This window comes from Protopterus annectens, chromosome 3.part1 (assembly GCF_019279795.1).
Source record: "Protopterus annectens isolate FY-2018-M chromosome 3.part1, PAN1.0, whole genome shotgun sequence".
NCBI classification, from domain to species: Eukaryota; Metazoa; Chordata; order Ceratodontiformes; family Protopteridae; genus Protopterus; species Protopterus annectens.
In genome coordinates this window covers 1,755,715,256-1,755,787,344 of record NC_056732.1, presented here as the reverse complement: position 1 = coordinate 1,755,787,344, position 72,089 = coordinate 1,755,715,256, and the positions used below count along the sequence as shown (strand labels likewise).

Genomic DNA, 72,089 nt, shown 5'->3' with positions numbered 1-72,089 from the left:
TTGCATGGCATTGACTGCTAATTCCTAGTTACCGCATGGAACACTGTCACAGACCCTTAGCAACCCTTGCGCCATGGTTGTGGTATAGCATGTGTGCCATTGACTATTATGGGGATATCATGAATTGTGTTACATTACAGTTTTATGACATCTAAATATATTTTCATTATGATCCCATTTGCATACTGATGCACTGCGGTTTTACTTTGCGTTGGTGTGGCCATGAAATTAAATGTTAGTTTTTATATGTTGTGAATGTTGTTTTATGCCATTGGCTATATATTTAGCCATTGGCATATATTAACATTATAACACATAAGTTTGGTCCGCTTTCATGGCTCCGATTTTATGTTTGACAACATGTAAACCGTTTTTTTTTTTTTTTAGTTTACATTTCCACATCCTTACGCCACGCCTGCACAACTTCATAAATTGCTATATACCTTAATTTGCATGTTACGCTGCTGTGCATGGGGTAATTAGCATACTTGCGCCATGAGCTGTGCAGCTCTGGCGTACGCTGATAGTGCACGTGGAAACAGCTCTTACCTGAATTGCTCGACGGCCATATTTGGCACTAGATCCGATAACGCTTCTCCAGCGCATGGTGCAAGCTTAATGAATCCAGGGGCTAGTCATTACCAACATGAGTGACTGGTGCTCCACATATGAAGCCAACTCCTCATTGGTCCGATCAGATCATATGCTGAACACCCTTGATATCCACATCCCGCACCTATCCCCCATTAAGGGAACCACAGTATACTATGTCTACATGGCCAACTACATGCTTCTTAAGACAGACGTGGTGGACGTCATGACACCCATGCAGATGGACAGTACTGTTACAACTGCTGAATTCTACACAAATGCACTCTATAAGCACTTACAGGAGTGCATGGCTTGTGCTATCCCAAACAGAACCAGGACGCTATACTCCTAATTAACTAAACCAATCTGGTGGTCCCCTGCCATAAACATATTGTACTACAGGAGGAAGACACTGTTGCAAACGAGAATACAATACCATGCATGGAGGAGATCCCTGGCCAACCTCAGTAAGAAGGTGAGATCCCTTATAAGATCCTACAAAGCTAGCTATGAAAACTATAACACAACTAATACCAACAACAACCACAAAGCATTCTATAGCTATGTCACATACCCCGATGTCAACAACCAGATCTGCTCTGAGTTACAGCACAAAGGCACGATCATTACAGAATCAATTGATATTGGCAGCATCCTGGCAAATCCCTCTCAAAGCTGCACACTCTAAAGGCAATATCACAGCATCCATGGAACCAGACATCTCAGGCTGTGTTTTACATGAACTTCAGATCATATTGTCTCCTCACCTATGCACCATTTTCAATAATAGCCTCACATCGGGCATAGTGCCCCCTGAATGGTGCACAGCAACAGTTATCCCACTTCACAAAGGTGGCACCACAATGGACCATGGGGCCTATTTCCCTATAGGCCTGATTAGCCTGGTCTGCAAGGCTATGGTGCACATCATGGATCACTGTCACGGAGACATTGGGTACCTCCCAACCTTTGACCCCTCCCTGTTTGGCATTGTTAAGGCTGGGCCATGCCTCCTAAACCTGGTGGACTTCTTAGAGACAGTTACCAAGGCATTAGATGAGGGTAAGGAGGTCCACACAGTCTACCTAGATCTCTCATAGGCTTTCAACACCATTCCTTCTTCTGGTATTATCAACATACCCATCCGTCTGAACATTAACCCCTATGTAATGTGACGGTTTGCAAAGTGGCTCACGGACAGAACCCACACAGTGGGAGTTGCATACCCAAGGTCCGACTGTATACCAGTTACAACTGGCATCCCCCAGGGCTCAGTCCTAGGACCCCTCATGCTCGGTATAAACTTCTCTGATGTACAGACAAGCACAGGAGGGCTTTGGCTGAAAAGGTTTGCAGACAACTGCAAACTAGGGGACATAATTGTTTCACCAGATGTTACAGACACCCTCTGGAAGGGTCATACTGAGACGGATACCTGGTGTTAATATCGTGGCGTCAAGCTGAATGCCTAAAAGTGCATAATCATCCCCTTTGGATATAACTAATTACCCGCAGAGTACCACATAGGTGCTAGTCCCCTACATACAGAAAAGGTAATACGGGATCCGGGAACACCAGTAGATAGCAATCTCTCCTTCGATACCCATAATGACAAGGTGGTTAGAATATCCTTCTACATAGCCTCCCTAATATCTAATGGGTTCGCATCCAGATCAGAGGGGCCATTGTGACTCTACACATGTCATATTTGACCCATTAAAGGATACAACACCCCATTTGGGATATACCTTACAAGACAACTGCAACAACTTGGAAGACCACATCAGTACCACACCAAGAGGATTACTGACCTCAAACAGATGACCTATGCAGCCCAACCTACGAAACTCTAGCTGTATTCAGTTGCATACCACATACTCACAGGTGATCTCTGCTTGACATACAAGGCCCATGTTCAACCCTGTATTGCTGGATATGCTCCACCTAAACTGAAGCCTGTGAGAGCCACATGGTCCATGGATATACACCTAACCACAACGATGAGTAGGACGTGCTGGATGGATAGATTCCTGACCCGGACACTCCCTATGCTTTGGAACATGATTCCGATGTACATCAGGCAGGGCCCCTCACGAGCACTCTTCAAGGCAAACCTTGACGTGTGGATGGGAGACAGACATGTACCCCAGGGATCACTACAGTGGCTCTGCTGGACTGTTAGGTAGGAGTTTGAATCCTGCATTTGCCAACTGTGTGTGTGTCTGTCTCTCCCTGGGGAGAGAGCAACCTTTTTGGAGACTACTCACACCCCTTAAAAGTGATATAATCATCTTTATCAAGTTTGATGATGTCACTATCCTACAAATATACATGTGGGAAGGTGCAATCTCAGTAATGTGTATAGCACGTCGTGTAAATGTGTACTGCTGTAATATCATAATGTAGTTAAGTAGGAGTTTGAATCCCACACTTGCCAACTGTGTGTGTGTGTGTCTCTCCCTGGGGAGAGAACAACCTTTTTGTAGACTACTCACACCCCTTAAAAGTGATATACTCATCTTTGTCAAGTCTGATGATGTCACCATCCTACAAATATACCTCTGGGAAGATGAAATCTCAGTAATGTGTATAGCATGTCATGTAAATGCATGCAGCTGCATTATCATAATGTAATTATGTAGGAGTTTGAATCCTGTACTTGCCAACTGTGTGTGTGTCTATCTCTAAGAAAAATAAAAGAGCACAGCATTGTGAGTCTATCTCTCCCTGGGAAGACAGAGCATTCTTATTGGGGACTACTCACACCCCTTAAAAGGGATTTACTCATCTTTCTCAAGTCTGATGATGTCACCATCCTACAAATACACCTGGGAAAAGTAAAATCCCAGTAATGTGGATAGTGTGTCATCTAAATGCATACTGCTATAGAGTCATAATGTCATTAGGTAGGAGTTTGAATCCCACACTTGTCAACTGTGTGTGTCTTTTTCTCCCTGGGAAGAGAGAGCAGCCTTTCTGGATACTACTCACACCCCTAAAAGTGATTTACTCATCTTTCTCAAGTCTGATGATATCACCATCCTACAAATACACCTGTGAGACGCTGAAATCCCAGTAATGTGTATAGTGTGTCATGTAAATGCATGCTGCTGTAATATCATTAGGTAGGAGTTTGAATCCTGTACTTGTCAACTGTGTGCCTCTGTATCTCTCTGGGGAGAGAACAACCTTTTTGGAGACTACCCAACACTCCTTAAAAGTGTTATACTCATCTTTCTCAAGTCTGATGATGTCACCATCCTACAAATACACCTGTAATGTGTATAGCATGTTGTGTGAATGTGTACTGCAGTAGTATCATAATGTAGGTAGGTAGGAGTTTGAATCCTGCACTTGCTAACTGTGTGTGTGTATTTCAGGTGTGTGAGAGTATGTGACAACATTGGTCAATGTGGAGTGGGTTTTGATTTTTCTAGTGTATTACATATCACAATAACAATATGTGCATAACACATGTAAGGTAGCTGTGGGGCAAAGCCATATACATACATGTGACCTCAATTTTTTCATAGGTGGGTACTATGTATTCTCCATGAAAGCATCTGTTAGCCTTGCCAGAGTGTGCTGGCACTTTTCAGACCTTAGGTTACTTCTGTATGCTTGTGACAAGCTTAGCCACTGCAGTAATCCCTGGGCTACGTCTTCTGTTTCACATCCACTCATCACGGTTTCTATTGAAGAGTGTGAGTGAGGGTTTATGCTTGAGGTATATTTGAATCCTGTTCCAAAGTGTGCAAAGTCTGGCAAAGATGACTAATCATTATAGGTGTGCAACAACCTCTGTTGATCTGCATGCAAACCCTTTATTGCTTATGTGCTCCACAGAGGGATTTTCAAAACCCTTTGTTAATGTGATTATCAAAGGAGAGATGACTAAACACATGGCTATATGTATACATTAGTACCTGTTCCACATTTTGGGGGCTACTACCTATGTGGTACTCTGGGAATACTTTATTTTGTAAAAGTGGATAACTATGCTTTCTTTGGCTTATAGCTTTACAGCATGATTTTGACACCAGGTATCTGTCTCTATGATACCCTTTTGGAGGATGTGTGTCATCTGGAGAATAAAGTATAGCCCACATTATGCATTTTCATCAAACATGGGCAGACATATCCCTACTGTGTTTGCCTTTACCTAAGAAAACTATATGCCAAACAGGAGTCGTCCCAGGACTGAGTGCAGGTAAATACCACTTGTTACTGGCATAGAATTGTACATGGAGGCTGCAAATGTTACCGTGTGTCCTACATCTATGTGTCAGTTGTCACTCCATCATCTAACAGTCATTTTTGGTCAGTCTGTTGAGGTTATTTATAATACCAGAATGTGGGATGGGTATGAATTGCTGGGTGAGCTATAGCTTGGCTGTGTGGACCTCCTTTCCCTCACCTATAGCCTTGTTAACTGGCTTGAAGTCTACTAGGTGTAGGAGCCATGATCTGGCCTTTAGAGAAACTAAGTGGGTATGGTGCAGTGTTTTCAGGTTCATAATGTCTCTGTTAATGAGTTCCATAATGCTGTGCTCCATAGCCTTCCAGATAACATTTGTCTGGCTTATAGGTTGAGAGTTTCCAGGATCTGTTGTAGCTCTTCCCTTAACCAATTTATGTTAACATTTGCACTGGGTGTGACGAGGGTGGACAGGATTATGAATAAGTATATTAGAGGGTCAGCCCAGGTTTGAAGGTTAGTAGACCAAGCCAGATAGGCACGTATCAGAAGGAGCAGCTAGAGCAGTGGGTTCAGCTGCGGTCTTGAGATGACACGCCTGGATGCACTTGTGCAATTTCGCGGAACCCTTTAAGGCTTCCTTTCTTAACACTCCCATTGAGGCCTCCTCATTGTTTGGACCCAAAGTTAAAAGCACACTGGCCAGATGTGAACAGGACGGTACCTGCCGTAGGTGTCCGCTATTCTTCCCCTCAACGTGCTTTCTCCTGAAACCAAAAGAGTGGGAAGATATGGTTCAAGAAATCTCAGGGTCCTTTCCATGACACACAGGCCAAGGTCTCTCCTAGAGGCAGAAGGGGAAACTCACAGGGAAGACGCTCCTTTCAAGGCAGAGGGGGTCCGCATAACCAGGGTTCCAGGGATTCTTTCCCTGGCCAATCCTACCAGTGCTCCTGAAGAGCGGCCCAACTCCTTTCCTCAGGAGGTAGTTGGGAGATGTTTCTTCTTGTACCCTTCTGCCTGGCTAACCATCACCACCGATTCTTGGTTACAAAGGATTATAACCAGAGGTTATCATATCCCCTTCGATCTTTGTCCTGTCCCTTCAAAAAACCTTCCCGACGTTCCGCCCCGTCAAAGTGAAGCAGCAGCACTTGAGATAGAAAAGCTGCTAAAAAAGAGAGTCATCCAAATAGTCCTTCTAGACCAGATAGGATCTGGATTCTACTCAAGACTATTTTGGTGCCAAAGAAAACCAGGGACTGGAGACCAATTTTGGATCTCAGTGTATTGAACAAGTTTGTGAGAGTACAAAAATTCCAGATGGTCACAATACAGTCTATCTTCCCACTTTTGGAAAAAGATGATTGGATGTGCTCGATAGATCTTCAAGATTCGTACTACCACATAAAAGTGGACAGGCCATTAAGAAGATTTCTGTGCTTCTGTGCGGGAGCCACTCACTACCAGTTCAGAGTACTGCCCTTCGGACTCTCTACAGCCCCCAGAGTGTTCACAAAGTGCATGACAGTTGTCAAATCTCACTTGCGACGTCAAGGATTCCAGGTGTTTCCATACCTAGACGACTGGCTCATTTCCGCTCCCACCAGACATCTACTGGAAGAAGCCCTGGCATACTCTCTCCTTGCTGCACAAAGGCTAGGCATAACCATAAACTGGCAAAAATCCAATCTCACCCTAACTCAGTCGACAGAATTCATGGGGGTTATCTTGGACATGAAGACCCACAGAGTTGCTATTCCAGAGCACAGAATTTTAAGGATAAAGCAACAACTGATTCCAATCCTTTCAAGGGAGAAATCCACAGCTCACTTGGTTCTACAGCTGTTGGGTTCCATGGCAGCCTCCATCACCATTGTCCCCCTGGCCAGGTTTCACATGAGGCTTCTACAATGTCTACTGCTCACCCAGTGGTATCCCTTTCAGCATCCTCTTTCAGCCATGATTCGAGTAACCCACAGGTGCAACCATGCAAACAGGATTTAAATTGGTGGATGACACACAATCTGTCACAATGGTCTCGCCCCTTCTCCCCCAACAACCCAAGGCCACAGTGCCCACGGACGCCTGCCTGATGGGGTGGGGGGGCTATGTCAGGGACAGACAGTCCAAGGCACCTGGTCCGAACGGGAGGCCCATCTGCATATAAATGTTCTAGAGCTGAGGGCGGTGCTTCTGGCGTTGCAAGCATTCCATCCCCTGCGGCCATCTGGGCCAATTGTGATTCAATCAGACAACATGGTGGTGGTCTGGTACATCAACAAATAAGGTGGAACCAAATCTTATCCCCTTTGTTGAGAGGCCATGAGGATATGGCAATGGGTGATGGCTAACAACCATTTTCTTCTAGCAACGCACATTCCCGGGAGTTCCAACATGATAGCAGACAGACTCAGCAGGTGCATTCATCAACCTCACGAGTGGTCCCTGAATCCCTTGATAGCGGCAGAGATCTTCCACCACTGGGGCCATCCCTGCTGTGACCTCTTTGCATTCCTGACCAACTATAAATGCAGCAACTACTTCGCCCTAATTTCCCCTACAGGACAGTCACTCAGGGACACTCTAGTCCATGATTGGCCCTCAGGACTTCTTTACCCATTCCCACCCTTTCCCCTCATTCCCCAGTTTTGAAGAAAGCCCGTCGATTGAAGAGCAATGTGATCCTCATAGCACCATATTGGCCTCGACAGATTTGGTTCCTCTTTCTTTAGCCTCACTTACTAGATCGACCATGGATTCTCCATCCAACCCCAGAGTTGATCTCACATCCACAGAATCTGATCCATCCCAACTTGAACAGCCTGATTCTCATGGCTTAGCTACTCCAATTCCCTTGATTGCCAGGCAGAATGATCTTTCTTTACCAGTACCTGACATTCTCATTGCATCTCATAAGTCTTCCACTAGAATTAATTATCTGAGCAAATGGAAAAGATTTACCTGTTGGCTGAAAGATAAACAAGTAGATCCCTTCTCAGCACCAGTGTTGATAATATTAGACTATCTGGCCGACCTTTTTCAATCGGGGTCTATCAACCTCTACCTTTAGAGTTCATTGGCTGCAATCTAATTTTCATGAGGGTGTCCAAGATTCCTCTCTTATGCCCCACAAATTGTGCAAGACCTTCATAAAAGGTGTGAATCATCTGAAGCCACCTTTTAGGGAACCTATTCAACCATGGGATTTATCATTAGTTCTACAAGCTCTGACAATGCCACCTTTCAAACCAGTCTCTTCTTGCAACCTCAAGAATTTGTCACAGAAAACCTTGTCTTTGGTCACCATTACTTCTGCCAGATGTATTTCTGAGCTTCAAGCTTTCTGTATCAAGAGTACATACTTGACTTTACATAGAGATAGAGTGTCTCTGAGAACTAATCCATCATTTCTGCCAGAAAGTGATCTCTGAAATGTCCATTAATCAAACCATTGAATTGCCAGTTTTCTTTCCCAATCATTCAAACAGAGGAGAGTATTGCCTACATATCCTAGATATCCACAGGCAAATCCATTTTTACTTAAACAGGACCAGATCCTTTCGAAAATCTGACCAGTTATTTTTGGCCTTTTCTGGACCTACATTAGGATCTGCTGTTGCTAAGGTCACATTAGCTAGATAGTTGAAGGACTGTGTGGCCTTCATCTAGACATAACTCAATATCTCGTTGCCTACTACCATGAAAGCTCATTCAACAAGGTCAGTGGCAACTTCTGCTGCCATCTATGCCAGAGCTTCTTTACTTGACATCTGTGCCGCTGCAACTTGAGCTACACCTCATACCTTCATCAATCATTACAAATTGGATTTGGCCTCTAGGAGAAGAGCATCTTTCGGTTCTGTGGTGCTCAGGAATGTCCTTCCATGAGAGCCTCCCACGAATAGAGGTAGCTGGGGACTCTGTCCCATGCATAAGGAATGAACGAGGATTAACAATATCAGATAAAGAAGTTATGTCTTACCATTACGTTCCATCCATATTGTTTATCCTTGTTCAGTCATTATGACCCTCCCTCCTTCCCCCTCCTGTGATTTCTAGTGGATCTCACCATCCGGCTCTCTTAGGTTATTTGACCAGAGGTAGCCTCTACCTTCTTTGACTTGCAAACTCAATCTGAGGTAACAGGAAGAGGGGGATTGTGGGTAACAGTTTAGCTTGAGAGTTTGAAGCAGATGCGAGCTTGGAATATGGCCGGCTCGGTTCCATGTGTAATGACTGAATGAGGATCAACAATACAGAAACAAAGCAGAGGGCTGCCTCCCAAATATCTCTGATGCTCAGGTGAAGGCTGCCCTCTCCAAAGCAAAAAACACAGCTTCCATGGGACAGATGGCATCCCAGGTTGCGTCCTACATGAACTCCAAGAGGAACTAATCCCTCAAATAAAACAGCTATACAATCTCAGCCTCACTACAGGATATGTGCCCACAGAATGGCGTACAGCAACAGTGGTCCCACTCCACAAAGGTAGAGCCTCTACGGACCCTGGAAACTATCGCCCCATAAGCCTGACTAGCTTAGTCTGCAAGGCTATGGAGAGGATCATCATGGAGCTCATAAACAAAGACATTGGGGACCTACAGACACTAGATCTTACCCAGTTCAGCTTTGTGAAGGGCAGATCCTGCCTTTTGAACCTGGTTGACTTCTTCGAAACAGTCACCAAAGCCATAGATGAAGGGAAGGTAGTCCACACAGCCTATCTGGACCTTGCAAAGGCATTTGACACAATACCCCACTCGGGCATCATAGATAAGCTATCCAGCTTAAATATAAACCCCTATGTCACAAGATGGGTCGCAAACTGGCTCAAAGACAGAACCCACAGAGTGAGAGTTTCTGGAGCCATGTCAGACTCGAAACCAGTCACAAGTGGCGTCCCACAGGATTCTGTCCTGGGACCACTCTTGTTCGGTATATACTTTTCCGAGGTACAGGCAAACGTGGGAGGACTATGGCTCACCAAGTTCGCAGACGACTGAAAACTGGGCGCCATAATCAACTCTCCAGCTGACACAAACATCCTTCAAAAAGGTCTTACAGAGACAGATAACTGGTGCCAGAGCCATGGTCTAAAGCTAAATGCCAAAAAATGTATAGTCATACCCTTTGGCAAAAACAATGTGCCCACAAATTACCACATAGGCGGAAACCCATTAAGTACAGAGAAAGTTATTAGGGACCTGGGGACCCAAGTTGATAGCAATCTCTCCTTTGAAAACCACATTGCCAAAGTAGTTAGAAAGACCTTCTACATAGCCCACCTCATCATGAAGGGTTTCACATCTAGATCAAGAGAGGTAATCGTGCCCCTTTATTCATCCCTTATCAGGCCCATCATAGAATACAATGCCCCTTTTGGGATGTATCTTACCCGACACCTGCAGCAATTAGAAAGACCCCAAAAGTATCTCACCAAGAGGATCAAGGGTCTCAAACAGATGTCATATGCTGCTCGGTTAAAAAAACTCCAGCTCTACTCAGTTGCATACCGCCTACTTCGAGGCGATCTATGCCTGACATACAAAGCTATGTCAAATCCAGAATTAATGGACATGCTTCACCTCAGTAAATCTAAATCCCTTAGAGCCACATGCTCGAGGGACTTGAACCTCAGCACAGAAATAAATAGAACTTGCTGGAGGGACAGGTTCATAACCCAGAGGCTCCCTTTGCTCTGGAATAGAATTCCAGTTCATGTGAGGCAGAGCACCTCACTGAATCTCTTCAAGAAGAATCTCGATAGGTGGATGGGGGATCGTAGGTTTGTCCCAGGGATTACTCCAGTGTCACTATTAGACAGAGGCACAGTAAACTAAACCTGAAAGGGCACAGTATACTCAAATCAAGGGGTGGTGTAAGCCATACAGAATCGGGCTAGGCTTATAATTGCCTCAGGGCAGATAGCCTAGTATGAACCTATGAACCTATGAACCTAAGAAGATGGAACATTATGATAAGACATAACTTCTTTTTCCTGCTAGAATGGCTGCTTCTCTTATCACAGTCATGTAATGTAATCCCACAACAACTGTTGGTCAATATCCACAGAACAAGTTGTGTTTTATGGTATTCCTAATTTTCCTTTACAGTCACTCATTCTGATGCATGATATAATTATTTAAGCACCAACTTAATGTATATCTTCCGTGGCTTAGTAGTACTTCATGTTGTGTAGTGTGTGCAAGGTTGAGGGTTTGAGACTTACAGAGGTATTTTATTTTGTTCCTGAGCAGAACAAGGGCCCTCACATACAGAGTGACTAAGGCACTTTTAAGCAGTTGTGAGCAGGTTTCGTGGCTTTGTGCAATGCCTCACATTGCTTAGCCAAGCACAAACAAGCACAAACCCGCGCATACCCACTCACTACTGCTTAATAGTGCTTACTCCCACTCACCCCCATGCTAATTTCTTTGGAAGAAAAGAAAAATGGGGAGATAGGGAAGTGGTGAAAAAAGGGCACAAAGAGGGAAAGACAGTATGGAAAATTAGCTCGGGATGTGCAGGACAGGTGTAGGGAAGGTCCATAGCTGCCCATTTCTTCAACAGCTGTGCATATGCAATAAATTTGGAGGTAGAAATGAACCCTTCAACCCCTGAGAGAGGGGTGAGGACAGCAAAGTATGTTGTAATGCCAATTAAACAACATTTCATGTGTCCAGTGGACATGTGTGCAAACTGGGCAGCTATGTATGGGGCATAATTTTTTTTTGGGAACAGATTGCCCTTTTTTTTTCAGGTGAGAGTGGAATGTGGGGTAGTGGAAGTAGGTATATTTGGGGAGGTAGGTTGGGGAGGTAAACAGACAAGACAAACAAGACACATACAGGGGCGGTATATAACACATGTGGTGGGTGAACACCTTTGACGGGGAGGGATGTTTGGAAATTGCAAGCCCATGAGCCCCCAGATGGAAACAGTGGGACTGAGGTCCCCACCCATAGGCAGTCACCACTGCACCTTCATGGCCGAGAAGGTGGCTGTGCTGGGGGCTGTGTAGGAGGGGCAGGCTGACCTGTGAGTTGTGCTACTCGGGCCTAAAGCTGGTGTAGACGTTCTGCAACAGAATGTTCAATCACTCTATGCACCACAGCCCAGACCATACGAAGGGTGATAGGTGCCTTTCCACCCACACTTGCACGGGGGGGAAAGTACCATCCCCTGCAAGTCTTCCACCCAAAAGTGGCACAGGGCCAGTGGAGGTGGAGGTCCCAGGCTGGGCACTGGATCTGCTGGTGCCAGGTGCCATGGCCAGCTGAGGTGGGAGAGGTGGGTCCACTGGAACTGGCCTTCCCATATGAACTATGTTTTGGAGAGTTTAATAAAGATATGGTTTAATAACAGTGAATATCATTCCCAATTAGTTATAACAGCATGCAGAAGTATTCCAATTAACCCAACACAACAGATTTTCAACAGTTGAAAAGCAAGCATAACACATGCATATACAGAACAATAGTGGACATTACAACAGCATGCAGGTTTAGTTGATGGCAACAGGCCACCAATATTGTGGTATTTTAACAGGGCACATGCATAGAAATAAATGCAAATATTTATAAACCAATAGGACATATGCCCCAACAAATGTTTTGAGATTAGACATACCGATTGAGGTGTGGAATTGCATTTTTATGCACATAGAGTAGGGTGGAAAAATATAGCTCAATTAACAACTTATATATCATTCTAGTTTTCACTAAATTCCTATTAACTGCAGTTATATGTCCCATACATGTATTATTACACTACCCAATGTCCTTATATTGTGCAGTTGGATTTTGCTAGATCATTATATACATGAGCTGTATCTTACATACAAACTGTCCAAGACGCAGATGTTACTGCAACATATTTTGAGAATTGCTCACACACACTACTGCTAAGATGGTACACTGACAGCTCTACTTTCATATAATTATCTAGATATGTTCTGGTGAAAGTATCAGTTATATGTTAACAGCTCCCTACATTTCTGACAGCAGACTGACATTTCTGGGGAACACGATATCAAGCTACTCATGTGCCAGATTAACCTGTACATGCTGGGCATGAAGCAACAGTTGAGGGCTGTAAATATGCATAAAAGCTACTGGCACTCTCTTCATCCACATTATATGGGCCTACCCAACTGTGGGTTGACACTGCTTAATACAACACTACCATTTGTAGAATGCAACAGTACAACAACATATCAAAGAAAATGACACACACTCCAGGAATTATACATTTATTAAAGGATTATTACACCTTTATTTATTGGGTTAAAACACTTTTTGAAGGCTCTCTCATTTATTTTATATAACAGTACATGCAGAATAATTACTAACCTGCCTCATGACGCAACCTTTGCAGCTTATCTTCATGGGCTTGCAGATTCATAGCCTGGTCACCTGCAGCTGTGAAGTAAATGCAGTGAGATTGAGACATACCTAACCATAGTATAGACAAGCATGGCAATTCTTAACTACTTAATACAATGGTTACTTACTCAGTACTGGAGCATTAGACATCCTATAGGATTCCTGGATCCACCAGTCCAGTTCATCCCCATTATGCCGCTTCAGGTCGGAATAATGGTGCCTGACCTGCTTACCAGTCTGAGGAACACCAGTGGTACTGGTGAGATCACGGGCAAGACTGTTCCAGGTCTCCGTTTTATGTTTGGTACCCTTGTACTGGCCCTGCAGGAGTCTTTGCTCATATTTGTGGATGAGGAGCCAAACCATAATTTTGGACTCCTGGATACCCCAGCATTGCACTCTAAACCGAGTGCCCTCACCTACACCAGCCATGCTGACTGCAGAAGGAAGCTACAACCAGTTATAGCAAGTATTCCTGCCTGTGGAGATTAAATATGCCTCATTTCCCACACTTATTTATGATTGGCCAGTTTTGAAAAAGCTTAGCTGTGGGCACGCCTATTTAGCTGATGTTGGCAATGTTTACAATCCTTTTGATAGATATGTCTCTGTTGAAAGTGCATGTTTATGAGATGCTATCATGGTTTAGTGGTTAAGTACTGTGACTATAGTGCACAGTATCCTGAGTTTGAGCCATGTCACTGCTTTTTATTGTCCTGCTGGGCAGAACTGACTGGTTAAGGAACAGTAAAGCAGGTGTGAGCGTGTTTACCCAGCTTTGCACGTCTTTACCTGACTTTGCCCGACGTTGCGCTGGTTAGCACAGAGTTGCGCAAAGGTAATCAGCAGTAACGTGCGGTAAACCTGTGTTACTCCTCCTTAGCATTGCACAGCTATGAGCAAATGTATTTAAATATGCTCAATATTGGTAACGTGGTTAGCAGTGCTTTATATTGCTTAAAATAAGGTACTCATGCCTCAGAATGCATAAACATTTCACCTTTATATATATATATATATATATATATATATATATATATATATATATATATATATAAAATTCATGCACTACTAAATTTAACATTTCAATGCTTTTTACAAAACTTATGCATAAAAAAATGTCAGGAAATGTTTTTGTATACAGATTCCCACAGAAAATGGAACTTGCATTTGTGGGACTTGAACTGGGAATACCTCCTATTTGTGCGAAAGCTCTAACCACTACTCTACCTTGCTTAATTTACATATATTTTTCTTGTTATTCTCTTCTGGTGTCTAAGCTGCTGTATACTGTTGCAATACTGTTGCTGATGTCAGCAACCATTCTTTCAGAGTAACGTCTAAAAACAAACATACTGTCAAGTTTCTTTCTTTCCACAATAAAGTCTTTTTTTTCACAAAATCATATGCAGTGTAAACTTTGGCTTTAGATGATTGTCACTGGTGCAGTGACACTCCAACCCCATGTGTAAAAAAGGGAAAATGGTTGTGGACTAATGGCTGGATGGATGGGTATACCCTATGCATATAAATTGGTCCTTGATGAAACCTATTTTAAGAATAAAGGATGTGTGCTATTAATATGTAAATAAGTATAACTAAAGGCAGGTTTCTTACAGATATTCAAACCAAACCTACCTCTGTATGTAGTAAAAGTAGTATCCAAAAACTGAGCCTCATCTACACCAAGTTTGTGGGTAAAAAAACACAAATTCAGTGGTGTTTATAAATTGAACAAATTCTTCAGTCCTCATGTTTGGTACCATCCTATAATATAAATATGTTATCAAGATATCTTAAGTAATGTGTACCATGGTTTAGTAGTCTAAAGGAAAAATATAGCATTTCTCCCAAGTTAGTAAAACCAAAGTGGGAAACAACTGAGGTGCATGCTGTGCCCATTTCCACCCCCCTTGGTTTGCATGTAAAATTCGCCCACAAAGTTCATGTAGTTGTTTTCTAAAACAATAGTCACAACAATGAGGTTAATTTCAAAGTTTGAAAGAAATGGACAGGCCACTAAAGCATTTTGAAATAACTCAAGACCAATATCTTATGGAATGCAGGAAAATAAATCCTGAACATCCACAGTGAGAAATAGCAAATTGTCTTTGTAATAATCTTCACTGAGCCTTCCTAAACAATTCCAAGAATCCCTCAGTAAATGCATTTTATTGTCCATAAAAAGATTTTAAAAGCCTATCAACCAGGACAGCTAAAGGGTAAATCTTGGAAAAGGGGAACAAGAAGAACAAGTGCACTGCCAGCTTGCACAATATAATACATTGTGGCAAAACTCACTGCAACATTAAATTCTCACACTTTAAGCTATTCAACCATCACTGCAATGAACAGCAAAAAAAAAAAAAAAAAAAAAAAAAAAAAAGAATGTTTCTGCATACAAAGTTGTAGTAGTCTGTATTTTTAACAGCACAAAATCCCAGTGTGAAAGAAAGATTGCTAAATGCTGCATAACACCTCCCACAGCCTTTTTAAATGCAAAACAAAACAACATTGCATATGTCTTCTAAATAGTCCAGTTTACAGCAACATCAACAAGCTTAATTCTAAACTGCTTACGTTTTTGTTATTAGTAACATTTAGTCATTCAGAAAACAAATGGTTTTATCTGACTGAAGAAAAAAACTGTAATCATTGCATATCATTCTACTGTTAATAAACTGCATCATAATGATTGGAGTGGCGACTGTCAGGACAGAAACTTGACACATGGCCTAGTCTTCATCTGTAAAAGTGTGTTTTTGATAACACTGCATTCCCAAGAGGTGGAAAACTAATTTGCACTAAATTGCTTACCGGATTAATTCCCATCTGCCATTGAAAGTGACATCAACCTTTCAGCTGAGGATGTTTCAATGTTAAGTGTGAGAAGAAATATTCCTAGACTGAGATTGGTAAAAAGCATTCTGTTTACTGATGTTATAATTCACAAAATTCCAGCACCATAATAGATAAGACTTTTTTATTTACCAGATGGCCAGCCTATACATGCAAAACTTGATTGGTCTCATCACCTGCTACAAGTTTAATAACTATGGATATGTGTAAGAATGTGCCACCAAACCAGGAGCCTTTGTATCAACTGAGCATGTCCATAGTTCTGGCTGTCTTAATAAGGGACATTGAAAATGAATTTTGTTATGTCACATCAGCTCGGCTGCATTGTAATAAAATCTCCATCACACAATAATAAGCAATTTTATTATTTAAAAAGCTGACCTTAAAATAATGTACTTTAGAGTTAACAACACATAAAGGGAGGAATATTGTAGTGGAAATATATTTTCATACCCCATCATTGTTTAAAGTAATTGCACTTGGTTTATCAAAAATCGTATTGTGTGCTGATTATGGCTTACAGTTTTATAACATCAGACTGAGTTCTTTGTGATAACTGTACTCATATTACCATAGGATTATCATAGGATCATAGGAGGTTACCAGGCTAATGGCCCCAGGGCTCTTACAAGCCAAACCAAAGGGTGTCTGGTTAAAGCAGACACTAACATCAGTACCTATTGCTCCTGTCGAAGAGGGACACAGGTGGAACCCCCAGGGTAAATTTCTGGTTACCAATCCAATCGTCCAAATTGTTCTTAAATAGGGTTAAGCAAATGCTTTGTTTGACATGAATAAGATGCTTGTTCCAAAGGTTGGGTAACTTTCATGAGACAAATCTGTCTCTCCAGCAAGTTCTGTTGATGTCACATACCATGTTAAGGTCCTTTGAGCGAATGACCTATGTACCATTTGACTTGCAAATGTGAGGCATTTCCATAAAAGCTGGGTCAGAGATTCTCTATATGAAGGCACAAGTCACCTCTGAGCAGTCTATATGACACAGAGTAAAGTGACAATGAATTCAATCTGTCTGCATAAGACAGATCTTGAAGAGCATGGATTTTCTTCATAAGGGACCTTTGTGGTCTCTCCAAATGCTGTAGGAGGTAGTGTGTGTCTCTTCCTCAGGTGGCAAATGGGTCAGAAGAACTTCATTAATAATACTTTTTTCAAGACCAAGGACTAGTAGATCAAGAATATCTGAAGCAAAATAAAACATGTAATTATTTCTTAGAAAAAGTTATGAATAGCCAATTAAAATTAAGTGACATTTTTTGTAATAATCAAAAAATCTTAAGATAAGCACAACCTGTTACAACTGGCAATAAAAAGGTTAAAATGAACAACTGTTAACCAAGTGCTCTTTCAAACTGACAGGCTGACAATTCTAAAATAATGTTTTCTGTTTGTAAAAATAATATTGTAAGAAAATTAATTTTAAAGGATAGGTTAAAGCATGTAGTAGATAAAATGTTTTTGCTTAAGAGTAAAATAGAATGTCATCTGCTTTTCTTATTATATCAGATTGTTTCTTATTATTTTCTGTGTCTATATATTAATTGGTATATTAAATGTCTGTTGCTATGTTAACGTTCATCTTGCTGCTCTGTTCTTACATTGTTGCATAATTAATTGGCATTTTTATGTTTGTCTCAAACATTGGATGATCTCTGTATACATCATCTCCATTTTTGACTTTCTTTAACTATCTGTATTTTCTCATGTATTTTTATTGGATGCTTTCCTGTGCATTCAGACCTTTGCTTCCTGGGTCAACTATGAAAATATATTGTTTCAAAAAGGCTTACACTTTGAAAGTAGGTGAAAACATTAACATTGCTATTTAGTACATGTGATGGATCACTTAGAAGGAACAGTTTTTAGCTTATTTTATAGTAATAAATATTATAGCAATAACCCACGCCTGGGTGTGGGTAATGCTGGATTTGCCCACGGTTGGCGTGGTTTGGTCCCGAGGGCGAAGCCCGAGGGACCAAACAAAGCCAACCATGGGTAAATACAGCATTACCCACACCCAGAAGTGGGTTATTGCTATTATACCATGACATTATTTAAGAAAAGAAACTATTACTTTTCTTAAATAATGGCATAGTATAATGCCTGTTTACTGCCCTTCCGCAGATGCCTGGCATCCGTGGCAGTTCTGATGTACTGCGCGCCTGCGCAGTACATCAGAGCTGTGGGCAAAAGCAATGGAGAAAGCAAGATCTCCGTTGCTTTTTTTTACTGTTTTCGCTATGTTAAATGGGTTTAACATAGCGAGACAGTTTTAAAATAAGCAACAGAGATGTCCGTTGCTTATTTTAAAACTGTCTCGCTATGTTAAACCCATTTAACATAGCCACGTATAAATCCAAGCCTTGATTTTAAAAAGAAAATATATATAATAATAATTAATTATTATTTATAATATATAAATATAAATAATAATAATAATAATAATTATAATATATATTTATACATCTTAGGTAGTTTTCATATACCATGCTGTTCATTATGGTTGCTCTATATTGTTGCTGGTGTCTTGTATATTTACTCCCATATTTTTTAAACAGCTATGATCAACATAGTAAAAACGATATAGTATATAATATATAATACATGATATGATTATGCTTATATCATTATTATCATGTATCTATTGTTTGTTGAGACATTGACATTGTTTGTTATATATAGAGTTAAACATCATAAACATTATTACATAATATTATTGTACTATTTATTTTTACTTACGTATTTGAGTTAGCGTTAGTCCATGCCATTTTAGTATGATGCCCATTCTAGCAGAGGGAGCTTGTTACATTTTATGAGTTAGCTAATGGTAATGGTATGATATACATGTGAATGTAACAAATACTTTAATTGTTAATAATTTTTATTTAATTTTAATTGAATGAATGATTGAATGATTGATGATTTTAACTGATTTATATTTATATATATTTTAAGGATCTAGAGAGACCTGTATAATAAATTGAAGCAAGCAAGTGAAGAAGCGTGTTGTTTGCACGAAAAGCTTGCACACAGTTTATTTTTTTTTTTTTTTAAATAAAGGTGGATTTATACATGGTGGTTTTGAATTTACCTCCTTCCATCCTAAATCTCGCAGTATTCTACTTTGGGAGTTTGGAGTCACTTTGAGGGACAGGTTAGGTTTGTTTCTGCTTATTTATGCCTAAATAAAAAAATAGTAAAAAGTGTTGGAGATTTTTAAACCTTGCTATTAAAACTTTTAAATGCTTTGTTATATGGTTTAAAGATAGTGGTAGATACAGTTAAAATAAGTAACAGATCTCCGATTTTTTTATTTTAAAGTTTCAGCCACGAATATAGCGAACCCATATTTAATATATAGCGAGACAGTAAGTTTAGGCGTATAGTTAATGGATTACTGGAAAAAGTCCGGGCGACCGGACCTTTTTCCATTAGTATAACTCGATTTACAATATGCACGCTGGCCAATCAGAGTGCACGTTTTGGGGGGGTCATGGTATAATATTCAATGTGAAAGATATGGTGGATGCACATTTCCTTAATATTACCTAATCTGAATACATATTTTGACTTTTGTTTTAATTTCATAATCACAAGGAATGCAATTTGCTTTATTTCAGGTGACTGACTTTAATAAAACTCAAAAATGAGGCATAAAACATTTTTCTGTTCTGTTCTGACAATGTGTGCATAAATGAAACTGTTTGTTATTTGAATTTTTACATATTCTTGAGTCAGAGCCAGAGCAATGTAGATACTAATTAAAAATATAGGGTAAAAAATATGGAAAAGTCAATGCCAAACACACTCTCACATTGATTTTAAAATGTCATTCATACTGTATGTACAAATGTGATAGCTGGGCTCTTGTATAGACACAGGCCCTTTATAAGGCTATTAGATCGTGCAGCTTAAGGAAGTTTGTTTTTATTACTTTGTTCTGACATCCTGAATGTGAAAATTGAGCAAATGTATTATTTACACTCATTAACCTGAGTTGTAATTCATATTGTTGCCATTTAGTTAACAGTCCAAAACCATACCAGAGTTTACAGTAAAGCAGAACCATCAACAAACACATGTAAGTACAAAATACTCATAATATTGATTCATGGACTATTTGTTTGCAGTGTTCAGTATTGATTCATGCACTATTTGTTTGCAGTGTTCTATACTGATTCATGGACTATTTGTTTGCAGTGTGCTATACTGATTCATGCACTATTTGTTTGCAGTGTGCTATACTGATTCATGGACTATTTGTTTGCAGTGTTCTATACTGATTCATGGACTATTTGTTTGCAGTGTGCTATACTGATTCATGCACTATTTGTTTGCAGTGTGCTATACTGATTCATGGACTATTTGTTTGCAGTGTTCTATACTGATTCATGGACTATTTGTTTGCAGTGTGCTATACTGATTCATGCACTATTTGTTTGCAGTGTGCTATACTTATTCATGGACTATTTGTTTGCAGTGTTCTATACTGATTTATGGACTATTTGTTTGCAGTGTTCTATACTGATTCATGGACTATTTGTCTGCAGTGTTCAGTATTGATTCATGCACTATTTGTTTGCAGTGTTCTATACTGATTCATGCACTATTTGTTTGCAGTGTTCTATACTGATTCATGGACTATTTGTTTGCAGTGTGCTATACTGATTCATGCACTATTTGTTTGCAGTGTGCTATACTGATTCATGCACTATTTGTCTGCAGTGTTCTGTATTGATTCATGGACTATCTGTTTGCAGTGTTCTATACTGATTCATGCACTATTTGTTTGCAGTGTGCTATACTGATTCATGCACTATTTGTTTGCAGTGTGCTATACTGATTCATGGACTATTTGTTTGCAGTGTGCTATACTGATTCATGGACTATTTGTTTGCAGTGCTATACTGATTCATGGACTGTTTGCTTGCAGTGTTCAGTATTGATTCATGCACTATTTGTTTGCAGTGTTCTATACTGATTCATGCACTATTTGTTTGCAGTGTTCTATACTGATTCATGGACTATTTGTTTGCAGTGTTCTATACTGATTCATGGACTATTTGTTTGCAGTGTTCTATACTGATTCATGGACTATTTGTTTGCAGTGTGCTATACTGATTCATGGACTATTTGTTTGCAGTGTGCTATACTGATTCATGGACTATTTGTTTGCAGTGTTCTATACTGATTCATGGACTATTTGTTTGCAGTGTTCTATACTGATTCATGGACTATTTGTTTGCAGTATGCTATACTGATTCATAGGCTGTTTGCTTGCAGTGTTCTGTACTGATTCATGGACTATTTGTTTGCAGTGTTCTATACTGATTCATGGACTATTTGTTTGCAGTGTGCTATACTGATTCATGGACTATTTGTTTGCAGTGTTCTATACTGATTCATGGACTATTTGTTTGCAGTGTGCTATATTGATTCATGGACTATTTGTTTGCAGTGTGCTATATTGATTCATGGACTATTTATTTCAGTGTTCTGAAGGTTAGGCCTTTTTGCACAAGCAGATAAACATCTTTCATATCTTGAGGGCTGGCTACTAAAATATTGGGCTGACTTTTTGCTGCTAAAATGAATGTCCAATACCACTGACCATATCTCATCACATTCCCAACAATGAGATGCAGCATCCAGTGCTAAGATAAACTAGAACTGTGTTTCTCCTCAGCTGACAACTTTTTCCCAGAATACTTATAACTAGCTGCAGATGCAATAGCATATCCAATCAATGTTCTTATTAATAAATCAATAAAAGACACCTGTGCCCCTTCTTATTTTTCTTTTAGCTGCTACCATTAAGGGTCATCGGAGCAGATCATCTGTTTCCATTTCTTCCTGTCCCCTGCATCTTGCTCTGTCACACTAACCACCTGCATGACCTCTCTTACCACATCCATAAACCTTATCTTAGGCCCTCCTTTTTCCTCTTACCTGGTAGCTCCATCCTTTGAATCTTTCTCCCAATATTCCCAGCATCCCTCCTCAGCAGATGTCCAAACCAATGGAATCTCACCTCTTTGGATTTGTCTTCAAACTGTCCAACCTGAGCTGATCCTTTAATATACTCATTTCTAATCCTGTCCATCCTCATAACGCCCAATACAAATCTAAATATCTTAAACAATGCCACCTTCAGCTCTGACGCCTTTCTTTTCATCAGTGCCACTGTCTCAAACCCATATAAAACAGATGGTCTCACTACCATTTTGCACACCTTTCCTTTCACCCCTTTCCCTTTTACTGGTACCCACCTCTCACAAATCATTCCTGACACTCTTTTCCATCCATTCTGCCCTGCCTGCACTCTCCTCTTCACCTCTCTTCCACACTCAGCATTACACTGAACTGCTGAATTCCAGGTATTTAAACTCATCCACCTTCACCAACTCTACTCCCTGCATCCTCATCATTCCTTTGTCCATCTTCTCATTCACACACACATTCTGTCTTAGTCCTGCTGACCTTCATTCCTCTCCTCTCTAGAGCATATCTCCACATATCCAGGGTCTCCTCAACCTCTTCCCTACTCTCACTATAAATCATAATACCATCCGCAAACATCATAGTCCATAGGGACTCCTGTCTGAGCTCATCTGTCAACCTGTACATCACCATTGCAAATAAGAAAGGGCTCAGAACTGATCCTTGATTTAATCCTACCTCTACCTTGAATGCACCTGTCACTCCTACCACAGACCTCACCACTATTGAATTGCACTCGTACATATCCTGTACCACTCTTACGTACTTCTCTACCTCTCCCAACTTCCTCATTTCCTTATACAATGTCACAAATCTTCTCTAGGCACCCTGTCATATGCTTGTCTCTAAGTCCACAAAGACACAATGCAACTCCTTCTGACTTTCTCTATACTTCTCCATCAACACCCTCAGAGCAAACATCCCATATGTAGTGCTCTTTCCTGGCATGAAACTGTACTGCTGCTCACTAATCATCACATCCCTTCTTAACCTAACTTCCACTACTCTTTCCCATAACTTCATGATATGGCTGATCAGTTTTATCCTTCTGTAATTACTGTGGTTGGGCACATCACCCTTATTCTTAAAAATCTGAACCAATACACTTCTTCTCCACTCCTCAGGAATCCTATCACTTTCGAAGATTTCATTAAACAATCTGGTTAAAAACCCCACTGCCATCTCTCCTATATACCTCTATGCTTCCACAGGTATGTCATCTGGACCAACAGCCTTTCTGTTCTTCATCCTCTTCATAGCTGTCCTTACTTTCTCCTTGCTAATCCACTGCACTTCATGATTCACTACACACACATCATCCAACCTTCTCTCCCTCTCATTCTCTTTATTCACCAGCCCCTCAAAGTACTCTTTCCATCTGCTCGACACACTCTCCTTGATTCTGAGTACATTTCCCTCATTGTCCGTTATTACCCTAATCTGCTGCACATCTTTCCCAGGTTGGTCCCTCAGTCTAGCCAATTGGTACAGGTCCTTTTTTCCCTCCTTATTGTCCAATCCTTCATACAACTCACCATACACCTTATTCTTAGCCTTTTACCACCTCTCACTTTACCATACACCTCACCTCCTTGTACTCCTGTCTAATTTCTATGACAGTCCCTCTTCTTCTTCGCTAAATTCTTCCTTTGTATACTGTCCTGTACTTCCTCGTTCCACCACCAGGACTCCGTGTCCTCCTTCCTCTGTCCAGATGTCACACCAAGCACCTTTCTAGCTGTCTCCCTTACCACCTCTGCTGTGGCTGCCCAGCTATCTGGTAAGTCTTCACTGCCACTTAATGATTGTTTTCACTCTTCCCTAAACTCCACCTTACAGTCATCCTTTCTCAACTTCCACTATTTGATCCTTGGCACTGCCCTCACTCTCCTCCTCTTCTTCTAGATCACCAACGTCATCCTACAGACTACCATCCTGTGCTGCCTAACTATGCTTTCCTCTGTCACCTCTTTGCAATCTCCTTCATAATTGCCCTCCTGCATGGGATATAATCTACCTGTGTGCATCTTCTTCCACTCTTGTACCTCACCCTATGCTCCCTCCTCTTCTTAAAATACATATTCACCACAGCCATGTCCGTCCTTTTCACAAAACCCACTACCATTTGACCTTCTACATTTCTCTCCTTAACACCATATCTACCCATCACCTCCTCATCCCCTCTGTTCCCTTCACCAACATGCCTATTGAAATCTGCTTCAGACACCACTTTCTCACCCTGGGGTACACTCTTCACCACTTCGTCCACCTTGCTCCAAAGTTTTCTTTCTCATAAATCACACACCCATCTTACGGATCAAAAGCACTAACAACATTCATTATCATACCATCGATTTGCAGCTTCATAGACATCACTCTATCTGACATTGTTTTCACCTCCAAAACACTCTTGATATACTGTTCCTTCAGGATAACCCCTACTCCATTTCTCCTCCCATCCACACTATAGTAGACAATGTGAACCCACCTCCAATACACCTGGCCTTACTCCCATTCCATTTGGTCTCTTGCACTCACAATATGTCAACCTTCCTTCTCTCCATCATATCAGGTAGCTCTCTTCCTTTACAAGTCATACTGCCAACATTCAAAATTCCTACCCTCACATCTATATTCCTAACTTTCCTCCTCTCCTCCTGCCTCCAGGCATGCCTTCTCCCTCTTCTTCTCCTTTGACCAACAGCAGCCCAATTTCCACCAGCATCCTGTTAGCTAACAGTATTGGAGGCAGTCATTGTTAACCCAAATCTGGACTGATCCAGTATGGAAATCATTATTGTTGTCCACATATTTGATCTGGCAAAACATTTGTACCAGATGCCCATCTTGATGTAACTCTCCCCATATATCCAGGCTTGGGGCCATCAAGAAGAAATACATTGGCTTGTGCATCCCCCAGTGGCTGGGTTAGAATCCCTTGTCCCTAATTTGTGAAAAATTGCACATATTATCTCCTTACATAAAGGAGGCAATTCCACTGACATTACAAATTTCTATCCTATAGCCATCCTGTCTCCCCTCTGAAATCCTTGAAAGATGTATGCATTAACAATGTCTCCATCATCTCTTAAAAAATAAGCTACTCACTAATGCACAACATGGATTGTGACCAGACCACAGCATCTCCACTGTATTACCATCATGTACAGACTCTATCAATAAAGTTGGCAACTCTAATAAACATGTATATGCAGTATTTCTTGATCTATCAATAGCCTTTGATATGCTCCTCAATCAACTATTCAACCCTGTGTCTATCATCTCCATTTATCCAATGGTTACCTGGCTACCTTGATAACAGGCAAAAAGCTATAAAATGGCAAGGATTCATCTCTGCAGACCTTCCCACTTCCATATGAGTCCCATAAGGGTTCATCCCTGGCTCAGTGTTATTCAATATTTTTCTAAATAACCTACATTCTTCTTCTTGTGAATGTACCTTGATTCAATGTACAGATGATGCTACCATTATCCCCTCTTCAAACATCATAACTCACATCCAAGAAATCATTCAACAAGCTGTCATCTCCATTGAAATCTGGCTTACAAGAACACAGCTCATACTCATCCCAAAAAGGCCAAACTCCTCCACTTTGTCTCCAAAAGTTACATCCCTAACAAAAGCATCTTTCAAAATACTTTGGGCAAATGACACTGAAATTGAATTAGTCCACCATACCAAACTATTAGGAGTCATAACAGATGATCATTTTAAATGTCATGTTCACATTCAAAACAACATCAAGAAAACACATCAAAAACTAGGCATGCTATACAAAAACAAACATTTTCTGAGCACACCCACACAAATTACTCTAGCTAAAACTTACCTTCTGCCCTCCCTACTCTATGGAACACTAGATCTAACCAATCTACAATCCTCCATAAAATAAACTTGAAAGCTGCTACAATAAAATAGCCATGTTTGCCATTAATTCATCCTCCTTTACCCACCACTGTAAAGGTCTGAATACCCTTAGCTGGCTGGAACTCTCCCTCCACCTCTCCTTTTCGATATGCTCTACAATTTTCCAAAAACCCATTATCTGCCCCTCCCCTTTAAAAAAGAAAAATCCAAACTTCTGATTACCTTCCCAAAATATGCCACCTCCCTAGGGGTTTTCAAATAATTTATTCTTTTTTTAATTTTATTAAGTCAATGAGCTCCAATACCTTTAATTTTAATATTGTTGATGTCAAATCCTTCATGTGTTTCTGTGTTAAGAGTATTTTTTACATATTTTACTTTAAAAATTTCGAATTCAAATTTCTTTGTCTTTTTGAATTTTAACAAAAACTTTAAAGATGTTAATTCAAAAAGATATTTTAGGGTTTCAAAAAATTGATTCTCATTCATGCAAAACCTTAGACAAATGTTTTGTCTATTGATTTTTATACTCCAAATTCTGCCTTTTTAAAATCCTTTTAATTTTAACGAAATCCAAATGCTAACCTGCACTTTTTTCACCTAACACTACAAAAATTCATCTCACCCCCTCTATTTCAAATATTATTTAAGAATTCTTAAAAGAGGCAAATTTGATTTTTGTTTCCTGATAAAAATCCCAATTGCTGTTTTAAAAGTAATCTGGGAATATTAATCTTTGATGTCAGGTCTAGGAATTTGTGTTTTCATTTTTTCTTCAAATTTGTTTTTAAAATTTCCTTGATTAACTCCTTAACTTATTGTCTTTTTCGCCTTTTATTTTATTATATATATACCTTTATTTGTTATTTTCATTTAATTTAGAAATTTGTAAATTATTTTCTGTAACTGTCTGTTTTTCCCTTTGGTCAAACACCATTTTAATTCCTTCAAGTAAGAAACCCTTTTTTAAAAGGATTTAATTGCTGTGGCTCAGTAATACTGGAAGTTTTCAAATTACAATAAACCCTCGCTTCATTCGGGTTTTTTGTTTTTGTTTTTGGGTGTTTTGTTTTGTTGTATCCTGTTTTTTTAATAAATCTCAAGATATTGTGTCAGTTTCTTGGACAGGGCTAGATGTTTTGATTTCTCTGTCCTCGGGTTAAACTTTTCCCCTTCTTTTGGGTCTGTGGGTTGTTTCTAAAAAGCCCAATATTTTCTTGTTTTTTTAAATGCCTTTACTTTTTACTTATTCATACACCCCCTTGTCCGTCCAAATTACCTATACCCAAATGACCATTTGACAACATTACATAAATAAAATCTCCCTCAAAGCCTTTAAATTAGTAATACTCCTACCTCTCCCCCTTTTTCCCCCCCTTTTAATTTCTAGGACTTTAAACTTGGACTCTCTTCCCAAATTTGTCTGTTACTCCCGTTTTCCCCTTTCAAATAACCAACTACCTTCTAAGCCTACCCATCTTATCTCCCATCTACTTCATTCTTCAGACCCCCCCCTTTCTTTTCCCTTTCTTAACTCCAAAATGCCTCCCTGTTTTATTCTCCTTCCTTCCTCCCTCTTCCATAATTAACCTTCCTCAACAACAACACCCCATGCAATAACCTTCCCCTTAAATAAAAATTTGCCCCGCTCCTTTTCCTTAACTTACAAAAATTAAATTATTTTCCATTATTTATCTCCCCCTTTTAAAATTTTTCCTACTTACAAAATTAAAGGAAAATCTTTTAAAATTCTGTACTTAATACACACTCAACATACCTCATTTTACCCCTTTCCCCATTTAGGGGGGAATTTAAACCAATTTTTTCCTACTCCAACTTTAAATGCGGTTTTAAATTCTTTTTGAAAACACAAATGCATTCAAAAAAACTAATGAAACTCCCATCTTTGTTGAAAATGATGCAGATGGCCATTGAGGCTTAATATTAGTTGTGGGTTTAAAAAATACAATTTGTCTAGTTGGAAAAACCCAAAAGCATTTGTAGAAAAAAAATTTAATAATTAATCCCTTACCAAAGAAAAACAATTATCCATTCAAATCCATAAAAGAAACAAATTTGATAAAATTTAAAATAATGTTTGATAAAAAAGCAAAAAATACCATTTAAAAAAGGGGTAATGGGAAGGCCCCCAACATTCGGGTTGTAGGACAAGCACTAAATTTTACGTATTTTTTAATAGTGCTTACAGTAACCCTATAATTTAAAGTGGTAACATTTCTATATCAAAATTAAAAATTAATTTCCTGAAATTTAATCAATACTTTGTTAGGAAAAAATTTCCCTATTCAAACCTAAACCTTAAAATAAACAATGATTTCTACCTGTTTTTGTTTCAGCCTATTTTAAAAATCCAAAATCATTCTGACTGCAACCACATTTTATTTCCATATTTTGAATTACAAAAGAGTTGATCCCTAATTATGTTTTAAATTATAAAATTTTTAATCTTTTAAAACTTTTTTTGAAAGGATTTCTGGGCTGCTACACGGGGAATATTCCATTACCATTTTTAATTATTTAGGAAAATTCCCCTTCCATTTACATCATAGAAATCATCCTTAATGTCCATCTGGTTTATTTTGCTTTCCCAAACATTTATAACCCCTAACCAACTTTCCACTATTCAATAATAACTCATAAAAAGGAAATTTCAAATTTTTTCAATTAACTAACTTTTAAACCACCAATTTCCTTAAACCCTATTTGTGTTTAAAAAGGAAATTCATTAGAAGGATCGTTTTTTAGAAAACATTAAAAATTAACTTTTAATTAAAATAAATTTAAATAAAATAATCCCCTAAATGTTTAAGAACATTCTTACTGCACTAGCTAATATAGCAAAAAATTAATGCTCTGATTTAGGCTATACACCAGCTATCAGGAAACAACTTTAAATAATTGAAGTCTAACAATAAGGAGAAAAGAATTTGCCACCAACACCCCTGCCTCTCCATCACTTGGTTTTTAAACCCTTAACGGGCCTAAAGGTAAAGTTTTGATTAACTAAAAAAAGGTAAATAATTACATAATGACCCTTGTGCATTATTATTTACTTTTTTGTTTTTAAATTTTTTTAATTCATTATATTCAAATGTAGTTAATACCTTTTAGCTAGTAATGCAATGGAAATCTATTTGCCTTTTATGAAAAATGAAATTTATAATCTACTAAAAGGAAAAATCAAGCCAAGAAACGATCTTGGAATACAATCCCCGTGCATTTAAAATTAAATGGGCCCTAAAGTTGTTCTTTCACCCTTTGTCCCAATGTGACCCAATGTCAAGAGGGACACAAGACCTATATACATCCAAATTGCTTACTTCTAAGGGCCGGGAACATCATCGGGAAACTTTAAACAAAACTTTGGAACTCTCCAAACCTACCACATGGTTAAAAGCAGAATGTCAATGATTTTCTTAATATTTAAACCATAAAGGGGGTATTTACCTTTATAATCAAAACAAGGTTTAACCCATCCCATTGGATTAAGAAAGTTCTAAACTATTTAAATCCTTGTAAAATATTTTCCAATGGTTGAAACCATTTTAAAGACATCCACTTTGGACTCCATGAAACAAGAAAGTCCGGGGTTTTTTTGGGGATTACCCAAGTGGGGCAAAACCAAAGCTTCAAAAAATTTTAAAGTGATCAACTGAGCCTATCCGGGAAAAAAGGGATGTGGAACTAAAAAGGGTTAACAGCAGAATTGTAAAAGCCTGGAAAAATGAAAGATTCCCTAAAAATCTGTTTAAACCCATAAGGGTAGCACAATCAATGGTGTAAAAAGGGCCCGGGTTGGAATTTATTTCTTTTGATAACTCGGGGTTCGGGAAAATCCTTTAGTGGTTTCTACAAAGTTTATAAAAAGGCATTGTCCTTTTTCCCTATAACCTTTATAGGTCACCCCTTGTATGAACTCAAAATTACAAAACTAAGAAAAAATCCTCAAAATTACTTTAACAATATCAGCCTTAAAACCTACTTTATCCTGATATTGTAAAAAACATTCAAACAGACTTTGGAATCTCATTTGTCCATCCTTTTTTTGGGACCAAACCTGTCACCACATAAAAGAACTCGATTCCTGCCAAACTTCCCATTTGGAACTAACAACATTCAAAAGTTCCTTTTCACTTTTAAAAACCTATTAGGAAAGGAATACAGGGTCCTCTTGGCTTTACAGGGGGGAAAAAATTTTTTTGGGTAAACCAGGTTTTTTCAGGTATATGGTGGTAATGTTTAATTCTTGAATATGATGCTTGGCATTTGAACCTTATGCTTATTTTGTTTCTTTTCCTTTTTCGGGTTGTTTAAGTTTACAATTTTTCCATGTCCTCTAAGGTTTTGAGTGAACATTTTTTTTACAATATTAAAGTTGTAGAGGTGTGATGTCCACCAGCAATTTCAGGTTAGCTAGGATGACCAAAAATCAATTTTGATAATTTTAAAAAATCCCGAAAATTAATTTTGGGGCTGTATTATCAAATATTAATAAATTCCATTTATCCTGTTTATTACAATAAAATGATAAAAAATTAAAATAAGAAAATTTTAAATAGAATTAAAGAGGGGAAGTTGGAGGAAATAAAATTGGAGAAAAATTTATTTGATTTTTTTGTAATATAAATGGTGGCCAAAGTTTTATTTTTAAAAAATTTTTTTTTAGTTTAAAATTTTGGGGAAATATTTTTTAATTAGAAAATTCAATTGAGAAACCTAAAAATTTACAAATTTAAATTTATTTAAAGTTGGTGTGATTAAAAACGAAGGTATCTTCCTTTACTACCTTAAAAGTGGGGGAAATTTAAGTTTAAGTTTAATCTTCTGAGGAAGGAATTTTTGATGGTAAATTTCTTTTCTGGAGAAACCAGTGGACTTTTTTTTGGAAAACATGTATTTTTTAAATGAATTTATTTGGGTGGACATTTGATACCATTTGAAACTTTCCTTTCCTATGAAGCCCATAGAAAAAAACTGAAAAAGTTAACATTTTTAATTTCATTAAAATATAAATAAAAATCCCTGAATTATCTCAATCATAAGATATTGTTAAATTCCTATCTGATTCTTGTTAATTGTTTTTTTATTCTTTTTTGGTTTATTTGATTTAAATTTATTTATTTTAAACAAAAAACAAAAAAAAAAAAATTAAATATTTCAGTTTAAAAATGTCGGTTTGTTGGGAAAATTCTGTCATTTATGTAAAATGCACCTCCTTTGAACAGAACCAAACCAATAACTTTAAAAAACCCCTGGTAAACCAAAATTAGCCCCCGAAACGGTACTACTTATCAACCCTCCTGGCATCATACATCTTAAAATTTCTTTGAAAAATCTTTAAACAGACAAATAGGAGACCTTAAAATCCTTAGAAGGGGAAACCCAATAAATTTGTCAGATTTCGGGGGGGTTTTATGTTTCAAGTTTTTCCTGAATTGGAAAACCCTAATATAAAAATTGGAAAAAAATAATTTAAATAAATACAATTTAAATATTCCACCATTTGTAAATCTTGCCCCAAAACCTATACCAAGACATGTAAATCAATGGGGGTCACTACAAAAAGTAGTGACACTCCCAAGGCTACAAGATTTAAAAAATAATTACTTCTGATGATGGCAAATTCCATAACAACTCAAATATGGGCAAGCCCTCCCACTCAAACTACACACGGTGAAAGTTCTGACATCCTAATCATATATATTTATATAATTATGGCTGTAACTCAAAAGGTAGAATACACATTTGGCAGAAATGCTTCTGTGGGTATAAAAAAGAGAAAATGCACAAATGAGTGAATGTTCATTTGTGTGAATCACACTTGCTTGAATCTGGTGTTGCATAATGTAGGTAACCAGGAATGTGCAGAAAAAGTAACGTTTGTCAAGATCTATACGACTGTGTTAAAGTATTTGTTGTGAACATGCAATTGTCTGTGTGTTAGGGTTAGAGTAAGGGTTAGGTAAGGAGATACATTCAGTGTTGTGCATATTTTGTGTTGTGTATGCATTGTGTCCTTGTGTCTTGTATAGTGCTACTGTTAGGGAAAGGGCATTTAGTAATGTAACATGTAGGGTTAGAGGCAAGGGTAGAATTAGCATTGGGGTTATTATGGATATGGTTAAAGGTGGTTGTGGGGTGACATGCCCCTACCCATACTACTTATGTGTGCTAATCCTAACAGGATGGTTCCCTCTACAGGTCAAGCTAGGTACTACAATAGCTACTTTTGCAACAAGTTTTGATGACTGAGTGGGTAAACATAAATTTACTTAAATGCAAACAGCATTGCAACTGCAACTGAGACTTAACATACTTTTTACAACTGTCTGTGTTGTTAATACCTTGCAAATATTTTTCAAAGTAATATATGGTTTCTGATGGAGTAGGAGAGGGTTTTCCAGGACATAGGTCATAAATGTTAAAGACTACAAAACAGCACTCTAAAAAGCTGTGCAATACCAGATAACTTTCTTCAGAGTGAAATCAGTGTGGCTAACAAAAGCCAGTAAATGCACTTAGCAGACCCCAAGCTATTTTAATTGCCTTAATATCTTTACAGTCCACTTGCTGATGATTTCCTTTCAGAATGGTTGATGGCAGGCACTTGTGATGGCTCTGTAAATTATAATATATCGCTTCACTCTTAAATGATATGCCACTGGCGGGAAGGACCATTACATTTGGCAGGTTCTCACAGCCCTGTTTCTAGAGTCTAATGGTCCTGTGTAAGTTAATAGATCTGCATGTACCTACCTCAGAATACTTATTTTAAAACACCTTTAATGAATTATCACTTGTGATGCAGGCAAATTTATACGAAAGTAATCAAACCATATTGCGTTCACATTTACAAGCAGTGTACATCACATATATTGTTCTATACCATACATTCAAAGCAGCATTGCATAAATTGTTCAATTCCTGCCTTCTGTTAAACCTCATTCCTCTACGAAAACATTTTTCTCTGCAATCTACTCCTACCCTTTTCTAAAGATACCACTTCCTGTTTTTATCTCTGTTACAATATTCACTTCTTCAAGTATAGTTGGTTTGCACTTTTTATTTCCATTTTGTAAATTGTTTTTTGGCAGCTACCAGAATTAAACTTAACAAGACCTTATTATGTTTAGGCAATTCAGATTATGTATCCCAATGCAAAAGACAAATTCCTTACTTACATTCATTTGCTCACCCAGTATTCCTGACAGAGTACTCTGTAGGTAATTTTTAAAGTCTGCCAACTCATGGCACTCCAAGAACATTTCCTCCCATGTACCCCTTTCTTCTCCATTACACCTCTATTTTCCAGCTACTTGAGGAAAAATTCTTTGGAATCTTTTTGTGGTATAAAAGTACCTATGCAAACACTTCCAGGCAAAACTACTACAACTTCTAGATTTTGTTGCATATTGGCAGACATACGTATGTTCTCCCACTATTTCTTTGTGAAATGCTTATATGCCCTACTAATTATACCTTTTAAAACAGTAACTTCTATTCTAGATTAAATTAAAAACTCAGCCAGTCCAGGTCTTTCATTTAAGATTATCCTGACCATTTCTCTTTATCTGATGTCAGTCCCTGGCAGGTAATGCAATCATTAACATGCAGTCCAAAAATCTTTTTGGCCCTTTCACATTCTATTACCTTCCATCTCTAATTATTTGTTCCCAATACCTTGGTTCCTTTGGCAGCTACCTTCGGTAAATTTCAGCTCCCTCTTGCCTATTCTCTGTATCTCTAATCACAGTCATCCCTGTCAGCAGAGTCTCCTTTCTACATTCCCATGTTGACTTAATGTATATTATACTTTCTGCTACTTTATGAATATAATATTCTGCATGACTGTTATTCTCCTTAAGGATCAGCATTCAAAATTCCACTCATTCCTTATTTCCAGAATTACTTCACGTCTTCATTATCATCCCTTCCTGCTTTGAAATGTAGCTTTCTGCTTGTGTGATATATAAGAGCCTTAACTATGTCACTTTAAAATATCTCTTCAAATCAGGTAATCTTAAATCTCCTTGTTCTATTGGAAGGATTAACTTATCCCGCATGACTTTGCCCTCTTCCCCTCCCAGATAAAATCCTTCGACTCTTTATTAATTACTATCTAAAATGTCTCCTCTGGGTGATAAAAATATGCCAGGCTTCTGTATAAAACTAAAGAGACTCAAGACATTTTTACTGCTTGTATCTTACTATCCATATTCATAGGCAAGAGGTTCCAATTTCTCTGTTTTTGTATTATCTTCCCACATATTCTTAACTCCCATAACAGAATCCTGTTTAAGCCCTATTCTTAAATATTTCATTTTATCATGTCCCCATAAATATGGATATTGCTGAATCAATTCATGTGTGGGTACATAGTTTATATCTGTAGACTTTGTTTTATCTTCATTAAATTTATAGCCTTAAAAATCCCTGAACTGCTCAGAAGGTTCTACAACACTGGTTCTATTAGGCACACAATAATATCATCAGCAAACTACATTAATTCTATATCCTGAAAAATCCGGTAGTATTTCATAATCTTCTATACAACACCAAGATGCCCTTTACTGATTCCATAAGGTGCAGAATAATATCATCTGTAAATATAGCTAACTTTTCTTAAGCACCTTACGAAATATATCCTTGAATTTCTGAGTCTCCTATTGTCTTTGCCAATAATTGTAAATATTACATAAATAACAAAGGGGAAAGAGATCACCTCTGCCTGATTTCTCCATTCCAATGCAACTTATCAGACAGGAACCATCCCACCTTGATTTTTCCTCCGATCCCTCATATATCCTTCTAATTAACCCTGTCATTGTATAATGAAATGCAATTACTTCCATTGCCTACTTGTAAAATTCTAACCTACCAACAACAGCAGTATTTTCTTACATCATGCTTCCCTCTGGATCATCATTGTTCTTTTTATGTAGTCAGATATTTGCCTCCTCACTACAGAACCAGATTGATCCCTATTTATTAATTGTGTCATCACCTTTGCTTTCTTTAAGCCATTATAGACGTAACCACTTTATAGTCATGTTTTATAATTAAAATGGGTCTACATGAAGATGGATCTGATGGTTTTTAACATCTTTAGGTATTACAGCACTTCAGCTTTTTTCCAGGATGTTGGTACCTTCCTCCATTTAAAATACTAATAAACAAAACCTTCCAGATCTCTATAACTTTCAACCCTCCTAGCTTCTAAACTCGAATGCTATCTATTCCTGGAGACTTTTCTGAAGATTGGTTATACATCTCCATTTTTATCTCATCTCCACATGTCTTAAGTGTTAATTGTTGAGCACCATCTACCTATAACCTTGGCATATTTAAGTCTTCCATAAATATTTCCATTTGTGCTTTTTCTTGACTTCCCCACTTCCCTGCTGAATAGAAATTTTCATAAATTTTCCAAAATATCTTTAATAGTTGAACAGCATCTCTGTTATTTTTTTAATCTGTTATTTATTTAGTTATTTATTTTCTTACGGGGTCCCTAGGTTTGGTAATTGTGCCAAAAGCGTTTGTGTTCTGGAGTTATTACCACAAAAATATAAATAAATAAACACTTGTTTAACAGCAGTCTTTCTAAGCTCACACAGATTATCCAGGTATGCCCTTATTTTCTCTTTAGCACCCTGCAAAAGTGTCTCTTCTTGTTCTGTGAGATTCTTCTTATTCTGTAATACTTTAACCTTTGTCAGTTGTTGTAAATAATTCTTACTTCTTAACCAGATCTCTTTTTCTTTTATTTCTACCCTATTTTTTAAGCTACAGTTTCATTTGATTCCATTCGCTACCCATTCTTTAAATTCCTCTTTTTAACTTGTAGGTAGTGAAGCACCAGTGTCTTAGCTTTACTTCATTACCCTGCATTTTTATCTTAATAATTATTGCTGCATGATCTGAAATATTTGTTGGATGTTTGTCAAAGTTCTCAATTAAATGCATATGTTCCTGTGAAATATAATTTATGTCTAGACTAGCCCAGTTATTGTACCTTGGTGAATAATATATAAATTCTCTCTGAGTTCCAACTACCAAATTCACATTATTCATACAAAATATTTTTATAAATGTATATGGAAAGCTACCCTGTTATGTTAGACTTTCCATTCTAGCCCCCAGACACATCCTTGTTTTTGCAAATCAAAGTCCACTCCCCACCTATCAGTAATATTCCCAGGTAAAAGCTAATTATTTTCCCATTTTAAGCTCCATAATAGCAGTTTTAGGTGGAATAGGTGAAATAAAAATACATGCTATCCCTTGTTACTAGCCTCTTACTTACACAAATTTGCCATTATTATCTTTTCCTTCTTCTATAACTATTGGGGCTCCTGTAGCAATTATTAAAGTGATCCTAGTTTCCTTTGTTCCTGATTTTCTGCTGAATATCCATCCTGAAATCCTTTCTTTATCAAATTCACCTGATCAGTTCTTTCCAAATGAGTCTGCAGTAGTATTGCCATTTGCACTCTACTTTTCTTAATACGATTTAACACTTGTTCATTTTTGTCTATACCTGTGAAACCATTTACATTCCCAAATAATATAGAAAGTGTCACCATTATGGTAAGAAGTAATTATTCCCACATATTATATATGGCATTTTTTATAAAAGTCTTTTTTCAGCTTTTGTGATGCATGTATTCAGTAATGTTTGGGAGGTTAATCCTTTATAATTTTTTTCTATCGTCAGCATTGAAATCTTTTTCTCATTCTGAAGACATTTTATTTTAACAAAAACCATCAAACAGAAAAGCAAACACCTCCCAGAAGACTCCCATAACATAGTGGGCTGGATTTATGAAGGCTTGCACGGAGTCTAAGAGTAGTGTAAGATGGCAGACAGCCAATATGTCTGCTGAGCGATCCAGCAATAGCCAGCAGGGGCGTGCATGAGAGCTTCTAAAGCTACTCTTGCACGGACAGTGTTATGGTATGCAAATTACCTCATTTGCTGATGAAAACTATGCAAATGAGGTAAATTTGCAATCCAGGAAACACTAACCTGTCTGTGGAAGAGTAGTGTTATTTGCAGAAATGTACTCCGTTGGTAACGGAGTACCGTTCTGCAAATAGCTGAATGGAGCTATGACAGCTCCAAATAAAGGATGTATCTAGTTGAGGAAGCATGCCATTGGCCAAATATAAGGCCATTGGCATTTGCAAATGTTGTAAATCCTTAAAATCCAGGGTTTTTTTTTTTTCCCGGATCGCTGATGTTTAAGCGTAGTGCAGCACCACACAAACATGCTGCGCTTTAAATAAAATTAAAACAATTGAAAAATAGCCAAAAATGGGCATTTTCATTAAAAAGCTTGTTCTGCCATGCAGGTGAATGGCAGGCTGAAAACAACATGGCCACTAAGTAGTGGTTGCTAAGGGGGGGAAGCTCAGTGTGAGAGATGTAACCAAGCATTAGTAGGCAATCCTATGCAAATGAGGATAAGGATAGTGAATCCCAATTTTCCCCGGCATGTGAGCCATGTCCCTAGAGTGTAAGTGTAGGAGTAGGGGAGTAGTAGAGTAGAAGATAGGTGACATCATGAGGGGGTATGTCTGAAAGACTGTAAGCTTATTGGAGCACAGTGGCTTGTGTTTGCCCTGAGTTGCTTAGGATTGCAAGAGGTGTGTCTACAGTTGTCCTAGCTGAAAACAAGAAACCAAAGGCGTATGCCGTGGATATATCTGAAATTTCTTACAAACAGGCACACAGCATGTGCATGCATGTGCTTGTGTGCGGGTGTGTGTGCTTGTCTGCGTGCGTGTGTGCTTGTTTGTGTGGCGCTACCCCTTGTGGAAACAGAAAGGGAAAAGGAAGGAAAAGAAGAAGTAGGAAGTTAACCCAAGGAGAACTAGCAGAGCTGCCAGGTGAAATATATCAGAATCAACCAATTACACAGGCAGTTGACTAGCCCAGCCCAGCCCAGCACTTTAAACTCTATAAACAGCAGTCTACCCTTTTTCCCAAGAACTCTGTAACACTGCAGTATACAAAGAGTGAAAACTTAAAAAGCTTAATTCAGACAAAATGTTAGGGGCTGCTATTGCTATCATAAACCAACATGTGCAAGATGCTGAGTGTGGTGATGTTGTGAATGCTGCTGAGCAACCCACAGTGAGGAGATGGAGAAGAGTGTACAGACCTTGGGTAACCTACCAGGGGCTACATGAGCTGGAGATAGTGGAACGCTATAGAGTGGACAGAGACCTCCTGCAGAAAATTCTTGAGCTGTGCCAGCCACGCCTCACACACAGAACCAACAGAGGGGAACCCATCCCGGTGGATACCAAGGTATGTGTTGGCCTATGAATACTAGCTACAGGTAGCTTCCAGAGGCCAACTGGTGATATGATGGGGGTTTTACAGGCATCAGCATCCAGGGTACTGCACCAGTTCCTGGATGCCATGTCAGCACATGTCGATGAGCACATATATTTCCCCAATTCCAGTGAGGCATTGGCCAGCAATATGCATCTTTTCCACCAAATAGCAGAATACCCTGAGGTAGTGGGTGCAATAGACTGCACGCACATACACATCAAAGCACCACCCGGTGAGCGGGGTAGGGTCTACATTAACCACAAGGGCTTCCCCTCCATCAACTGCCAGGTCATGTGTGATGCCCAGGGCATAATAATGAATGTGTGTGCTGGCTGCCCTGGAAGCTATCACGATTCCCACATCTGGCATCTGATGCAGCTGTACCAGAGATTTGCCAATGGGGACATCCCTGATGGTCACCAAGTGGGGGATGCTGGATACGCACTGGAGCCATGGCTGATGACACCCATCAGAAATGCACACACACCCGAACAAGAACTCAATAATGAGGCACACGCACAAACAAGAAACATTAATGAGTGTATGTTTGGGATGCTCAAGTCATGGTTCTGGTGCCTAGACACATCTGGTGGAGCCTTGCAGTACTCCCCAACTACAAGTACCCAAATTGTCATGGTATGCGCCATGCTACACAATATGATCCTGTGAAAACAGCTGCAGCAGGAACAGCATGGGGCAGGGCCAAACAGCCCCCCACCATTGCCAAGGCCTGCACAGGTAGCGTGACTCGGAGGAGGAACAACCTGAGCCTGTCCCAGTAGGCAGAAGGAGGAATGCCCAGCATGCCTTGGCCTTGGCAAAGAGGCAACACATAGCACATACACTGACTTAGTAGGAACCCTGGAAATGACACCTCTCTCTGACTCGCACATACAATAAAAGGGATGCCTAACTTGACACTACCTGTTTTCAAACATGTATACGGAGTGTACTATGTGCATCCGACATAGGCAGCCCTGCAGCAAAACCTGAGGCATGATTGCCCTATTTTAAGCAATATAAAGCAGTGCTAAGCATATTTTACCACTATTTAGCATATTTAAGCACAATTGTGTGGAGCTGCGCACCGCGCAAACTAGCGCAACATCGGGCAACATTGAGCAATTTTGGGCAATGTTGAGCAACATTGGGCAATGTTGGGCAATGTTGGACAATGTTGGGCAAAGTCGAGCAAAGTCTGATAAACATGCTCACACCTACTTTACTGTTCCTTAACCAGTCAGGTCTGCCCAGCAGGAAAATAAAAAGCAGTGACAGGGCTCGAACTCAGGATACTGTGCACTATGGTCACAGTACTGAACCACTAAGCCATGGCAGCATTTCACTGGCACAGACACAGAAGGACAATTGTAGAGTAACGCAAACACAAACAAATGCTGTATCATGCCCTCTGAAGAGGCATATGAGTAACTTCCCCCCAGGCCTATGCAGACAGATAACAGCAGGCCAGGCAGTGTGATTTGGGTTGGGTAGGCTATGAAGTCACAAACTAATATACGTGAAATTGGTAGCTAAGATCTTTAGTACAGTAGTATGCCTCAAGCCAATACGATAGGCAACAGTACAGACTGAAATGGAGTACCTGACATAGCAGTGCAGGCCTAGCAAATGTGTATAAGTGTCAGGTGAACCCCTCATCCTATGTACACCCACAGTAGCAATCAGGTGTGCCCCCCGGGCAGAAATGTACAAATAATAGCTGTCCCCCATGTATGTAGAAATTTTGATAAGTCTATGCAAAGTGACTCATGGAAGCCCTGCAGGTACAGCGTGCTTCCTGTCGATGTACAACACAAAGGTGAGCCCTGAAGTAAAAACCAACTTTGATTTTCACACATATAGTATATATGTCCATACTGGACATGCTCACACACTTAAACAAATTTAGCAAATTTCAGTCAGCAACATACTGAAAGGTCATACTGGGCATGCTCACACACTTAAATAAACGAAGCAAATGTCAGTCAACAACATACTGAAAGGTCATACTGGGCATGCTCACACACTTAGGCCATGTCTGAGTACAGCAGTGGGCCACACATATCTGGCAGTTGCAGTTCTTACCACAGAAACTTGTCACTATTCACCAATCCTGCCTTACGCACACAATTATATGAAAACAGACCCATATAATATATTGGACTCCTGTCATAATCAAACTATGTACTACAACTACTTAAGTTGTTCAAAAAAGTGAAAATTCAAAGAAGATCAATAAATCTTCAATCAGTATCATCAATAAACAATGAGCACTCCTAACATTATCCAATCCATGTTCTGGCAAAAATATTGTCAAAGAGTCCATAGAGAACCATTAAGCTTTCTTTCGCTATGTCATAAATATCAATGTAAACTCATATATGTTCTGAGTCACTGCAAACTGTAAATGAATACATGTACATGACTGACATTGCCAACATTTTGTCAGACAGGTTCATACATATTTACCCCCCCTCTTACTGACAAAAGGGCCCATTATCATACCTGGAGATTGTGAAAACCCAGAAATCACATATACAATGGTTAAACAGCACTTTCCAAACCTAAAAATACAGCGTCTATGGGATGACATGATTTCCCTAGCTGTATCATATGTGAACTCCAAAACAAACAAACCCTGCACCTGAACAGTCTGTTGAGACTCACCCTCTGTACAGGATATGAAACTGTTGAATGTGTTACAGCAATGTCTGGCACACTCCACAAGTGTTGGTGCACAACAGACCATAGGAACTATTGTCTTATAAGCCAATTAAGCCTGATCTGCAAGGCCATGGAGTCCATCATGATGGAACTCATAAACAGAGCTATTGTGAGCCTACAAACACCCAACCCTACCAATTTTGGTTTGGTCAGGGGCAGATTATGGTTCCCAAACCTGCTAGACTGTTTTCAAGGCAGTCACTCAAGACATACATCAATGAAAGGAGCTACACACATCCCACATAGACCTTGAAAAGCCCTTTTCCAACATTCCAGACACATGTCGTATACACAAAATCAACAACCATGCATAAATATGTATGTCATCTGATGGATTGCCAACTGGGGCACAGATAGATCCCACAAGGTAAGAATTGTGGTCTCCTGTTCAAGCTGGTAACAACTGCTGTCTCCCATGGCTCAGTCCTTGGACCCCACCTGTCTGGTGTATACTTTTCAGAAATACAGTCAAACACACAAGGGCTATGTTTAGCAAAGATTGTGGATAACTGCAAAAAAGTTGACATAATCAATGTTTGTGACAACAGAGACATCCTTAAGAAGGGTCTCAGTCAGACATATGTGGTGTCAAAATTATGGCCTCGAGCTACAGTCATACAAATACCACATAAGTGCCAACACCCTAAATATGGAGGAGATAATAAGGGATTTATGGACACATGTGGATAGTCATCTTTACTTCCAGAAACACATTTACAAAGTGAATAGAAAATCATGCTATGTGTTCTCACAAACTGCCAAGGTCTTTGCATGTAGGTCAAAGGAGGTTCCCTCTACTCATCAGTCATCAGACCCGTCAGAGAGTACCACAACACACTTACGATGAATCTGACTAGGCACCTTCAGCAGCTGGAATGACCCTGAAGTACCTCAACAAGGGGATTACTGGCCTCAAACAGTTGCCCCATGCAACAAGACTGGATTTAACTCAATCTGTACTCTGTTGCATACTGTCTACTCAGGAGATCTCTGCCCAACAGATAGGTCCATGTCCAATGCAGAACTGATGTTATGCTCTATCTGAAGTAAACCCAAGCTCACTGCACTACATGCTCTAGGGATATCATCATGACAACATTAAATAGAACATGTTAGAGGGATACATTACTAACTCACAGACTTCCCTTGCTTTGGAACAGGCTCCCAACTGACATTAAGCCGAGATCCTCACTGACACTCTTCCAGAGGAGCCTTGATGAGTGTATGTGAAACTGAACTGTCACACCATGGATCACTTCATCAGCTCTACTACACAGAGGCCTAGGAACTAACTCCATGGGTGGTGATAGCTGCACACTCTGGCCATACAAATATATGCCTTCAGGCAGATAGCCTATTACCTACCTATGTACCTATATATATATATGTAGGGGGAACACAATATAGTAAGCCAAAGATGGATGGGTAGAGATGTGTGTAAGAGGGTGGCCATGACAGGGAGCCATCCAGGACTGTCCTACCCAGTACACATGTAGTAAAGCTTTCGGGAATACACCCTTCATCAGTACATGTACTGATGAAGGGTGTATTCCTGAAAGCTTTACTACATTAAACTTTTGGTGTGCTAAGTTGCTGTTTTTCTACCCAGTACACATCCCAATGGCACGAAAGACATGAGTGCACATCTCTCCCACTGTACATAACAGCCACCAGTATCTGTAAGCATTACAGTGTATGTGGTCCATATGCCTGCTGTACAACATGACTGTACAATGAAGTACACATCTACTATCTGTAGACATGGACCTGTCACATAGGTTCATAGGTATGTAGTAGACTATCTCCATGAAGGCATATATCAGCCTATGCAAGCTGTGCAGCTTTCACCACACCATTGGGTAGTCTTCCAAGGCCTAGTTCTAATAGTTAGTACCCTAAGCCCCTTTCTAGTGGGGCTGCTGATGTGATGCCCTGCATGAATTGTCTGTTTCCCATCCACTCATCAAGGTTCCAATTTAAGAGTGTCAGCAAGGGGTTCTGTCTGATGTTCATTGGGACTCTGTTCCATAGTAAGACAAGTGTCTGGGATGGTACTCTATCCTACCAGCATGTTGTATTCATCATTCTGATGAGGTTCATATCCCTGGAATGTGTAGGGCGGCTCAATGTTGTTATCCGTAGATGGAGCATGTTCACCAGTTATGTGTTAGACATGGCTCTGTATGTTAGGCAGAGTGTGCCTCTGAGTAGGCAGTACGCAACGAAGAACAGATTTAGTTTTACCAGTTGTGTTGCATAACACAACTGTTTGAGGCCAGTAATTTTCTTGGTGAGGTACCTATGTGGTCTCTACAGCTGCTGGATATGCTAAGTCGAGTACATCCAAAATGGTGCACTTTACTCAATGATGGGTCTGATTATGTAAGAGTAGAGTGCCAACACTACCTCTTTGGATCCTGATGCAAACTCTTTGTTGATTAGGTGGGCCACATAGGATCTCCCAATCACTTTGGCAACATGGTTGTCAAAGGAAAGATGACTATCTACTTATGTCCCCAGATCCCTTATCACCTTGTCATTTTTAAGGGGGTAACACCTATGTGGTAGTTTGTGGGTATTTTGTTTTCAATAAAGAGGATCACTATGCATTCCTCCACAGTGAGCTTGAGGCCATGCATCTGACACCACACATCTGTCTCATAGAGTCCCTTCTGGAGAATATGTCTGTCTTCCGGGGAATCTATTATGGCAAACACTTTACAGTTCCCAGCAAACTTAGTCAACCACAACCCTTCTGTGTTGGCATGTACATTTGAGAAGTCTATACCAAACAGGAGGGACCCCAGAACTGAACCCTGGGGGACATCAGTCATTACCACTGTAGATTCTGACATATAGCCAGCAACTCTTAATGTGTGGGATCTATCTGTGAGCCAGTTTGCCATACATCTTGTGATGTATGGATTCATGGCCAGGTTGGTGAGTTCATCTATGATACCTGACTGGGGAATGGTGTCAAAGGCCTTAGCAAGGTATAGGTTTTATTTATTTATTTTATTTATTTATTTAACATTTGTTGACCGGGAATGTCCGACTAGGTTCCACAGAGCCTGTTTTCAGCGGAGGCCCGGGGAGAAATGCTCCAGATGCATGTCTTTGGAATGTGGGAGGAAACCGGAGTACCCGGAGGAAACCCACGCGAACACAGGGAGAACATGCAAACTCCACACAGAAGGCACCCCAGCTGAGAATCGAACCGGAGAACCTCTTGCTGTGAGGTGACAATGTTAACCACTGCACCACTGTGCCGCCCGCGTGCAGGTAGGCTGTTTTGAGCTCATTTCAATCATCTGTAGCCTGGGTAACTGTCAAAGAAATCCTCCCAGTTCAGGAGGCGTGGTCTGCATTTGATGAAGCCAAATTGGGTGTGCTCAACTGTGTGAAGGTTCCCAATCTCTGTATTGTTGACTTCCATTATGATTCCATTCCATTGCCTTGCAGAACATACTCATCAGGCTCATAGAGCATGAATGCCAAGGGTTTTTTGTGGCCCCACCCCTGTAGAGTGTGAATAACATTGCTGTGCAGCATTCTATGGGTACATATCCTGTAGAGAGCATGTAGAGAGAGGTGTAGGTATCCTTGATGAATATGGGTGCATCCTCACCCTATGTACTATGATTCAGGTTCTGATGCTGGAAGGTATAGAATGAGTAGTACCCTGGTAGTGCTGGTGTGCTGTCTGGAGCCTTGAACTAGGTTTCTGTTACTGCACAGATATCAATATTCACCATAATGAGAAGTCCCTCGAGTGCGTGCATCTGCAGGCTGAGACTTCTGGCAATGAGTAGCATTTAGCTCACTTTGTGGTTATTTGTGTTGGTTACAGGGTTTGGTTTGTCCTGCGTGACCGGTGTTCCACACCTGATGTCAGTGCCTCACTGGTCCCATCTGACCATAGGCTAATTACCCTACATATCCACATTCTGGACCCAAACCCCCATTAAGGAAACCATGTTGAAAATGTCTCCAAAGCCAACTTCATGCTTCTTAAGACAGAGTGCTGAACTGCAGGACACCCATGCAGATGGACAATACAGTAACGACTACTGAATCCTTCACAATTGCACTTTATAAGCACTTACATGACTGCATGCATCGTGCTATCCCAAACAGAACCAAGATGCTATCTTCCAAGAAAAGGAAGCCAATCTGGTGTTCCCCTGCCATAAACAAACTGCACAACAGAAGGAAGAAACTGTTGCAAAAGAGGGTAAAATCCCATGAGGGGAGGAGCTCTATGGTCACCATCAGTAAGAAGCTGTGATCCCTGATAAAATCCTCCAAAGCTAGTTATGAAAACAAAATCGACACTGATTCTAAAGACAACCACAAAGCATTCTATAGCTATGTCAAGAATCTCAGTGGCAACACTCAGATCTGCTCTGAGTTGCAGCACAATGGCACTAAATATACAGACCCAACTGATATTGCCAACATCCTGGCAGATAGAATCAGTGCTAACTTTACCCCCCTCTCACCCATGAAAGAGCGCATCTCTATAACGGAAGACTGAAAAGTTGCTGTCATCATGGCTGCACAGGTAAAAAACACTCTCCAAAGCCATGGAACACAGCATCCATGGGACCAGATAACATCCTAGGCTGTGTTCTACACAAACTACAGAACGAACAGGCACCACACCTACGTACCATGTTCAGTCATAGCCCCACCTCAGGCTTTGTGCCTGCTGAATGGCGCACAGTGACAGTTATCCCACTACACAAGGGGGGAGCCACCACGGACCCCAGGAACTAGCACCCCATTAGCCTGATGAGCCTGTTCTGCAAGGCCATGGAATGTATCAACATATAACTTATAAAAAAAGACATGGTAATCTCCAAACTCTGGACCACAACCATGTTGGGTTTTCAAAAGGCAGATCATGTCTCTAAAACCTGATAGGCATCATTGAAGCAGTCAGCAGAACCATAGACAAGGGTAAGGTGGTTCACACAGCCTATGTAGATCATGCCACGGCTTTCAACACCATCCCCTACTCTGGGATTATAGATAAATCCACTAAACTAGGTATAAATTGCTATGTCACAAGATGGGTTGCCAACTGGCTCACTGACAGAACACACACTGTGAAAGTAGTAGACTCCAAGTACGACTTTGGACCAGTGACAAGTGCATTACCACAGGGTTCAGTCCTGTTTGGTATCTACTTCCCTGAAGTAAACTTTAACATGGAAGGTCTTTGGCTAATGAAGTTTCCAGATGACTGCAAACTAGGAGCCATAACTGAAACTACTAAAGATGTGGACATCCTACAAAAGGGCCTCACTGAGACAGATGCCTGATGTCAAAGCCATGGCCTCAAGTTCAATGCCAAAAAGTGCATTGTCATCCCCTTTGGTAAAAACTCTGTAGCCATGAACTACAACATAGGCAGTAGTATACTTAACACTGAAAGTGTGATGAGACCTTGGGTCACAGGTGGACAGTGGACACACCTGTGATAATCACATTCCCACAGTAGTCAGGAAATCTTTCTACGTGGCACACCTCATCACAAAGGGTGTCTCATGCAGAATAGAAGAGGACATTGTTCCCCTCTACTCATCACTCACTAGATCCAGTACAACGCCCTGTTTGCTATGTACCTCACAAGACATCTACAACAACTGGAAAGCCTGCAGAAATACCTCACAAAGAGCATTAGCAGCTTGAAATACATGCCATACACAGACCGTCTCAAAATGCTCCAGCTGTACTCTCTCGCATATCGCCTACTCAGAGGTGGTCTCTGCCTAACATACAAAGCTATGTCAAACACAGAGCTATTGGACATGCTTCATGTAAAACACTTACAGTCCCTCTGATCTTCGGCCTCAAAACCCAGAGTGGAATACAAAAGGAAGGGGTGTATCCATTTACCTTATGGATACCCACACCTTCAGGTTAGTGGCACAGCATGAGGCCTTGGAGACCATGCAAGTGCAACTAACATTGGGCAAAGCTGCTTATCAGATTGTAGCCTGCTACAGATCACCTACCTTGTCTCAGGAACCTCACTCAGTATTTCTGAGAACAGTGGAAAATATAAAGGTCATACCAAACACCATTATATGAGGAGATTACAACTACCCATAGAGCACCATCGGGCAGCGCTGGTTAAACAAGGTTAAACTATTTCTGGCTCCGTAAAGTCTCCTTTTCAATTTTTCCCTTAGAACTTCTCTACTTGCAATCTAAACAGTCTATTCTCTATCTCAAAAGCTCAGCACTTGCTCCTAAAGCATTTTTATATAGGTAAAGCTCAGCACTTGCTCCTAAAGCATTTTTATATAGGTAAAGTACTTGTATACTAAACAAAGTACTACATTAGCCTAGAATCCCCTTGAGTACCCATTTCCCTATAGCATTATTGCTCCTAAAGCATTTTTATATAGGTAAAGCTCAGCACTTGCTCCTAAAGCATTTTTATATAGGTAAAGTACTTGTATACTAAACAAAGTACTACATTAGCCTAGAATCCCCTTGAGTACCCATTTCCCTATAGGTCCCTTCTGACTCAGTTACACAGCAAACTTTTTCACTTTTTCTAGCATGTCGAAGTGTCAGTTGCTAGCGTCCTCTCCTGTTCAGCTGGTGAATCTGGGCATCTTGAGGCAATGTTACAATTGCCTCATGTACACAGACAACCCACTCCTTCTCCCACAAAACACAAATACATGTGAGAGATGCAACTATATAGCCAAACTGGAGGCTGAGCTCTCTCAACTCAGGACTGGCAAGACCAGACAGGAGGAGAAGGAAACCACGCACACCACAAACCCAGTTTCACATAGAACTATCACAACTGCAAAACAAACACATAAACACACAAAGACATACTCGGAGGCACTGATCAAAAATTTACCAAAACTACAGAGGCCTCCAAAGCAGACACCCAAGCAACTGCCACCTCAAGACATAAGACATGCAACACATAGTTCTCAAAGTCAGTGTGCTAAACAGTCACAGCCCTTAAGGCCAAACACAATGCCAGACACACTTGTTATATGTGACTCCATAGTCAGACACACTGACGTCCCACTCACCAGACTGAACAATGAAAAGATCACAGTAAGCTGCCTGTCAGGCGCTAGAATCCGCCACATAACGCAAGCACTCAGGTCACTCCACAGCAAGTACAAGTATGACTCAGTCATTGTCCATGCCGGTGTGAACGACCTGAGACGTACCTCCCTGGACTACATGAAAAGAGACATAGAGGAGCTCTCAGATTATGTAGCCCAGGCCGGTATGACCCTGACCCTGAGCAGTATCCTACCCTCACCAAGAATGATGCCACAATACAGAGACAAAATGATCAGCTTTAATAATTGGCTTAATTACTGGTGTCATTCTAAGGGGATCCAATGTCTGTCTGCCTGGGATGACATGCTTGACAAGCCACGCTGCTTCACAAGGGACGGCTTGCACCTGTCACCCCTGGGCTTCCGGATATTGGCAAAGGCTCTTGCCACCCCCATAGTGCCTTTTTTAGGCAAGGCTCAAATGATAAACCTACCGCCCTAGAAAACAAAAATGGAGAAAAACTAAGGGTAATACTGCTCAATGCCAGAAGTCTAAACCTCAAGATGCACGCCCTCGAAGCCCTCCTCAGTATTGAGAACATCGATGTCTGTGCTGTGACTGAAACCTGGTTCAAGGCTCCTGAGAGCACCCCAGCACTATCAGGTTATACCTCATATCATGCGTTCCGGCCCCAAAATCCGGACTGAACCACAAAAGGAGGGGGAGTATCCATATTCATAAAGGATACCCACACCTCCAGGTTAGTGGCAATGCACGAAGCATCAGAGACCATCCAGGTGCAATTAACCATAGGTAAAACTGCCCTACAGTTTGTAACATGCTACAGACCACCTTCTCAAACTCAGGAAACCCACACAGCCTTCCTGAAGACACTGGAGAGTATGAATGTCTCTCCAAACACCATCATATTGGGTGACTTCAACTACCCAAACATAGACTGGGAACATTACTCAAGCCCCAACACCCTAGCCCAAAGGTTCCTTGAGTTCATAAACTCAAATGCTATGGAACAACTAGTCACCATTCCCACAAGAGGAGAAAATATACTAGACCTGATCATCACAAACATGGGGACAAAATGCTCCACACCGGAAGTATATCCCTCATTGGTGAGATCAGACCATAAATTAATCTCACTGGAGATCCACATCCCGCCCCCACCCCAGCAAAAAAGACCACAGTGAAGAACTTCTCAAAAGCAAACTTCACACTTCTTAAGACTGGAGTGGTATCCTTCAAGGCCCCCGAGCCAGTAGAAACCACAACCCACGCTGCTGAAACCCTTACAAATGCCTTCTACGAGCACCTCCAGGAATGTATGGATCAAGCAATCCCTAATAAAATCAAGACCCTTTCCACCAAAGGCAGGTGCCCGGTCTGGTGGACTCCAGCCATAAACAAACTCTACAACAAGAGGAGAAAGCTACTACATGACAGAGCAAAATCCCTAAATGGGAAGGCATCTCTGATCAATACTAGCAAAAAACTACGATCACTCATAAAATCATCCAAGGCCAACTTTGAGAGAAAAATCGCTAATGACACAAAAGACAATCATAAAGCCTTCTTTAGCTATGTTAGAAACTTGGGTGGAAACTCCCAGATATGCTCAGAATTAGTCCAAAATGATAAAAAAATCACTGAACCCACAGACATTGCCAACATACTGGCAGACAGGTTCAGTGCAAATTTCTCCCCTCCCTCCCCCCCAAAAGGAGAAATATCTATCCCACCAGAGTCTAGCCTCCCAAACATCTCAGATGCCCAGGTGAGAGCTGCTCTCTCTAAAGCAAAAAACACAGCATCAATGGGACAGGACGGTGTCCCCGGCTGTGTGCTACACGAACTCAATGAGGAACTAAACCCACACATAAGGCTGCTGTTTAATCTTAGCCTTACTACAGGATACGTGCCCAAAGAATGGCGTACGGCAACTGTGGTCCCACTCCACAAAGGCGGTGCTTCTACGGACCCTGGAAATTACCGCCCCATAAGCTTGACGAGCCTTGTCTGCAAAGCTATGGAGAGGATCATAATGGAACTCATAAATAAAGACATTGGGGACCTTCAGACACTGGATCCTACCCAATTTGGCTTTGTCAAGGGCAGATCCTGCCTCTTGAACTTGGTCGACTTTTTCGAAACAGTCACTAAGGCCATTGATGAGGGTAAGGCAGTTCACACAGCCTACCTTGACCTAGCAAAAGCGTTTGACACAATACCCCACTCGGGCACCATAGAAAAGCTCACCAGCTTAGATGTAAACCCATATGTCACAAGATGGGTTGCAAACTGGCTCAAGGACAGAACACACAGGGTTAGAGTTGCTGGTGCCATGTCAGACTCTAAGCCGGTCACGAGCGGTGTCCCACAGGGCTCAGTCCTGGGCCCCCTCTTGTTTGGCATTTATTTTTCTGAAGTGCAGGAAAACATAGGGGGATTGTGGCTGACAAAATTTGCAGATGACTGCAAACTGAGCACCATAATTGACACTCCATCAGACACAGACATCCTCCAGAAAAGTCTCATAGAAATGGATAACTGGTGCCAGAGCCATGGCCTTAAGCTAAATGCCAAAAAATGTATAGTCATACCCTTTGGGAAAAACAAGGTAACCCCTAATTACCACCTAAGTGGTAATCCATTAAACACGGAAGAAGTTATCAGGGACCTGGGGACCCAAGTTGACAGTAACCTCTCTTTTGACACTCACATTTCCAAAGTGGTTAGGAAGACCTTCTACATTGCCCACCTGATCATGAAGGGATTCACATCCAGATCAGGAGAGGTCATTGTACCCCTGTACTCTTCACTTATCAGACCAATGATTGAGTACAACGCCCCTTTCGGAATGTACCTTACCCGACACCTGCAGCAGTTGGAAAGACCCCAAAAGTTCCTCACCAAAAGGATAAAGGGGCTCAAACATATGTCATACGATGCCCGACTGAAGAAACTCCAGCTCTATTCAGTCGCATACTGTCTGCTCAGAGGTGATCTGTGCCTGACATACAAGGCCATGTCCAACCCGGAATTAATGGACATGCTCCACCTCAAAAAATCCAAATCCACCAGAGCCACGAGAGCAAGAGACTTAAACCTCAACACGGATATAAATAGGACGTGCTGGAGGGACAGATTCATCACCCAGAGACTCCCTACACTATGGAACAGAATCCCAGTCCATGTGAGGCAGAGCCCCTCACTGACTCTGTTCAAGAGAAATCTTGACGAGTGGATGGGAGATCGTAGGTTTACCCCGGGAATCATCTCTGTATCACTGCTGGACAGAGGCACAGCAAACTAATGGGTATAGTATTCTCATCCTAAGGGGTGGTGAAAGCCACACACAATCTTGCTAGGCTTATAAATGCCCTAGGGCAGATAGCCTAGTATGAACCTATGAACCTATGAACCCAAACATTGACTGGGAGAATTACTCATGTACAACGTCCTTTGCCCAATGCTTCCTAGAGTTTAAAAACTCAAACTTCCTGGAACAGCTGGTCACCACGCCCATTAGATGTGACAGCATACTGGACTTGATCATCACCAACATGGGGTACCAGTGTTCCACAACAGAGATAAACCCCTCACTGGTAATATCAGATCATAAAGTAATCACACTGGACATCCACCCCCCCCCCCACCAGTCAAGGAAACCACTGTGAAGAAATTTTCAAAACCAAACTGCACACTTCTCAAGACCAAAGTGGAAAGTTCCAAAGCCCCCTCGCTATACAATCTGCAGAATAATTTACAAGTGCATTCTATGAGCATCTACAGGGATGCATGGATTGAGACATCCAAAATAAAACCAAGATGCAGTCCTCCAAATATAAGAAACCAATCTGGTGGTCGTTGCCCATAAATAAGCTATACAACAGAAGGAGGAAATTAACACATGATAGAGCAAACTTCACAAAAGGAAAGGCATCACTGATCATTATTAGGAAGAAACAATGATCGCTCATAAAATAATCCAAGGCTGGTTTCTAAAGACAAATTGCCAAGGAATGTAAGAATAACAACCACAAAGCCTCCGTTAGCTATACCAAACATTTAGGTGGCAACTCTCAAATATGCTGTCAGCTACTGCAAAATGGCAAAAAATACACTGAACCAACTGACATTTCCCACATCCTGGCAGACAAGTTCAGTGCAAACCCCCCCATCACCCCCAAAAGGGCCTGTGTCCATCCCAGAAGAATGCAGGTAAAAAGAGCCCTCTCCAAAGCTAAGAACACAGCATCAATGGGATTGGATGGTGTCCCAGACTGCGTCTTACACCAGCCCCAAAAGGAACTACACCCTCACCTACATTCACTATCCAGACTCAACCTTACCACAGGCTATGTACCCAAAGAATGGCATACAGCAACAGTCATCCAGCTCCACAAAGGTGGTGCCACAACAGAACCTGGAAACTATTGCCCTATAGGCCTACTCAGCCTGGTCTGCAAAGCTGTGGATCAAATTATCATGGAACCCATAAACAGAGACATTGGGAACCTCCAGACACTGGAATCTACCCAACTTGGCTTTGTTAAAGACAGATCCTGCCTCCTAAACCTAGTTGACTTCTTTGAAACAGTTACCAAGGACACAAATGGAGGTGAAAGTAGTCCACACAGCCCACCTGGACCTCACTAAGGCCTTTGACAGCATTCCCCACTCTGGGATCATGGACAAGCTGACCAGCTTGAACATTAACACCTATGTCACAGGATGGGTGGCCAACTGGCTCACAGGTCAAACACACATGTTCAGAGTTGCGGGTGCCATGTCTGACTCTAAACCAGTCACAAATGTCATCCCACAGGTCTTGGTCCTGGGACCCCACCTGTTCAGTAGATACTGCTCAGAGGTACAGGCACGCATGGGAGAAGTATGGCTGAACAAGTCTGCAGATGACTGCTAACTGTGGTCCATAATCGACTCTACGCCTGACACAGACATCCTCCAGAAGGGTCTTACAGAGACAGATACCTGGTGTCAAAACAATGCCCTCAAGCAGAATGCCAAAAAATGCATAGTAATCCCCTTTGGATAAAACAAAGTGCACACAAATTACCACATAGGTGGTAATCCAGTATTTACAGAGAATGTAATTATGGCCCTGGGGACCCAGGTAGATAGTAAACTCTCCTTTGATGATCACATTGCCAAAGTGTTTAGAAATGCCTTCTATGTAGCCCACCTAATGTCACCTAATGTAACCCACTTTGTCAAGTCTGATGATTTCACCATCCTACAAATATACCTGTGGAAAGGAGAACTCCCAGTAATGTGTATAGTGTGTCGTGTTAATATGTACTGCTCTAGTATCATAAAGCGGTTAGGCAGGGGTTTGAATCCTGCACTTGCCAACTGTATGACAGCATGTGTGTCTCCTGGGGGAGGGGCAACCTTTTTGAAGACTACTGAAACACCTTAAAAGTGGTATACTCATCTTTGTCAAGTCTGTTGATGTCACCATCCTACAAATATACCTGTGGAAAGAAGAACTCCAGTAACGTGTACAAGGGCATTGTGTTAATGCATACTGCTTTAATATCATAAAGTAGTTAGGTAGGGGTTTGAATCCTGCACTTGGTGACTGTGTGTGTGCGCCATGTGTGTGACACTGTTGATCAATGTGATGTGGGTTTTGCTTTTAGTACTGTATGACATATCACAATGACAACAGTATGTGCATTACACATGTCAGGTAGCTGTGTGGCAAATACATATACATACATGTGACCTCAATTATTTCATAGGTGGGAACCCTGCTTTCTCCATAAACACATCTGTTATTTTTGCCAGAGTGTGCTGCTACTTTCCAGACCTTAGGTCACATCTGTATGCTTGTGACAAGCCTAGCCACTGCAGTGATCCCTGGCCTACGTCATCCGTTTCACATACACTGATTACAGTTTCTATTGAATAGTGTGAGTGAGGGTTTATGCCTGAGGTATATTTAAAACCTGTTCAAAAGCAGCAAAGTCTGTCAAAGATGGCTATTTATTATAGGTGTGCAACAAGCTTTGTGGATATGCATGCAGACCCGTTATTGCTTATGTGATCCACAAAGGGATTTCCAAAACCCTTCGGAAATGTGATTATCAAAGGAGAGATGACGTAACACATGGTTCTATGTATACATCGGTACCTGTTCAACATTTTGGGGGCTACTTCCTATGTGGTACTCTGGGGATACTATGTTTTGTAAAAGTGGATGGCTATGCTTTATTTGGCTTATAGCTTTACAGCATGGATTTGACACCATGTATCTGTCTGTATGATACCCTTTTGGAGGATGTGTGTGTCATCTGGAGAATGCATTATAGCCCACAGTATGCATTGCCAAACATGGCCAGACATATCCCTACTGTGTTTGCTTGTACCTAAGAAAGCTATATGCCAAACAGGAGTGGTCCCAGGACTGAGTGCAGGTGAATACCACTGGTTACTGGCATAGAATAGTACTTGAAGGCTGCAAATGCTACTGTGTGTCCTACATCTGTGTGTCAGTTGTCAAGACATCATCTAACAATTGTTTATGGTCAGTCTGTTGAGGTTATGTATACTACCATAATGCAAACCTATGACAGATAGTAAGAGTATCACCCACAGCACAGTGTCAAACCGTGTCATACACACATGTGTACTCAAGTTCCAAAATGTGTGTAGTACAATGCATACTGGCCACCAATAGAAACTATGGAGTGTTAACACTGTCTAATACAGGGCATGTCACTCTGCCCATGTGTCCAATATGCACGTACATGCAGACAGTGCATCTCAACCATGTTCACAAATGTATACCTGCAAATCTGTGCTGCACACATCCCACACTTACTGCCCACTCTCTAACACATGTTGACAAAACTACACACATCAGCCAAGTGGCACATGGGCAGACAATACACAACTGGAATAAACACTGGTGTAAACAATACTACATTGATAATTATAGCTTTAATGCATCATGCCTGCTCAGCTACACCTTCGAGGATATCATTACACTTTACTGCTGACAACATGTTAACATTGCTATTCTGTTATAAAGTCACCCTGTGCATCAGCACCATGTTAGCCTGTTCCTGCATCAATGATACAGATGACAGGAGGTAGCACAGGTTTCATCATATGCACAGGGTGTGTTGTTGGTTTACCAGAGGCCTACATTGAGCCATACAATCGACATGTGTGTGTGAGTGTGTGTGTGAGGGCCAAGAGTACTATCATTGGCCAATGTGGATGTAATGTGTGTGGGTATGTGTTTGCCCTAGATGTCTGGTTTATGTGTGTGTGTCTGCATGCACACAGTTCCACCACGTGGCTGCCATATATGGGGATTTGTGGAACAGCTACAGACTGTACCCGGCAGGCTTTACAGATCACCGTCTCTGGCCATGGATATGGGACCTGTGCCTGGCAGGGGTGCTACAGACATTATCAGGCACTAATCCAGACTGGGTACTATCTTCAGAGGTTGACATATAAACACTGGATCCAGGTCCCTGCTGGGACTGGCCAGAGCCAAGTGAACATGGTCTTCCAGGATGGTCTATGGACAGCCCACCCCCAACATTGCTGGGGCTGGTACTGGCACTACGGGAGTGGCTATGACTTGATGGATGTCCATGGCGACTGCCAGCTGATGATGTTGCTGGCATACATACATGTCAACGTCTCAACTGTCCCGCACTGTCCTGACACATGGACATAACATTGTGGAGGACATCTAATTTCTCACCCCAACATCTATCAATGACCTCAGTGTAATTACGGATGGCACCTGCTAGGTCATGGATACTGTCATTTAAAGAGGTGTTATGAGCCCTCTGTGCCCTTAGTCCCTATCTGGTGTACCGCTCCATACGTGCCTGTGCCTCCATGACAGCCTGGAACATGCGTGTGGTTGTAAGAGTTGTGGCACGTCTGCCAGGGGCAGGATGACCAGCAGTGCTCTGACGAGAACCCCTGGACATCTGCCTATGTGGTACTATTCCAGACATCTGGCTATGGCTGCTGTGTCCTGATGCATGTGCCATAGATACCACACTGTCCTGGCCATTGCCAACTGTACACTGTCCCTCTGCTAAGGGCATTGGTGATGATGGATGTACAGGCAGTATGACTGTATGCATGGATGGGGTGGAGACTTGTGTACTGTCAATTGGTGGCCCAACAACAGACCCTGACAAACATGCCTGTGCCTCAACACACCTATCCTCATTATCACTATTTGTGTCACTGACATCAGGTTCCCTGCTGCACTGAACCAGCCCAACCTCAGCACCTGTGACAGTAAAACAGGAAACACACTTTAAGACCTGTACATGATGTCAGAACACATGAGCACATGCACACATGCACACATGAACACCTGAACACATGAACACATGCACACATGCACACATGAACACATGAACACATGATGAACACATGGACACATGCACACATGCACACAAATACACACACACATACCACCAGAAATATCAGAACATACTCAATAGCAGTTGATAGTAAGTACAGTATCACAAGCCAGTCATATCAGATACGTCAGCATGCAGGACATGTGTTGCTCAACAGCATGCAGTGCGAGTGTAGACAGTCCTTGTTACTAACAGTATACATGGCTTTTATGCATGTGTTTTGTTGTTTGGTGATTGGCCTCCCCCTGAAATGCAATGTATACATGGACACAACATTGCTGTGCAAGTATTAAAAACTCTTTAATGTACTGTGCACCATCATTTACAGGTATACATACCATGGCTGGATGTGTATCTGTGTGTCACATTGATATCCAATTCTGATTAGAGCCTCTGTGTCTTTAGCATATAATTGTGGACACAGTTTTAGCTCATGTAAGATGTGTATACACACAAGATCAGTGGTGCATGTATAACTGATGGAATACCATTGGTCCACATAGCCAATGTACAGTAGTTATGGTGAGTGTAGATCATATTGTGGACATGCCATTGTCATCTATGACATGGCATGCTAAAACACAAATGCATATTTAAACATCACACATACCCAATGTGTGTCATATGACCTAGCCACTCAATAGCATTACAAGACATATATGTGTCAGTTGTGCAAATGGTGATTGGTATGCATATTGTTTATAGTTGCATATGTTTGCACACACACAACATTGAGGTGTATAGCAATGAAAGCTATGTGTAGTACTGTGGTTACAATAACTCGATGGGGTGTAGTACCATAGGCCATCATCATGAAGCATCATGTGGTCACTCAAGGCTACAAATGTGTCCCAAACCAGCACCTATCATGCTGTACCAGAACTGCACTACCATGGCTACATTCACCATTTCACAGCCAGTTGTTGCATGGGTTTGTAAGGAGGCCAATAAGGAGTATTGCCTAACATGAACGTTTGTGTGTTGCAGTGTGTTTCACTGCCCCATGATAGGTCTCTACCCCTCAGGTATATTATGTGTGCTGCATGGATGACATTTGGAATACTGGAGTGTGACTTTACAGAGGGTTTGTGAATACTTCATGTGTAGCATGTTAACATGTTCTGTGTATGACATACTTGTGTATGTTGTGTGCATGTGTATCGACTCTGCCTAGCCAATGGTCACTACAGTGTAGCCACATTTGTTTGACATGCTCTGTGTATTGGATGTGTTTGAGGCAGCTAATCACATTACTGAGATGTGCGTAGTCTCACAGCAAACATGCACAGCATGCATTATGCGTAGGTGCATTACATGTGTACATGGCCTACACCTTAACTATGACATGCACTTTTTATTTGCAATAATAAATGTAGAACACACTCACCAGCATGTGTCTGCTGCCTTGCTGTCACACCAGAGGGACCTGCATGGATATAAGACAGTTTGTCAGTGTCGACAACTGTGGCATTGCTACTGTGGGTTTGCAATCTTACAGTAGTAGAACAGTTTACATTCACAGGCCTACAGATTATGTTCCAAATGATCAATATTGCACAACAACAGGCTCCACATTTTCTAAATACACAGTACACATCTCACATATGCATGATCTACCAATAGAGGTAACAGTAGTCTACAGATATGCCATGTTACCTGCATGCTCCATGTGTTCTTGCTGGGTGGCCCCAACCTCCATCAAGGTAAATGTCTGCTGTTGTTGTTGTTGGGCAGGTGCCACCAGGCTCAGGAGCAGCTCCTCCACCTCTGGTGAGGGGGGATGGATGTTAACCCCACCACCTGTTGCAAGCTGTTGTCTATGGACATCAGAAGCATGCTGCTGGACATGTCTAAGTAAATAATTGCAGTGATGGCATACCTGCTCATATGTCCGGTTATGCATGCCTATGTCATTTACCCTCCGGACAACATCTTGCCACAGTGCAGTATGCTCATGCTGGTTCTCGAGAATAGTAGGCTGTAATGCTGAATCAGACAGCTGGTAATAATGTCATCCTCAGCACTACTGTAGCTGGGATTACAATGGTGGGCCATGATCCCTGGAAGACAAAGAAAAAATATGTCTGAGCAAGTCATGTGGCACACTTAACATTATACAGTACAGATATCACTGAACTGCCATATATAGCAGCCTATTAGCTGACTGAGATTAAACACTTTCAATACCACTTATCAGTGCTCACTCCACAACTGCTTGAAAGTGCCTGGTATGCTCTATATAATAAACCATGTTCTGCATAGCAACAATATAAAATCACTATATAAGACTATACAACAGTACATGGCACACTGTATGCGACACAATGCACCACCTAGCCACAGAAGGTATAGATCAAGCGAATGCATAAAGAAATATGTCATCCATCACAATGTTTGTAAAGTCCAGTTACAGTATTACCATTATACCACACAACTTGTTGATGGCAAAGCCGTGGCCAAAATATGTGCACAATTGTGGATATAGGTGGCATACTGCTGTAGTAAACTATAAATGTTGCTAGATACGCAGTTATATCTTGTAACACACATATGACAGAGGACATGTTACAGGCATACCCACACACACATCAGACATAATTACAAGACACAAAGGTATGGCAACCCAGATAAGCTTTAGGTGTGTACCATACAGTACTGTGTGTCAGTACTTACAAAACCTTAAACCTGAGGAATGTAATCTGTGAGGACTACAGGGACCACACAAAACAGTGGTTCCAAGCAATGTGGACATACAGTCATACACCATACTTTGCTGTTTAGGCCTACAGCTTCAAGTAGTACTACAGTTCATACAGGATTTGGATTCAACATCAGTAACAATCAATAAGCATACATGTAGTGTTTTAGCCTCCAATGACACACCCCAGTTAACACCAAGGGACTTCATCAGACTCTATGTCATAGTGTTTTATCTACCTAGCAACAGCATACACAGCTTTTGCTGGGCTCAAAGCAAGGACACATAATACCATGACAGAAACAGTTTCCCACTAAGCTATCCCACAAATACACATCTTTGACACATTCACCAACACATTGACCATCACACTCAGTCAACTTTACATAGAATCTATTGCAACAAGTAGATGTGGGTGTGTATGACTATATATGACACTCTCTCTCTATACACACACACACCCACACACACATATGTATGTATATATATATATATATATATATATATATATATATATATATATATATATATATATACACATACATATACACATCCATTGGTGTGCATATACATATAGGCACATATACAGTCCACCTTTCATGGTGGGAATATCAATTATACAAAGGATGTGAGGTATAAAATAATGTAATAATATCGCACAGTCTTGTGAGAAATACATTGAAAGTGTTCTCAGCCCAGGTAGCTTTAGCAGACCTCACTGGCTGCAACATTGCAAACTGAACAAAACACACACAGTGTTTGACCACCACATGTCATATACCAGCACTGTATGCTGTCTTGTTTGTCACACACTAAAACCTACATACAAATATGCACATAACCTTCACCAACATATATCTATATGTCCACCCTTCACAAACAGTTGCAATATGTCCCTTGCTCTATGCACATATACAGATGTTAATATATATGACACATATATATCCCTCCGTATGTGTGTGCCATACACACACAAGGTCCACACTGTTGTAAGTCCCTGGATCTCACAGCTGAACTGTTGGGCCTTGCTGCAACATGAACAGGTGTCACATTTGAACACACATTAACATTGAGGGGGGTATGTAGCTACAAATGCTAGATTAGCATACTAGCCTGGTACAGCAGTTGCCAATGCTAAACTAAACTTTAATATGACTGTCATGCATGTGTTACTCTGTCACAACCATGTTTATATGAATGTTTGCGCTAATCTCCCAAACAGCCATTGTCCACAGTACTGTACAGAACACAGATAACATGGATCAGATGTTTGACATTTAATGCTGAGCTACATATTTCACAGTTATGTCCCACTGCACACAGCTACACACTGAATTGTCCATGGCAGTAGTTAAGCAGGACATCTGTGCATAGATGTGTGCTGCTGCCACATATGAATGGTTCACATTATGTAGAGTACTCTTCAAAAACATACTACATGCCAGTAAATGCATATCTGTTACATACCTTTCCTTTGTATGAGTTGGTATTTATTTTCCGATTTCCTTTTGCTTTTCACTGTCTATCTCTCTATCTCTATCTCTATCTATATAGCTCTCTCTCTCTCTCTCTCTCTCTCTCTCTCTCAGTCTCTGCAATAGAGTGATTGAGATTGTGGGCAGCAATTACAGCCTTCTTTTATAGGTATTTGCACATGTGCATGTGATGGCCTCTGCACCAATTGGTGGCCGCCATTTGCTAATTGCATGCAGCCTGCTGTGTGGTAATTGCAGTAATCACTGTCATAGCAATGCAATGCTATAAATTGCTAACTCAGGTAGGTGTAGCCCTTTCAGCTTTACAAAATGGGGATCATGCTTGTTTGCTGTGGACATCGTTGTTTAAGTCATAAGGTTGGTATAGTTCTTATATCTGAAGACAGGGGTGTAGCCAGTGATTTGAATGTTGTACTCAGACCTGAATGTTGCTGTTTCCAGTCCACACTTGCCAGTGCAGAATTGTACTCACCCCTCCAAATGCTAACACAAGATACATGAGAGTATGTACTTTCTTTTCTAATTATACAATTAACTGCCATACAAAAGTAGTTATTGAGATGTATTCTTTTGGCACATGAACTGTTTGTGAACTGCTATACTGTGAATATTAATTTACTCACTTCTGAACCGTTTGTGCTTTTTTAGTGTTGACATTAGCACAGGCTGCTCAAGAAAACTGGACAAATTTCAGTACTGAGTATGCCTACCTACATCCTTGGTAGACCCTGAACACACAGGTATATTGTACATTTGGGTAGGGGTGCAGAAGTACAGAGTGCATTATGTATTACTGTGTGAATTTTATCTTGCTGGACTTAAAGGGTTGCTGTGTACCTGTTAGTTTATCAAGGCAAGTAGTCTGTCTGCGTAGCTCCCAACTGTGGACCTATCCAGATGGTAGCCAGAGGTTAGCCTGTTATTCTTTGTGTGTGCACCACACTAGTCTTTTCAGCACTGGCACAATGGCATTGTCACAGTTGGTTGCTACCAGTACATGGCTACATCCCTTGGTATTTCAATGTTGTACTCCTACATAAGGGTATGCTTCTGGAACTCCTCCCAAAGCTATTTGCACAGTGTGTAACAGCAGAAAAGCTGATATGCCTGTGTGTTTCTGCCTCTGCCAGGACTCTCAAACATTCAGGTACGTATTTGAATAGACTCAGGGAAAAGTAGGTAAAAGTGAGGTACACCTTTAAAATATTAGAGACATTAAGTTGAGACTTTGAGAGAACCAGATCATATGGATTAATACACCTTTTCTGAAGTACAAGCATTGTCTAACTCTTACTTATTGTCAGTATTCATTAAGTGTAATTCCCCTCCTTTCTGCCTAATGTCAGTACTTTTCAGAGGGATTCAGAGGGACACAGCTAAAATTTGTTTCAAAATCAGGGACATCCCTGAAAATTAGTCACAGTTGGGAAGTATGGCCTCTGCTCTAATCAGATATGCCAGTGTTTGTCCTGCTATGATACTGTGCAGGGGTTGTAAAGTGCTGCTGTAACATTATTTCTTGCTAGAATAGCTGGTTCTCTTTTCACAGTCATGTAATGCAATTCCACAATAACTGCTGGTAAAGATCCACAGAACAAGATTTGTGTTATGGCATTCCTATTTTTCCTTTACATTCACTCATTCTGATGCATGATATATTTATTTCAGCACCAACTTGTTGTATGTCTACTGTGGCTTAGTGGTACTTCATGTAGTCTAGTGTGTACAAGGTCCAAGGTTTGGGGTTCCAGACTGACAGAGGTGTTTTATTTTGCTGGTGAGCAGAACAAGGGCCCTGACATACAGAGTGACTAAGGCACTTTTAAGCAGTTTTAAGCGGGTTTGCGTGATGCTTAGCAATGCTTAGGTAAGCACACACAAGCGCACACTCACGCAAACCCACTAACTACTGCTTAATAGTGCTTACTCCTGCTAACCTCTCTGCTCATTTCCTTGAAGGAAAAAAATGTGGAGATAGGAAAGTGGTGAAAAAGGGGCACAAAGAGGGAAAGACTGTAGGGAAAACAGCTTGGGATGTGCAGGACTGGTGTAGGGAAGGTCCATAGCTGCCAATTTCTTTAACAGCAACAGCTGTGCATATGCAATACATTTGGAGGGAAATATGAAACCTTCAACCCCTGTGAGAGGGGCGAGGACAACAAAGTATGTTGTACTGCCAATTAAATATCAGTTTATGTGTCCAGTGGACATGTGTGCAAAATGGGCAGCTATGTATGGGGCGTAATTTTTTTTTGGGAGCAGATTGCCTTTTTTTTCTTTTTTTCAGGTGAGAGTTGAATGTGGGGTAGGGGAAGTAGGTATATTTGGGGAGGTAGGTTAGGGAGGTAAACAGACAAGACAAACAAGATGCATACAGTGGTGGAATATGACACATGTGGTGGGTGAACACCATTGACGGAGAAGGATGTTTCGAAATCGCAAGCCCATGAGCCCACAGATGGCAACAGTGGAACTGAGATCCCCACCCATGGGCAGTCACCACTGCACCTTCACAGTCCAGAGGGTGGCTGTGCTGGGGGCTGTGTAGGAGGGGCAGGATCACCCATGAGCCACAGTACTCGTGCCTCAAGCTGGCATAGAGGATCAGTGACAGAACACTTGATCTCCCTATGCACCACAGCCCGGACCATTTGGAGGGTGATAGATGGCCCTCCTCCACCCATGCTTGCATGGGGGGGACGAGCCCCATCCCCTGCATCACTTCCACCCAAAGGTGGCACAGAGCAAATGGAGGAGGAGGTCCCAGGCTGGGCACCAGACCTGCTGGTGCCAGGTGCCATTGCCAGCTGAGGTGGGACAGGTGAGTCCACTGAGATTGGCCTTCCCATATGTTCTATGTTTAGGAGGATTTAATGAAAGTATGGGGTAGTAACAGTCAACAGCATTCCCAATTAGTTATAACAGCTTGCAGAAGTATTCCCATTAACCCAACATACCAGAGTTCCAACAGTTGAACAGCAAGCATGACACATGCATATATAGAACAACAGTGGACATTACAACAGCATGCAGGTTTAATTGATGGCAACAGGCCACCAATATTGTGGTATTTGAACAGGGCACATGCATCAAAATAAATGCAGATATTTATAAACCAAAAGGACATATGTCCCAACAAATGCTTTGAGATTAGACATACCCATTGAGATGTGGAAATGCATTTTTATGCACATACAGTAGAGTGGAAAATGATAGCTCCATTAACAACTTATATATCCTTCTAGTTTACACTACATTCCTATTGACTGCAGTTATATGTCCCCTACATGTATTATTACACTACCCAATTGTCCTTAAATCGTGAAATGGGTTTTGCTAGATCTTTATATACATGGGCTGTATCTGACATACAAACTGTCCGGGATTCAGATGTTACTGCTACATATTTTGTGAGTTGCTCAGACACACTACTGTTGAGATGGTACACTGACAGCTCTACTTTCCTATACTTATCTAGATATGTTTAGGTGAAATTATCAGTTATATGTTAACAGCTCCCTACATTTCTGCCAGCACAATGACATTTCTGGGGAACACAATACCAAGCTACTCATGTGCCAGATTAACCTGTATATGCTGGGCATGGACCAACAGTTGAGGACTGTAAATATGCTTAAAAGTTACTGGCACTCCCTTCATTCACTTTATATAGGCCTACCCAACTGTGTGTTAACATCGCTTAATACAACAATACTATTTCTATAATGCAAGAGTACAACAACATATCAAAGAAAATGACACAGACACACTCCAGGAATTATACCTTTATTAAAGACTTAAAACACTTTTCTAGAGGCTCTCTCATTTATTTTATATAACAGTACATGCAGAAAAATTATTAGAGAATTATTATGCCTTTATTTATTGTGTTAAAAGACTTTTTTCAGGCTCTCTCATTAATTTTACATAACAGTACAAGCAGAATAATTACTAACCTGCCTGGTGGTGCAGCCTTAGCAGCCTATCTGCATAGCCTTGCTGATTCGCAGCATGCACACCTGCAGCTGTGAAGTAAATGAAATGATATTGAGACATACCTATCCATAGTATAGACTAGAATAGCAATTCTTACATACTTAATTCCATGGCTACTTACTCAGTAGTGGGGCATTTTCCATCCCACAGGCCTCCTGGATCCACTGGTCCAGTTGACCCACCTTGTCCTTGCATCTCTTAAGGTCTGCGTGGTGGTGTCTGACCTGCTCACCAGTCCAAGGGACACCTGTGGCACTGGTGAGTTCATGAGCTAGACGGTCCCAATCTTCCACTTTGTATTGGGTGCCCTGGTACTGGCCCCGCAGGAGTCTATCCTCATGATTATGGACAAGGAGCCAAACTATTACTTTTGACTGTTCTATGCCCCAACGTTGTGTTCGAAAATGAGAGCCATCTCCAGCACTGGCCATTGCTGCCTGCAGATGGGAGCTACAACCAGTTATGGCAAGTATTCCTGCCTATGGAGCTTAAATATACATCATTTCCCACACTTATTTGAGATTGGACAGTTTTGAAAAAACTCATCTGAAGGCACACCTGCTTAGCAATGGGTAAACTTCCATTGATATGTATGTGTGTGTTGAAAGTGCATGCTTATGAAAAGCTGTCATGGCTTAGTGGTTCAGTACTGTGATTATGGTGCATGGTATCCCGGATTTGATGCCTGTCATTGCTTTTTATTTTACTACTGGCCAGACCAGCTAGGAGGTGTGACTGTGTTTTACTGACTTTGCTCAACTTTGCCTGACGTTGCTCTACGTTGCTCTACATTGCCCAATGTTGCTCTACGTTACCCAGTGTTGCTCTACATTGCTCTACATTGCCCAACATTGCCCGATGTTGTGCTGGTTAGCGCGGTGTGCAGCTACATGCAAACATGTTTTGTTTGCGCTCGTTTGCTCGATGTGCAGCTACGCGCAAAGCCAATGCGCTAGTTAACGCAGTGCTCAGCTACGAGCAGTTACATTTAAATATGCTTAATACTGGTAAACTTTGCTTAGCAGTGCTTCACATTGCTTAAGATACGTTACTTATGCATCCATCAGTATGCATAACCATTTCACCTTCATATATATATATATATATATATATATATATATATATATATATATATGTATATAAAATTTATTCACTACTACAGAGGTCATTTCAATGCTTTTTGCTAAAATTTAAATGATAAATGTCAGGAATTATTTTTATATATAGATTTCCAACAGAAAATAGAAAGGAGAGTGTTGGAACTCAAACCGGGAATGCCTCCTCTTTGTGCGAAGGCTCTACCACTACGCTATCACTATTTTGCTTAACTTACATATAGATTCATAGATTCATACTAAGCTAACTGCCCTTGCGAGCCATTTTAAGCCTAGCCAATTATCCCTTGTGAGACTCAAACCCTGCACCTTGTGTTTGCAAGGCAAACACCTTAACCATTAGGCCACCCTCCCAACGAATATACGATTCTTATTATCCTATTCGATGTCTAAACTGCTAACTGTAGCTAAGCAATGGGCAAACCCACACAAGCATGTGCAAATATGGGCAGCTATATCAGGAATAATAATAAAAAAAAATTAAAAGTTTTACATTTTATAATTGTACAAGGGTTTAGAATGTGGGGGAGTGTAGTGTTGGGTATGTACACATTGGAGCGGACTTGCTCATGTAGGTTGACATTTCCCGATTGAGAGACTTTCAGGGGCATGGATTTTTGGACTGCTCGGCAGTCTGACATGCCCCCTACACTCATGCATGCTCCGTGTTAGCCTTAGAGTTGAGGCAGAGTGCCCTCATTAATATGCACATCTTACTCTTAGACTGGCATTTCCGTGTAAGACTAATCTAGTCTTACATGGAGGATTAGTTAATCCTGGGAACTAACTTAATACAAACATACACAACTACATACATCTTCAAATAATGAATTTTAACCCTCCTAATATGAACACCTGTCCCAAATAGACAGCTGCTAACATGAAATTGAGGCTGCAATCCAAATTATACTTATGTACTCCAAAATACTTATGTTTTAATTTCATTCAATGCTTTGTTATAACACATTGCTCAAATGTTATTCTTCTTCTATATTACTGTATTTTTAGTAGTTTTGAAAATTGTATTGTACTTAACTTTGTTGATATTAGCTTTGTAATAATTGTATATGGAGCTTTTCTCGCCGGGCCTCCATTGAAAACATGCTCAATTTGGCCCAATGGACTTTCCTGGTTAACAAACTGCAAATAAAAAATAAAAAATAAATAAATATTACCCCAGGATACTTATCAGATATAGTTAGAAGTTACAGAACAACTCTATGAGTCAACCACTGAATGCATTTTAGCAGCTTTTAGTCTTTATCTTCATATACTGTCTGCTCAAAACCATTTCAAAGGAGCAGGGTAGCATGCTTTTACACATCTATGTTATATCAGACTATTTGTTCAACACTACAGTTTCTGTTACAATGAAATGATAAATAACTTTCAAAATTATTTACTACAGTCGCTGCTTTGAGAGATGCAGAGTCTTTTATTTTCTCATTAATACACCTACTAAGCATTTAATCATTATTTATTTATTCACTGTTTGATTCATATGTGATAGCTGTGTTGGTGAGCTAGTCATTTATACTTATTTATAAGCAGTATAGGGATTCATAGGTTCATAGGTAGGTACTAGGCTATTGGCCCAAGGGTCTATATAAGCCTAGCCAAAAAAGTACCATAGCTTTTGCCACCCAAGAAAATTATTTTCCTGTGCCCCTGTCAAGCAGAGCCACAGAAGTGATCCGTAGGGTGAATTTCCTATCATCCATGCAATCATCAAGATTTTTCTTGAAGAGTGCTAATGAGGAGCTTTGTTTGATATAGATAGGTAGTTTGTTCCACAGTATCCTTCCAGCATGTTCTGTTTATTGTAGTGACAAGGTTTAGGTCCCTAGAGCATGTAGCTCAGAGGGATTGGGATTTCTTTAAGTGGAGCATGTTCAACAGCTCTGGGTTTGACATAGCTTTGCATGTTAGGCAGAGATCACCTCTGAGTAGGCGATATGCGACGGAGTAAAGCTGAAGTTTTTTGAGATGGTCTGCGTAGGGTATCTGTTTGAGGTTGTCAATGCTCTTTGTGAGGTATTTCTGCAGCCTTTCCAGTTGTTGTAGATGTCTTGTGAGGTATATACTAAAAGGGGCATTGTACTCTATAATGGGTCTAATGAGTGATGAGTACAGGGGAACAATGACCTCTTTTTTCCTGGATGAGAAACTGTTTTCCTCTAGACAAGTGAGGAAAGTTGAGTGCTGTAGTAATTTGTAGCTTATTTAGTGCTTACAACGAGTTCTGAACAAGTGCTGAGCTCAAAGAAACAGATTTGAGTTGTAAAAGTAAAAAACTGGCTAGTTGTAAGAGAAATTCGAAGACCAGACTTTATGGTGCCAGGAATAGCTAAGCAGCAATGCATAAAGTGTTTTTTTTTTTTTTTTTTTTTTAGATAAGCTACCCAGTGCTTCCATCCAACACAGAAAGGCTTGGGGGCTCAGAAGCTTACAGACAGTCCTGGATGCAGCAAATCTGTATCTGGACTAGACTACTTACAGGAAAGGCAGGAAACAAGCTTACAGTGAAGCTCCAAGCCACAGTGAAGCTCCATAGAAAAAGAAAGGGTGATCAGTAGTCATAAAGAAGTGGCAGGTATTGCATGATTCAGTACTTCAGCGATATGATGTCCAGTATATCCATGTTGATGTGTCCAGCATAATATGAGATCCCAGTATCCTGGAGAATTCAAAGCAGAAATAAACAACAGCACAATGCATTAATGTAAAACTAATTTACTTTGAGCTTTTAAAACTCATATTGGCTCTAATGATGTATGTCATTTCTTACCTTATATTTATACTTAGTTGTAACAGATGGGATAGAGTGGATGATACTCTGCTATTTATTTTTTATTATCATTTGACTTACTGCTTTGTTGCATATTCTGATTTTTATCTTCTATCACAGTATTCAGCTATTTGTTTTAACACAGGTTCATTGGTAAGTACTAAGGCAATCAATCTGTAGATCATTACAAGCTTAGCCAAAAAAAAAAAACATGCCCAGATGTTCTCTGCAACGTCAGGCAGGACAAGACAGACTAGGGGAGAATTTGAGCCTGCACATCCAATAATCTAGGTTTACACTGAAAGTGTCAAGGGTGCTACTCTATTTGACAAGTAATGGAAGTTGTTCCAGAGGTAAGGATATGTTATAAGAATCTATTATGCCAAAGTGTCTCATTAATTTGTTGATGAAGGTTTAGTTCTTTTAACTGGGCATTTGAGGTACCATTTGTTCTATGAATGAATATAAGGTCAAAAAGGGTAGGATCTTTCATGCCTTGGAAGACTAGACTCAGATCACTAAACAGGATTCTATAGAAGAGTGAGTACTAGAGAGGTGTGTCAGTCTGTCCTGTTAACTACGAATTTTGAGTGATGAGTTTAGGCAAATACATGCCAAAAGGTGCATTATATTCAATAATGGGTCAGATTACATATGAGTAAAGGGAAAAATTAAGCCTTCTTTGGATTTAGTATGGATGCCTTTGAAAAACAGATGAGCCAGATAGAAGGCTTTCTGAGATACCATGGAGACATATGATAAGGAATTACAAACACCAGTTTCTACAACTCTTGCAACAATGCCAGATGTGAGGGATGTGCCACCAGTACAGGATGTGATAATGATTTGTTTGTGAAAAATGAACTATGCTACATTTTTTACATTTAATTTGAGACCCTTGACCTTGCACCAGTTTTTAAGATGGTATAACCCATGTTTGTGCAGTTTTGAGACAGTAGAAGATCAAACTATAAAACTCAATTTACAGCCTGCAGGATGTTGATAACCACAGGCTGGGACTGTCAGCGTAAAGGTCTGAGAAGTATATGTCAGGTAGGAGGGCAACCACTACTGAGCCCTGGGGTACACAACTGGTACCTTTTTTGTTTTCAGAACTAGCACCTGTGACTTTACCACATGGTTTCATCAGACAACCTAACACAACATAAGGATTTATATTTAGATCGACAAGTCTGTAAATAATGCCGGCATGGAGAATAGTGTCAAAGGCCTTAGCCAGTCCAGATGTGTTGTATGTACTGCAGTTAAAAGGCCTTAACCAGTCCAGATGTGTTGTATGTACTGCATAACTGCTATCCACTGCTGTGGTTACTTTTTAATGAAATTAATGAGATTAAATAGGCAGCATCTTACTTTGAAAAAGCTGAATTGGTGAAGGTCCAGGGTTAAGAGATTTTCAATGTCCAGATTAATGAGGTCTGAGATAGTGCATTCCATGAAACCATGTTAGTTTGTCTTACCTTCTGCTGAGTCCCTGCCACAGTTTTAATAATATTCTCCTTTGCCTCTACCTGCACAGCCACCAAAGCAATATCCACATCTCTTTGATCCTCCCTGGTACTGAAGCCTAATATCTACCTATGAATTATACCCAAACAGGCTTAGGCCATGCTCAGCCACTGGTTCAAAACTGCTGATTGATGACTGTTTACTAAGCAAAGGCAAATTCCTTTTTGTGATTTAAAGCAAAAGTAACTAAGGAGCTTCTAGCTTTAATTGTCATTTTTTTCTTAATTTCAGGGTGAAGGGAACCTGTACTCTTGCTTCTTTTATACTTTTTGCTGAAATTGATACAACATAGTAATGAAGTTTGCTAAAATACTTCAAGCAAGCACCTGGATACTGATGCCTCCTGCTAGAATGTGACACTTACAAAATCATCTTTGCAATTTATTGCTGCACATATAACTGAATGAGCTTCAAATAAGTGTGTATTGTAATAAAACACAGTTGTGATACAGTCATGAAAATTTCATTTTTGTTAACATGGCCTTTCTTTGATTAAAGGCAGTTAAACTAAAATAATAATTTTATCTTAGCAAATATCACATTACACGCTAAACTATTTGTATGTTTAGACAGAAATAAACATTATACACGTTGCATTGCTTTTGTCATGAAGAAAATAAAATAAAAATATGCAAGTATGAATACTGGTATTGTTTGTTTAGTTTAAGTTTTTTGTTTCTTTTTTTTTTTTTACTGTTTTTCTTTAGTCACATATTATGCAAACCTAAGTGGAAAATGCATTTTTCCGGATCAACACTACTTGAAACAAATGTTCTTGATCACTGTGCTTCACAACAGCCATTTAACTGTATCAATGCAATCCACAACTGATAAAGGCACATACCTGAGTTTTACCAAACCTAGGTAGTTCTCTTTCTTGTTTGGTGACCTCAGAGTTGGTTATATAATATAACAGGAGAGATGTGGGTGCAAGCAGGTGTGGGTGTGCTGCTCCTTATCATAACACGTTATCTTCTTGCTGAAGTTAGGATGAAATCTTGTAACAATAGTTGTGTGTGTATTTATAAACGATGATTTTGGTTGTCTTTGTGCCACAACAACTTACTTTACAGTTACAAGATTCTAATATCTTAGTTGATAAGAATGACGATATATACATTTTGAGTATACAGGAAACAATAATAGTATAAAATATTAGCCTTTCCTCAAATAAAGAAAAATGCTTGATAAGAGAAGACTACAAACATGTCTGAGAATAATTTTTCAGTACTTTATTAGAAATGTCATTTATATTTGCATGACATACAGATAAGATGCTTATATTATTTCTGGTATTACATGCAAACCGAACAGAATGCTTTGTTTCACATGTTATTCCATTTGATTTCTTGTGTATTTAATTTGAACCACAACCACTATAACTGAGAGATGAAACCGATAAACACAAATTATTCATTATTTCATTTAATCCATCTAGCTATCTAGCCATTCAGTTAAAATTATCTTTTACTCACATGGTACACTAATTTACAAAAGTATGATATGTACAGTATTTCAGAAGGGATCTATATCAGTTCATTAAATCACTTATTGTCGAACCCCTATTCATCTAACAACTATTTATCGAAGCTACAAATCGATGACTGGACTTTTCAGTGAAAGTTGTCCTATAGCAAACCAATGATAGGCCACCCTAGTGACTGAGAACCAAATAATAAAACTTAACAACTACCCAATTGGGGGCTATCCCCCCCACACCCCCTAACTAAAAATACCATCTCCAAGACTGCAGCAAAGTGAGGAAAAAGACAAGTTCCTGATGGCGGTCAGCCATTGCCTTACCCTGGGAAATATTTCTCTGAAAACTCCATTTGACAATCGGTAGCTTTGCTAAATAGCTGTTCGATGAACAGGTGTTCACTACTTTGTGATTCAATGAAATGTCATAGATCTTTCAGAAAATACAAAATAA

General features: G+C 40.4%; 1 long non-coding RNA gene across 1 annotated transcript; it reads left to right on the top strand.

Moving 5' to 3' along the window:
• Window positions 1-19,968: 19,968 nt before the first annotated feature.
• Window positions 19,969-70,798, top strand: LOC122798911. Its single transcript, XR_006364343.1, has 2 exons — window positions 19,969-20,137; window positions 70,388-70,798. It is a non-coding gene; the product is annotated as an uncharacterized LOC122798911 (long non-coding RNA).
• The last annotated feature ends 1,291 nt before the right edge of the window (window positions 70,799-72,089 follow it).